The sequence below is a fragment of the Nicotiana sylvestris genome, chromosome 2, assembly GCF_000393655.2.
Source record: "Nicotiana sylvestris chromosome 2, ASM39365v2, whole genome shotgun sequence".
In the NCBI taxonomy this organism is placed as follows: Eukaryota; Viridiplantae; Streptophyta; class Magnoliopsida; order Solanales; family Solanaceae; genus Nicotiana; species Nicotiana sylvestris.
Genome location: NC_091058.1, coordinates 36,397,859 through 36,469,947, shown reverse-complemented (window position 1 = coordinate 36,469,947; position 72,089 = coordinate 36,397,859). Strand labels below are relative to the sequence as shown.

Genomic DNA, 72,089 nt, shown 5'->3' with positions numbered 1-72,089 from the left:
ATTCCAGTTGTTTCTTGTTGTTCATCATATAGTTTGTTTTGTTCATAAAATCTGATTAGGAATTGGTTATAGCTGCTATATTTTGGTTAGAATTGATTAGTTGAACTTGTTATAGCTGACGGGGTAGATTGGTAAATTACAATATTTTCAGGGTCAAAATGGTAATTTCAGTAAGGTCAGAGGGGTATTTTTGGAATTAAAATTCTGAATAAATATTTATTTTGAGTGTTCTGTCCATTAAGATTAAGATAATATTAAAATAATCAATAATGGGGGGACAAGATATAATGGTGGGGAATAATGCAATTGTTTAATATAAGCATGGGGGACAAGATATAATGTGGTATTTGTTTAATATAGTGGGGGACAAAATATTAGGTAGTGAGATTAAAAGAGGATGAGTGGGAAGATAGTGAGTTTTATGTTTAAAAAATGCTGAAAGATGGGGATAAATAGAGGGACTTGATCAGATTTTAAGGGGAGGAGAGAGAGAGAGAGAGAGAGAGAAAATGGCTGAAGATTGAAGAGAGAGAAAGAAAAATTCCGAAAAATATTAAAACTTTCAAAATAAAAAATAAAAAAATACAAATAAAAAAGGAGCAGGAAATTAAAAGAGAGAGTAGTATACACCCGATAAATATTCTGATATACGGGTTTAGAAATTAAGGGTTAAACATTAATTAGTCTTTCAAATCTGAAAAAATTCCCTTGACTTCTGTCCGTTGTTTGTTGTCGGTGTTTCTGGATTTTATTTTGATTTTCAAATCTGTCACTGGGATTTCTGTTGACTGGATTGCTGGTTATTATTGCTGTTGCTGTGTTACGTACTACGTGGCTGACATTCTTCTTCTTATATTGACAATACTAGGTACACAACTGAAATTTTGGCATTTTGTAAGCTGAAATGAAGAATGGAATTTTAATTTTTTAATTTAGCTTTTTTTTTATTAATTGTATTTAGGTTATTTCATGTATTATTATTCTGTAAATCGCCGTCGTTTTGCATAATTAGGCATATTGTAGCGATGTATTAAATAATGCTTTGCTTTAACCTGATTATTAGGTAGTATATATTTAAGCATGTTCATTACTGATTAAACTGTCTAATAATTAGAATAAGAAGAAAATAACGAAAAAATGACTTTATTAAATTAGTTTTGGCAAAATTGACTAAGTTCACTATTTATAAGGGTTTTAGTATCGCCAACATTAAGTTAATCGAAATCATGTAGCTAAACTTAGTTAAAACATGAATTTAAATTAATTTTGCGAATCAAGTATTAGGACATGATTTGAATTAAAACAAAGTTAGTTAAGGTTAAATTAATTAAATTTTAGAAATACGCATTAGTAATCAAGATTGTTTCTAATTTTCAGTAGATGTAAATAATTAATTTCAATAGCTCAAGTCATCTAACAATATGATTTTAATCCGGTTATGGGATAATTAGTTTCTTTTAAAAAAATTATTTGACAATTCCATATTGTATTTATAATTACAATTTTAGTAATATTTCTTTCCACTAATATTTGTTTTAAACTAGTATTTAATATGTTATTTTTAAGTATGTAAAGATTGATTTTATATTTATAGACAAAAAATAAAAAAAAATGTAGTCATTTTAGGATATTCATAAAATAAGAGAGGATTTCGCTAAAAAAAATAATAATATAAACAATACAAAAAAAATTTGCCGGGTCCTCCAATCTTATTTATTTTTTTAAAAAAATACTTAGATTCTGGGATGGATCGTTTAGTAAATTTCACGGTCCTACCAAAAAGTATAACAACGCATAGTCTTTAGGCGCGTATTTAATGAGGGTATTTTCTTAAACATAGGTGTACATTTATGTAACCCAAATCCCAATCTTGGCGGAGTCAAAATGCGTCAACAAATCACGTGTACACTGGTTGTGACGTGATTCGAGATGCATTTTCACGATATTGCAATTCTTGTATAAAATAATAATAATAACAATAATGATAAAAGCGGGTCAAAGTTAAATTTGCATATAAGTTCTTAATTGTTTAAAAAAATCAGATAAATAAGCCAAATATAATAGTTGAGCGACCGTGCTAGAACCACGGAATCCGGGAATGCCTAACACCTTCTCTCGGGTTAATAGAATTCCTTATCCGGATTTCTGATTCGCGGACTGTTAAACAGAGTCATTCTTTCCTCGATTCGGGATTCAACCGGTGACTTGGGACACCATAAATCTCCCCAGTGGCGACTCTGAAATAAATAAACAAATCCTGTTTCGATTGTCCTTTAATTAGAAAAAACTCCTTCACCCCTCGCGGGGCGGAAAAAGGAGGTGTGACAGGTAGAATGACCAGGAGTCCCTCTCCACTCCAAACGAGGCAAATTCGGTAAGGCTAATGTCACAGTCATGACATGACAGTCCAAGATAGCGTAGTAAGGTGATAACCAATCCATCCCCAATATAACATCAAAATCGACCATGTCTAGAAGCAACAAATCCACGCGAGTCTCAAGACCCCCAATCACCACAATACAAGAACGATGGACTCGATTGACCACAATAGAATCACCCATCGGTGTAGACACATAAACAAGAATACTCAATGAATCACTAGGCATGACCAGGTATGGTGCAAAATAAGATGACACATACGAATACGTAGACCCTAGATCAAATAGCACTGAAACATCTCTATCACAAACCAGAATGGTACCTGTAATGACTGCATCTGAAGCCTCAGCCTTGGGCCTAGCTGGAAGGGCGTAACATCGGGGCTAGGCCACACCACCCTGAACTACCTCTCTGGGACGGCCTACTGCTGGCTGGCCTCCACCTATGGCAGCCTGAGCTCCACCTCTAGGACCTCTACCTCCACCTCTAGCACCTCTACCCCCACCTCTAACTGGATGGGCGGGCTGTGGAACACCTGGTGCCTATACCATAGCACGAGAACACTGATGCTGAGAGCTACCCGGTGCTAAAGGGCAAAACCTGGCAATGTAACCGGATCACCACAAGTATAACAAACCCTCGGCTGCTGAGACTGCTGGCCCTGTCGACCTGAATGAACACCTCGGAAACTCTGAAGTGGCGGTGTACTGATGGGAGCTGGTGGTGCACTGTAAGGCTGCTGATCAAAATAATACGTCTGAGAACCACGACCACCTGAAGTGCCATGGGAGACCTGGAGAGCTGACTGAAAGGGCCTAGGAGGATGGCCTCTACCATATGAATCTCTACCTCCAGACGAGGTACCACTGAATCTGCTTGAATGACGGGGTCTCTTATCTGACCCATGACCACCTCCTTGTGACAGAACCATCTCAACTCTGTGGGCCACATTGGCCGCCTCCTAGAAAGTGATCTCACTCCTGGCCTCCTTGGCCATCTGAAGATGAATCGGCTGAATAAGACCATCAATAAACCTCATCACCCTCTCTTTCTCGGTAGAAAGTATGACAAGAGCATGGCGAGCTAGATCGATGAACCTGGTCTCATACTGGGTGACCGTCATGGAATCCTGCTAGAGGCGCTCAAACTGCCTCCGAAAGGCCTCTCTCTGAGTCATTGGGAGAAACTTCTCCAAAAACAACGTTGTGAACTGCTTCCAAGTCAAAGATGGCGAATCGGCTGGTCTAGTTAAGCAATAATCCCTCCAACAAGTCTTGGCGGATCCCGACAGACGAAAGGTAGCAAAATCAACTCCATTGGTCTCAACGATCCCCATGTTCCGAAGAACCTCGTGACAACTATCCAGATAATTCTAGGGATCCTCAGTAGATGCACCGCTGAATGTAGAAGTGAAGAGCTTGGTGAACCTATCCAGCCTCCACAAAGCATCGGTGGACATAGCCATTCCATCGTCGGTCTGAGCTACTGCACCCGGCTGAACTGCTACAACTGGTTGAATCGCTGGAACCTGAACCTGGGGAGCTACTTGCTCCAGAGTGCGCGTAGCAGGAGTTTAAGCCCCTCCTCCAGCCTGAGAAGTGGCTGGTGCTATAGGAAGCAAACCTACTCAGGTGACACTCTCCATGAGGCCCACCAATCGGACCATAGCGTCTTGAAGAACTGGGGTGCCAATGAACCCCTCTGGGACCTGAGCTGGGCCTACCGGAACTGCCGGGGCTGGAACCTCCTCCTCAAAATCAACCTGAGGCTCCGCCACTGGTGCTGCTGCTTGGGGCTGAGCTCTGCCCCTACCTCGACCTCTAGCACGGCCTCGCTCTCTGCCCCTAGTGGGAGCTGCTGCTGGGGGCTCGGGCTACTGAGCGGTAGATAATTAAGCACATGTTCTCGCCATCTGCGAAAGAACAAAATAGAAATCCAATTGGCATTTGAGGAACAAATCCGCACGACAAGAAAGAACAAATGTGAAATTTTCCTAACTCTGTAGCCTCTGAGGGATAAATACAGACGTCTCCGTACCGATCCCTCAGACTCTACTGAGCTTGTCCGTGAGTTGTGAGACCTATGTAACCTATAGCTCTGATACCAACTTGTCACGACCCAGATTTCCCACCCTCGGGAGTCGTAATGGCGCCTACTAATGAGAGCTAGGCAAGACAATCCTTAACTGCTTACTTCATTAACAAATTACTTCTTTTAATAATTATCAGTGATAGTATAAGAACAGCGGAATTAAATAAATAAACGGAAGATCTAAATTAAATAAACTGAACAATAATGCGAAGGTCAACATATGCCTCTACCCAAGAACTGGTGTCATCACTCACTCACTACTAAGAGTACTAAATACAATCGTTTGAAAGAAATATAACACTATTTTTCTCGAATATGTGAGATAACAGAATGAAATTTAAGATAGAGGAGACGTCGGGCCTGTGGACGCCTGCAAGGCTACCTCGGTGTCTCGGTGGACTAAAGGCTGGCTCCCGCGCTACTGTTGCTTTCCAATACCTAGATCTGTGCAAAAAAGCACAGAGTGTAGTATCAGCACAACCGACCCCATGTGCTGGCAAGTGCCTAGCCTAACCTCGGTGAAGTAGTGACGAGGCTAGGACCAGACTACCAAATAACCTGTACAGTTCAAATATCTATATGTACGGCGGAAAAGAAATACAGGAAATAATCAGTTAATGTCGGAAGGGAAAACATATTGTGGGGAGGTAACAATTTCAATTAGAAAACCTCAATAAAAGATAGAAACAACAAACCCAAAATATCAACAAGAATCAAAATTCAATGATTTGCACGGCATCACCCTTCGTGCTTTTACTCTCGTCCTCACCCAAACAATATTTGTAATAAAAATGTGCACGTCATCACCCTTCGTACTTTTAATCTCGTTCTCACCAAATCAATCGTATCATAATAATGTGCACGGCATCACCCTTCGTGCTTTTACTCTCTTTCCTCATCACATAGTCAATGAATATCGGTACGGAATGGTACATCGTACGACACGACATCACCCTTCGTGCTTTACACCTTTCCTTACAATAGCAAACAATGCACGACATCACCCTTCATGCTTTAACACTCTTCCTCACCCAAACAACAAACACAAACAAAGGGACAAGGGAGTAGACAAATAATGGTAGAAATCCCAGCAAGGGAATACAGTTAAACAGCTAAATCCCGGCAAGGGAACAATATCAATAAATCTCAACATCCCAGCAAGGGAGATAATCAACAAAGCAACAAACATCCCGGCAAGGGAATAATTCAATAACTCTTTCTCTTTCTTTCACTTCTTACTTTATAACTCACTTTACCACTTGAGTCAATGCTCCAAAGGGTTCAATTATCTCATATACTTTCACAATTCGTATTATAACTCGAGCCAATGCTCCTCGAAGTTCAAAGATCATAATTTCTTTCACATGCTTTTTACAACATATAGAAATCATCATTAAGACATAAAAGATACAATAAAAATCAGAATATCCGCAATATAAAGACTCACGGTCATGCTAGACACCAACGTATAGATACTCGTCACCATGCCTATACGTCGTACTCGATAATTAACACGTAGCAAATAAGACTCAACTCCTAATCCCTCAAGCTAAGGTTAGACCAAACACTTTCTCAAACTTTCATGGTCAAATCAATCCTCAATTACCGCTTTTCCTCTCGAATTTGGCTCCAAATCGATTGTATCTATACAATAATAACTTCAATACATCAATAAATGCTAAACAATGCCTAATTATAGCTTTCCAAGCATTCTTCCCAAAACCCCAAAATCGACCCTGGGCCCGCTTGGCCAAAATACGAGGTTCAGACCAAAATCAAATCACTCATTCATCCACGAGCCCGAATATATAATTATTTTCAGAATTCGACCCCAAAACGAGGTCTAAATCACAATTAATTAAAAAGCCCTAACTCTACCCAAATCCCTAATTTTCTACCCTTAATCACATGCTTTAGGCCTAGAATTTCAATAGATGTTGATGAAAATGGAAGAAAATAAGTTAAAGATTACTTACCCAAGAGATTATGGTGAAGAATTGCTTCAAAGATCGCCTAAGAGCTTTGGAGAAGAAGAGGTTTTGTGAAATTTTGAGAAATCCCGTAAGTGTTCTATTTTTTGGCTTGTAAAAATCACTTGGCGATTTTACTCTACGCGTTCGCGACAGACCCTTCGCGTTCGAGATGGGTCAGGCTGGTTAGACTTTATGTTCGCGTTAACGGGCTCGCAATCGCGAAGCTTTAGCTTCTCGAGCCCTCGCGTTCGCGTCCTACCGGTCGCGTAAGGTAACTACCCCTCCCCCGGCCTAGGCCCATTTGGCCTTCGCGTTCGCGTGGCCAGGAACGCGTTCGCGAAGGTATAGCCCCCCGCTGCCTCGCGTTCGCGACCTGGGCTACGTGTTCGCGTAGAAGGAAATTTCCTTCAGCAACTTTACTCATCGTATTCGCGAGGGTCCTCCCGCAAACGCGAAGAAGACCATACCAGAACTGGAAACCTGCAACTTTCATAACCCAAAAACCATCCCGAAACACCTCTGAAACACTCCTGAGCCCTCGGGGCTCCTAACCAAACACACGTACTAACTCAACAATATCATACGAACTTATCCGTGCGATCAAATCGCCAAACTAACCTCAAAACAATGAATCAAACCTCAAAATCAAGAGTTTTTCCAAAAACTTCATCAAGTTCAAATTTAAGATTTCAAGTCCGAAACACGTCAAACGACGTCCAATTTTAACCAAACTTTACAGAAACCATCTTAAATCACATATAAGACCTGTACCGGGCACCGGAACTAAAATACGGGCCCGATACCAACACGTTCTAATCAAATTTCATTTCAATCTTCCTTAACAATTTCAGAAAAATAATTTTACTTAAAAATTTATTTATCGGGCTTGGGACCTCGAAATTTGATTCCGGACATATGCTCACGTCCCATATTTTCCTACGGACCCTCCGGGACCCTCAAATCACGGGTCCGGGTCCGTTTACCTAAAAATATTGACCGAAGTCAAATTTATTCATTTTAACATCAAAACTTAGCATTTTTCACAAAAATTTCATATTTAAGTTTTTCGACTACGTGTCTGGACTACACACGCAAATAGAGGCGACTCTAAATGAGGTTTTGAAGGCCTCGAAAGCACAGAATGGATAAGAAAACAGGTGATGATCCTTTGGGTCGTCACAAGAAACCTACATTATAGGGGACTGAAGTAGTGAAGTACTAATCTTTCAACGTTAACATCACAGAAATTTGTAAGATTTTTCTGAATATCTTCTTTTGTTGAGCTACTCTTGTGATTTTCTTTGTGTTTTTTTTTTATAAATTTAAAGGCGCTGAAGGATCAAACTGTTGCACAACATTTTCAGGTAAGAGAATATTTACAAATGAATACTAAACTATATGAATTCGTGGATAGAAAAAATTAGACTCCTGCATATTCATGAAGTTCACATATCAATACATGAAAAAACCTTTTCAACAAAGAAAAATAAATAAGATTAGTAGAACCTTCAAGCAATTAAAAAGTAACAGCGTGTAGACAAAATGGACTATATAAGCTTATGAGAGCAAGTCGTCACGAAAATAAACTTGCATTTACAATCAGCATTTTATGGACCATAAGAGCATAAGTTTTATACAGAGATGTAAATGGCACAAACGTGAAGCACATGCTTAAACCAAAATAACTGCACCGCCATTATTCGCCAGAAAGAGAAACATCAAAGTCAAACTAAGACGTAAACGCCTGTAAAGTCCTTTGGATATATGAATATATAAAAAAAAACTCATTTGAATAGTTTTTTAGATCCTGCTATTATGCAAAAGGATATGTCACAACCAACATAACTTAAAGTACCACCCACATGATCAAACAATGGCCCATTGAAATGATAACAAATAGTTTTTAGGTTCCTAATAGTAACAATTAGTAAAAAGTTTATTCTTAGGCAAAGAAGGGGAGGGTATAATAAGAAGATGTAATTACTTATGTAACTGATGAATTATCACCAGTAACTCAGGCTAAAACTACGTACTAATTCCTTGTTACAATATAATTATCATACAGGTCAACACATTTCATTCAAAAAATACAAGGTATCATTGTATTATTAAACTCCGGAAGTCGACTATCTTGATTCTCATGCATAATTCAATCATGATATCTTAAGATGTAAAATGTAGAATAATATGTATTAGCATTTCATTAATTTACCTTTAAGTATGAATTGGTTAAATTTTGAGCAGCAACCTCCTTTTCTTTACAAAGCCTAAGATCATGCAACAATTTCTGCGCAAAATTCGACTTTTGACATTTTTTCTAAATGTAGAACTGAATTTGGACTAAGTTTCTACAAGAAAGCTGCAAAATCAATAAAAGCAAATATATATTAAAGAAGAATATTCTTAGATTGTGTTGCAGATCAATTGCTAGTAGATTAATGAGGTATAAGAATGTAATCTGTGAAGTTGTTATGTCACTTTGGTGAGAGGGTTTTTTTAGTGTTAGGTAAGGTGGAAAGTTCGAAAAAAAGCTATAACATTTGAGGTTGATTTTTTTTTCTTCGTATTCATAGTTTACAGTCACAAAATAGAAGCAACTATAAGTCTATACAAATAATCATAACATCATCAACCTTTGCGTATCCAAAATAACATATCTTCAATTGTGGAGCTGCACTTTCATCAAAAAGTGTATCGTCCAATTTCAAATTTTTGCCGCGCAGGCACTTGAAGTTTGAAGAAGAATAAGATCCCTTAAATTAAAAAGATGGTATTTAGGATAAAATTTATAAAGATTAGTCCATGTCTATGATATATCTTAAAAAAAACATGCATCCACAATCTTTTGTTTTTGTTTGTAGAATCTTGTAAATTTCTCACCATGTTGTGACAATATTGGATTCCTAAAATAAAATTTCGGAAGAAGTTTCTAGTCTGAAATGAAAATAACTAAAAACCACAATGAGATAAGTATTGCAGATATGGAACCAATGCTTTTAAAAACACGAAAGCTGGCATTTTAAAATAATAGAATTGTGACAAAGTGCCTCCATTACCATTTCATTATCGTCCATAATGGTAGTCAAGGTGAAAATTGACTACTAACAAAATAAAGATATTTAAATCTACCTCATTCTCACTAAACCTTTCCGCATAGCAGATGTGCACAAATAGTTTTCCCCCATCTGCATATTCCATAAAAATAGCAAGATGAGTGAGAATTATTATCACCTGTATTCTACAAAGAAAATGAACATTAGTTAGGGTAGCAATTCCTTAGCTTTTTGTTGCCATTGTCAAAATATACTAACATAAATACACAAGGGCCATAAAAATAAACAACATATAACCTCACAAAATTGCCTTGTTGAAGTGAATTATGTTTGATTGTCGAAGCGATTTATGATTAATGATATCCCTTGCTACATTCTTACTAATCTAAAACATCTCAACTTTATAGAATATTACATATACAACACAATAGTTAGACAATGAGCATAAGAAACTTAAATTAAATGTAATTTTTTTAAAAATAAATTCAATATTTGACGATAAACGATTGTAATAATACAAATGTTATGCCAGCTCTCAATGTATTTCATATCCACAAAGCTCTGTCTCTATATGCTTCATGAGTTTCGCCACACCAAATTAGCAAAGTATCTTCTTCAAATAGCAATGAACAGGAGCACCAACAATTTAGATATCAGTAACAATAATATTAATAAGTTTGACGACATAAACTTAGCCAATAATCATTGCATTGGGAATAAAAACTTACAAGATTCATCAAAAACTTCTCTTTAAAATGCTTGTATTGAGACCTCTTTTTAGCCAACTCCGTCACATATAGCGTGTTCTCAATTGGCAAATAGCCCAACAATAGCTGCAAAAAATACATGTAATTAGGAGGAAGAGTCATCCAAACTAAAATTTTCTCTAGCAACAAAGTATTTGGATGGAAAAATTGCACCAATTACATAGTCAAAACACATTCCACATAAATAATTGTCGGTAATATATGCATCTATCACTAACTATAGTTAAGGAGTAGTATGTATTCTGACATTAATCCATCCTTGATAAACTAATATAATCTGGTATAAACATCAGGTGTGAGTAAGTTTTTTCTCTTTTTCATTCTATTATCTGCTTTGGTTAGCTCAAAGGTGGTCTCTAGTATGCACTTAACATAGTTTAGGTATGTTACATTAGCTAGAAAAGTAATCTGGATCTTTTTGCTCTTCAACAAATGAAATGTTGGAGAATTTGCAGCTAAAGCTTGTTACACTTTAGGCGCATACACATACCAAAAGTAGTTTTATGGAACTCTCATGTTATTATTACTTTTTGTAGTAAGTCTAATGTGCATAACATAAGCTATGTCTGAGATAAGAGATGTTCTAAGAAGTATTCGTCTTTCTTAATTCATATGTTAAAGTTAGTTGAACCTGTTTTCTGAAAAAAGTCAATCTCCATAGTTGCTGCCAAATCAACCATGAAAATCCGACAAAAAACGCAGCGAAAAGCTCCAAAAAATAGTCCAAAAAAGTCGCATAAACCCCATAAAAACCACCTCTAAAGCCACCATAACTGCTGCAATAAATAGCCATGAATTACTTCTAAACCTCCATTAAAATGACCCTTAAACCCCATCAAACCACCACAAGAATGACCCCAGATTAGCCATGTAAAAGACCACCTGAAAACTCCATAAAACCAGTTCACAAAGCAGTAAAAACTCCTTTATTAACACCAAAAACTCCTCCTATAAATTTGCTTCTTAACAACTGCAACACTTTTGTAGCTTTTGAACACAATATGCATTAACTTTCTGAAGTTTCATGGATAGTTCCTCTGATGATTATTGTCAGAAAATAGCAAGCAGAACTAACAAGGGAAGGAATAGAATTAGATTTTGCATTCTAGGAGCAGACAATATCAGTTCTTCTATAGTGTAAATATATAGAACCTTATTAATTACACACAACTACTTAAAAAGAATCTCCTAACTATGAGTTTACGACTATAAAAGTATCTCGTATAAATTTTAGCTTCACCAATACATTCATTCAACATTCGATTAGTTCAAATAACTAACAGGTTGCATAAAAAAATTAACTTAAAGAGTCAACTAAGTACTAATTTAAGAATTAGTTTTTAAAATATGAATGTAGATCAATATTTACGTTAATTAGTGCATAATTGTGAATCCAACTTTCAGAAACAGAAAGTTAGATACGTATACTATACATAATCGTTTATGTAAAATTGAAAATGGAGCAATTTCGTAGACCCTTGAAGTTATGGGGAATATACGAAATATCATATCAGTCTTAGCAAGTACTTCAACAATACTGGAAAAAAATATTGATTTTTCTGTATTTTTTCTTCATCCTAATAACATACTCCTTAGAAAGGTAGATTCATATATATCATATTGCTGATAAATTTCATATACATACAAATTAGAACACAACTGTGAATCCTACTTTCAGAAACAGAAAGAGAAATATTGGTAGCATACATACTCGTTTCATTAGTACAATTTCATATATTTGAAGATTGTGAAAAATTTATCCATTAAAGTAGCATAGAAGAGGACTACATATAATCGTTTCATTAGTACAATTTTATGTACTTGAGGATTGTGAAAAAATTATCCATTAAAGCAGCAGAGAAAGGATTCACATAAAAACTATGTGAAAGTAGAATGTTACCTATGCATTGGGTAAAATCTAACTCTATGGAATATGGCATTTCAGGCTTGAAACAATTTGGATTTTTCACATTTGAACGACTCCAACTTAGATTCAATTGCATCGATGCTTGAAATTTGTGTGGTTGTAGCCATATTTGCAAAGTTATTGTAGTACTGAGCGAAGAAAATAGGGATTGAAAAAAGAAGTTAACATATGAAATCGCATAAATCGTGGGTGATTCTCCGATTGTTTGAGTTAGTTTAGAATTATTGTTGAACCCCACGTTTGGGAAGATGATGAGTCATGGCTTATCCTCACGACTATTCTTTGTAAAAAAACGGCCAATTCCAGGAAGTATTTATATTTTCTTAATATAATTGCCGAGTTGAATAAGTAAATAAAATAACTGTCATACGTGAGAAGTATCCATTTTTGTCAATATGTCTTTCTGTGCCTTTTCAAAAGGGAAATATTTTAAAATTTTCTTAATTTTCAAGTCTTGTAAATAAATAAAATAATTGCCCTAAATAAAATAACTGCCCAATATGGCAGGCAGTATCAATCTTTTTTTGTGAATTCGTAAGGTTGAATCTTTTTTGCCTATTTTTAGTTTCAAATAATTTTAAACTCCAACTTTATTAGAGATGTGTCCAAAAAAAAAATAACACTTGTTTAATTTAATTGTGATTATGCCACTTGGCATTATTACATGCTTTTGCTTCTCCTTTTATATATAAATAGAAGATATAAATAGAAGGTTTATATGGACTAGGCACAAAATTTAGAATTTATGAAAAAATAAAAACTTTTAAAATACCCGATATAAAAGAAGTCGTGGATATTTGTATGGTTATCAATTATCTCATTAAGGGTAAAAGTTTAATATTAAAATTAAATTATTTTTAAATATAAAAAATAGGAGTAATATTTTTTGGGATAAAGGAACTATGTCACATCCATTGAGAAATTGGGAAGAGAAATTATAATAATAATAATTATTATGATGAGGTTTAAAGGAAAGAAGGTTGTAATTCTCAGGTATTTTGCCCATTTTTATATTCAGATATCGAAGTTCAGACTTTCAGAGTCAAACCATATTCAGTAAACCAATTATAGAAAGTTGTCCACCTTTTCCCGTGATTCTTTTTCCGTGATGTATTACTAGTGCAGTTGAGTTCCATAAACCTCCAACCTTCTTCTATGACTGTACAGCAATGGCTGCCATTTCAGTTCCTCTCCTCACCCTTCGATCACCTCAAACCAACCGCCCATTCCCTTCATTCTTTAATCTCAACCGTCCCTTTTCAACTTCACTCTCCTCCAATTGCAGTTTCAACCATTTAACAGTCTCAAATAGTAGTACTTTTTCTAACCAAGCCATCACCGAAACAACAACCTCTGATTACTCTACCATCAATGTCCAAAACGACGACGCTTTGGACACCACTCTTTTCGTTATTCGGGCCAAGAACCGAATTGGCCTTCTCCAAATCATCACCCGCGTATTCAAAGTCCTCGGGCTCACAATTCAAAAGGCCATTGTTGAATTCGAAGGTGAGTTTTTCGTGAAGAAGTTTTTCGTCAGTGATTCTAACGGTAAGAAGATTGAGAAAACGGAACATTTGGAGAAGATTCAGAAGGCTTTAATGGAAGCCATTGATACTGGCGGAGTATCGCCGTCGGTGGCGGTGGTTAGTGGGAGAGGAGTGGTTGTGAGGAAAGCTGGGTTGAACTTAGGAGAGAGGAAAGCAAAAGCAGAGAAGATGTTTGGGTTAATGGATGTGTTCTTGAAGAATGATGCAGTTAGTTTGCAAAAAGATATTCTTGATCATGTTGAATTTACTGTTGCTCGATCAAGATTCAATTTTGATGATTTTGAAGCTTACCAGGTACTCCCATTTACCGATTTATTTGGCATTATTTGATTGTGCATGGAGTTTAAGAAAGAAGTTAGACTTCGAAACTTGTGTATTAGACAAGCCTTAGACATTGTTTCTCAATATAGAAAGGTGCCATTATGTTAGGGACAAACTGAAATGGGAAGTGTTCCACATAAAATGGGACAGATGGAGGAGTAGCTTTTAGCATGTTACTAATGAAGTTTGCACAATGCAGGCATTGGCGCATAGTGTCAGGGATCGGCTTATTGAACGATGGCATGATACTCACCAGTATTTTAAGAAGAAAGACCCCAAGCGACTGTACTTCCTTTCGCTTGAGTTTCTTATGGGTACTTGACATTCACATGCTCATAGAGTCCTTTTCTTTGCTGCATCTAATTGGGGCACCTTCCTGAAACAAGTACTTACTTGTTAAGAGAAGTCTTTATGGTTTTCCTGAAAGTGAAGTGCTCTTAGTTTTGTCTAATTAAGTTTTTCTTTTTTACTTGATCTGTCAGGTCGTTCTCTAACTAACAGTGTCATAAACCTTGGCATCCAGGACCAATATGCCGATGCTTTAAGTCAGCTTGGGTTTGACTATGAAGTCTTGGCAGAGCAGGTTGGACAATTCTTGATGGCTGTCTCGGGTTCTCTATAGCTTCTTCCTTTTTGCCTGTATCATTTCTCAAACTAAAAAATAATGAGTATTTTAGTGGTTACATTGGATCATTTGAACTTCCATACTAATTTAAGTTAATCTAGAATATTTACTACTCCATCCATTTCATTTTATGTTAAGGTGTTTCATTGGCACGGAGATTAAGAAGGACCTAAAAACTTGTATACGTTGTGGTCTTAAGCATGTCATGACATATCTGTAAAATGATGTCATCAAGGTAAAATGTGAAATTTAAATAATTGTGTCCCCTAAAATGGAATAGAGGGAGTAGCATTTAAAGGACTTGATAGGCTAATGCTTGCAAATGAAGATGCAATAATTCCGAATTCATAGGACAAGTTTATTGATAGACGCGGCATTGCACAATTAATGAAATATTGTTGATGCTCATTCATCCTTAAGCACTGGTAATTATTCTGGCAATCGATCTAATTTTGAAGAACGCTTGCATTTACAATTGAGTAACTTCTTCTCGATCTTCATCTTTACTCACAGTTAGCTGTTCTGTTGCTCCCCTAAATAAGTTATCCTTGGTGATTTTGTTTCTAACGTTCATTCATTTCTAGGAAGGAGATGCTGCCCTTGGTAATGGTGGCCTAGCTCGCCTTGCAGCTTGCCAAATGGATTCCCTAGCGACATTGGACTACCCAGCTTGGGGGTATTGTTTAGGCTCCATTTTTCATTGTCTAAACATCATTTGCTCCTGATATTTTTCGCTTCTTCACGGCCTTAGGTTTTGAATCCCCTCGCTTTTTCCTGAACATACTAAACAGTAGAAACAGTCAAGAAGAATTGGGGTTTTCCCTATTTATGAATAACATCCTGCTTCATGGCTGCATTTTTGCATCGAGATGATAGTCACCCATGTAATACTAAGATCAGATTTTTCGTATTGTTCTTTCAATCCTTTTCTTTTCAATCAAAATGATGTTATGATTTCGAACCCAAAATGATCTTTGATTTGGATTTACTGAGTTCCCTATGTGAAATTGAAATTCTACGATCTGAAAAATGGTGTCTCGCTTTTCTTCAAAGATTTGGCCCTTTATCATCGTGAAGTTTATCTAAAGAAAATCAACTGAGTTGGATCCTCTACATTTCTTTGTCTTCAGTTATGGACTACGCTATCAATATGGATTATTTCGTCAGATCATAGTGGATGGTTTTCAACATGAACAACCTGATTTTTGGTTGAACTTTGGGAACCCCTGGGAGATTGAACGTGTTCATGTGTCTTATCCAGTCAAGGTTTGAAAGTATTTAATTTTCCATCTTTGTCAGTAATTTATCCAAATGAGATGTTTTCTTTTGTTGTTTTAGTTTGGGGTGCATATGATGTTATCTTCTTCAATTTTCTTGAGTGAAACTTCTACACGTTGCTAACTGGCAATTTACTTTGTATGCAAGTTCTATGGGACTGTTGAAGAGGAAGTTTTAAATGGAAAGACATGTAGAGTTTGGATACCTGCAGAATCAGTAAGTGCTCCTGTATTTAATTAGTCATTTTTTCTAGAAATTTAGACTTATTGCATGTAATATTGCCGAATGACTAGCGTGTTCGTTTACTTGTAGGTCGAAGCAGTGGCTTATGATAATCCAATACCTGGTTATGGAACGCGAAATGCCATCAACCTACGACTTTGGGCTGCTAAACCAAGTGATCAATATGATATGGTAACCTTTGACAATGTTGGCTAGTAAATGTTTCTGACGAGGTCTTGTCGGGATGCAGCAGAGGTCTATCTGTATACTCTTAAATAATCTGGTCATTTTAAGAATCTATGGACTTCTTTTTCTGTACCAGTGGTCTCTCTTTCACCATGTGGCTTTTCCTTCTTATTATATGTTTTTCTGTGGGAGGGGCTGACAAAGGGATAGACTTCATAATCAATTTATTCCAGTTTCTTTTCTCTGACTGGATTGTGGTAGTTAGTCACTTTCTTCTTTTGTCAAATGTGAATATCGCACCTAGTGTTGCACAGATCAGAACCCTTTTAGTTTCTTAAGAATATTTTTTAATGTGTACTTTGACATCTGACTATCTCTTAACTTCTACATAGTACCCATTTCATCACTTGCAGGAGTCTTACACCACTGGAGACTATATTAATGCTATTGTTAACAGACAGAAGGCTGAAACCATAAGTAATGTGCTGTATCCTGATGACCGTTCTTACCAGGTATTTCCATTCTATATAGTGTCTTGACAAAGCGCGTAAATGTAGAGTTCCTTTAGTTTCTTGGAGGCTGGGAAGGGGCCTCAATTACTGGGAGAAGCCATTTCATTCCCAAGCATTAAGAGTGGCTAGTATTTCATATAATCTCAATTAATAAAGGGTATACTGTACAGTATAACAGTACCATAACTTTATGCCTACAAATTATATTGAATGAAGTAAGATCAGTATGAGATGATGATGAGGAAGTTGCCGTTAATAGATGCAAATAGAACAGATAATTATCAATAGAGATAGTGAATTGAAGTTCAATCGTAATTGGTTTTAGTCTTTTAGATGCTAATTGGTATCCTTCTTTATCTAATTATATGTTCTGCAGGATACTACTTTTGGGTTTTCTTCCTTTTTTGTCTTCCTTATGTGTACTCTGACCATTTTGATTTGCATATTCCATAACTTTCTTTGATGTTCTTTCTTCAGGGTAAGGAACTGCGGTTGAAGCAACAGTATTTCTTTGTTTCAGCATCACTGCAAGACATAATAAGGAGGTTTAAGGATTTACATAATAACTTTGATGAGTTTCCAGAGAAGGTATTATGGGCATTTTTGGGGTCTGTAACTCATGCATTTATCAGACAATGGGCTCAAGTCACGTGCTCCTTGCATTTGTTTTCTTATCATAGATAAACAAATATTTGTTTCCTCATTGCACTACTGACCATTTTGGCCTGAAATGCTATTAATCAAATAAGTTATTCAGCATAGACTTAGCAAAGTTTGTTAACAGACTTCGGTTACTTTGTGTCAATATGAAAGGAGTAGCATGAAGCATAAGCCTCATTTATTAGGGCATGATCCCTAAAACAGTTGCATGTTTCACGTTCTAGAAATCCAAAACAAAGTCGATACAGTGCAAAAGAATGTCGACATTGGGTTGGCCACACTTAATCTGAGCTGGCCTACTCTCTGTGATTCATAAAAATGCCGTATTTTGATGATTTATGCAAGAGATTAGGATCTCCAAAGGAATAGGGAATATTAAGCTTGGTTTTATTTTACATCCAAATACTCATGGACTATCTGCTAATTTATTCTTTCGAGTTTTTCCCTTCAGGTTGCTCTTCAGATAAATGATACACATCCGTCAATTGCCATTGCTGAGGTAATGAGAGTGCTTGTTGATGAAGAACACTTGGATTGGAGCAAAGCATGGGGTATTGCTTGCAAGATTTTCTCAGTCACCATTCACGCGGTACAACCTGAAGCACTTGAGAAAGTTCCCATAGATCTCCTGGGTAGTGTTCTTCCTCGGCATTTAGAGGTTTGTTTTCTTTCAGATGATTTTGTATTTTTCCATAGGAATCTTTTGGTCTGTGCTTGAATATCTTAATGCTTCAGACCGTTTCATCAGAGTATGAACATTGTTTTTGGTTCATTTGTCAAAATTTCCACGTCTCTGTAACTTCAGTCTTTTAATTGAGTTTCTTCTCAAATTACTTGTTCTTTTGGTTTTACTATAAGGTAAGTAATTTTATTAATAGTGGGGAAACCTGTGCACAAGCCGTATCACAAAAGGTAGAGAACCTACACCATATTTTTTTGGTTAAATCACAGATCTGTTGCAGTTTTCTTGCAGCCGTAAAGTGTGTCGTCCTTTGTTGCACCAAAGCTATCTCATTTAATGTGTTTATTAATTGGGGAGTGATTTTCAATTTATTTTGTGAATAATCTCTTCATCCTGATTTAATGATTCACTTTTTTTTCCAGATTATATATGAGATAAACTATTGTCTCATGGAGGAGTTAAAAAAGATACTTGGTCAGGACTATGATAAACTTTCCCGAATGTCAATTATTGAGGAAGGTGCTGTGAAGGTATAGAAGACAACCCTTTTGTGTTCTATTTTTGATAACACTACTTCTTGATATCCCAAAAATAACTATGATGTTTTCCAACATAGAACACAAAAAGTAATCTGTACTAGTGACGTGTAAATATCCCAATAATGTACTACAACAACAACTATTTCTCAATCCCAAGCTCGTTGAGGTCGGTGATAGAATCCTCAGTTACAATATCGCTTCATTTAAACCCGTAGCAATCCAATATTATGTCCCATAATACTAAAACCGCAAATTTCCACATTCATAACTAGGGTCAGCAATTATCTTTTTGAACTCTGTGATGCTTGTGTTACATCACTTATGTTTGTATCACTCAAACAAAGAGGACAGAGCGAGGGCAGAAGGGAGAGAGGGGAGAGTGGCCAAAACCAATGCATTCTTTTGATTTTATGCGATACGCATTCTTTTGACAACCCACAATGCATTACTTGAATTACGCCACTTTCACTTATTGAAAAATGGGTGCGAGCTCGAATTTTTTTTTTTTTTTTTTTTTTATCTGCAATTGCCAATTTTGATTTTGCTCCTCATATGGACAGTGTATTAGGATGGCAAACCTGTCACTTGCATGTTGCCACACTGTGAATGGCGTTTCCAGACTGCATCTTGAGACGCTTAAAACAAGAGTGTTCAAGGTAATTTGGATTCTGCATTTTTCTGATTTTTGTCTTTTCCCCATTATTTCATGAGCACTTGATTTCAAGCCTGCAGCAATGTATCCTTTTACCTTCACTAAATAAATGTCACTCTATAAGGCCTGTTTCAGAGGGTGTTTTCCCAGGATTTCTATCCAATTCACTTTACTTTTTTTTAATTTTTTTTTTTTTGTGTTAAAGAATATATATATATATATGTGTGTGTGTGTGTGTGTGTGTGTGTGTGTGTGTGTGTGTTTATCCCCTTGAGATAGCTTTTCTGTTGTTATTTGTTCAGCTTCATTTCAGAGATTGATAAAGAAAGCATAATTGTCTAAATTAGAGAATTAACTGATCAGCCTGAACAATTGTATCCCATTAATTTCCTCCCTCCATGCTAAATGACCACAGTGAATTATGCTACAAGGTGTAGTTTGATTGATGGACAAGTTATACAGAGATATAATGCTATGAATAACATCCAATGGATTTTAAATGCATATTCATTTATTGTTGGATGTTTGGTTCATCGTATTAAAAGTTAGATATACAATGTGTAAATTAAAACATGTTTTGGTTTAAAGTGAATAAAAATTTGTTTCCAATGACACCTTTGGCCTATTCATCATTTCTTCTGAACTTTCAGAACTTTTATTTGGTAGAAGTCTGGCTCAACTAAGAATGTTCCAGTAAACATTTATGTAAGATTCATTTCCATTTTTATTTTTGGCAAATGAAAAGAGCGTCCAATAAGGTTTTGAAGATGGAAAATGAAGACTCGCCCTTCTTGAAATTTCTACTTAAAGCCTGAAGACTGATTTGGTGATCACCGCTTTAACCCAGGGTTCCCATTTTTGGTTTTCTATAAATTTAACGTTTACACATTCTTTTTTGAAACAAGTATTTAACAATTACACTTTTGTAACACCAAAGCCAAAAATTGGTTTAGCATTTACAATAGATGTACAAGTTTTAGTAAGACGCTTCAAATTCAAAATTATTATGCATTTTTAAATAACACTATCATAATTTTCTTTTCATTTTCTAAAGTATGGAACTTATTTTGAGGGCATTTTGTTATTTTAGGTGTTATTATCCAGGTATTGCTAATGCAGGTAGTGTTGTTCCACATTATATTTGGCATAAAATAGTAATATATATATATCATCACATAAGTACGTGGGATCATAGATATGGGAAACAAAACTGGCAACCAGTCGTCCAATCAGTGCAAAGTTTCGTATGATATCTCATTTGAATGGAACCAAAAAACTGTCATCATAAATTTTTCTCATAACCTAAGAGTTAGCTAGCAAAAAGAATATTTCAAAAGGAGATCATTTTTGTAATTGCTGTGTGTTGCAGGACTTTTATGAGCTGTGGCCTCAGAAATTTCAGTTCAAGACTAATGGAGTAACTCAGGTGCATAATTGTGACTGCTAGTTGTGATTCGACTTTTTCAATTTCAAGATTTCTGCCTCAGGCTTTGACTTGACAGTTATTCTTCAAAACTTCCTGACATAGTTCAGAAACTTCTGATTTTCCTTTACTGCCTTTTGTAGGTATTGTACTTACATAATAGCAAGCTTCATATCCAATCTCAAAGTTTCTGTATCTTCTTTATGACATCATAAATAAGTTTTATTTGGGAATTGGGGGCCTTTTGTTGGAGTTTAAAATGGGCATGCAAAAAGATGATATGAATTAAATTTGAAGCACTGTGCTGTGCTCTTCAGTCTTCACATTTTGAATTGCTATTTGTCAGCGCCGTTGGATAGTGGTGAGCAATCCTAGCTTGTGTTCAATTATTTCAAAATGGCTTGGGACAGAAGCATGGATCCGTAATGTGGACCTCATAGCAGGTTTACGAGAATATGCAGAAGATCCAGATCTACATGCCGAATGGAAGAATGTATGAGATCTTTCTTTGCAATCTCAATCTGAAAGGAGTACCTGCTTATTGCTTTTCAGTATAATACATTTTTTACTTCTGACTTGTAGATGAAGAAGGTTAACAAAATGAGGCTGGCTGAGTACATTGAAACACTTACAAGCGTGAAGGTTTCTGCACATACCCATTTCACTTCCTTCTCTGCTGGTTTCCTACATGTATGTTGTCACCTGACCAAGCTATATACCTTATATTGCAGGTCAGCTTGGATGCAATGTTTGACGTGCAGATAAAACGAATACACGAATACAAAAGACAACTGCTCAACATATTAGGCATCATCCACAGATATGATTGCATTAAGGTATCCTCTACATTCCTCTTCTTCTTAGAATAATATTCCTGAGCAAAACCTGACTGTCGAGTGGAGATATAACCACTTACGAACGTACTCCCTGAACTAGTTGGTTATGCAATAATCACCTTGTTCATACTTCAGGCAGGCCAGCTTAGGTAATGGGAAGTGGCTTAGAAGGTGCCTGAAAAAACTTTCTACCTCATTATGGATCACCAGCATTTTGTTTTCTTTTGGAAGTTCAAACTCTGAATTTTTGAGCCTAAAGACATCTACTTTTGCCAATTCTGGTTCAGATGTTGTATCTGATCAAGCTTTGGGCATTTGTCGTGGACTTATGTGCCTATGTGCCAAATATGAAGCCACAGAAACTAAATTTGGTTGAATTCTTGTTATAGAATTCATTTTTGAAAATGGAACAGACCACATGATTTCACTACCAGCTGCAGAAATATCAAGACCAACAGAAACGCATGTCTCAACTAAAAAATTTCTTCTTCTTGCCCATTGAATCTTTGTTTCTGTCCAGTGGCCTGATATTTGGGAGCTTATCTTTTTCTTTTTTTTTTTGGTCATTTCTTCAATAGAATACTCATGGTTGCTCCAAAATCACTTTTACTGACACAAAAAGTATCTAACTTACCTTGTTTATTCAGAATATGGATATGCCTATAAGTATCAGTCTATTTTCTAGAAGTTCTGTTAGCTCCTTATTATCCTTCACAGCTATTATTATCGGTCGAACTGTACTTGATGAATCATCTCTCTGATACATTATACTGTCAATATTTTTTTTGAAGAATATGGATGAAAGTGACAAGCGGAGAGTTGTACCTCGTGTATGTATAATTGGTGGGAAAGCTGCCCCTGGCTATGAAGTTGCAAAGAAGATCATCAAACTTTGTCATGTGGTGGCTGATAAAGTTAACATTGATCCTGATGTTGGGGATCTCCTGAAAGTGGTAGGACAAGAATTTGATTTATTTGTTTGTAACCTCAATTATGTTCAGTCTCATCATGTTTAAATGAAACCATAGTCCATCCTTTTCTCTATGAAAATGAGAATGTCCATTCAGAAACTTGATCTGCTTCTGAAAAATACAACATGGAATGAGCAAAGATAATTATGAAAGAACAAGGAAGAGAAGAGAATAGCAAGCAGGTTCGAAGCATTACTTTGTTAGTCCCTAACAATCTGTCCCATAATGTCTTCTCCTGAATGATGCGTTCATTCTAGAGTCAGCCGTAATTGGAAACTTGTGAGGAAAGTTAATGAAAACACTTCTACCATTTGGCTGCAGAATTATGAAATTGTTGTCTTACAAGACTTCACTGTGCCTACATATTGATCTGGCATGTCATTGATCTAAAACATTCTCAGGGTTTACTCTATATGTGATCCTTGCTTTCTTTTCCCCATCCCCTACTATTAATGTACTTTTCCTGGATTGTTGATATGAATGTTACTACTCAGAATTTTTATACTTCCATTTTCTAATGTCATTATAGATAGCTAAAACTTAGGAGAAATGAACTCGTCTTCTGATATTTCAGGTTTTCATCCCTGATTATAATGTCTCTGTTGCCGAACTAGTAATTCCGGGAACTGATCTTTCACAGCACCTAAGGTCAGTGTTTATCTTGTGCCCTCCCTTCTGTTTTTATCTTTTAACAGGTGCAATTTACAATTACAGCACACTGTCTTACCTGATAATGTCTGCTGTTTCTCCCAAAGTAGAATTAAATTCACTTATTTCCTCTTTGGATGGTCAAAGTTCGCGTTGACTGCTTCTTTGTTTCACTGTGAAAGTCATTGTTTGCTTCAACTGGTACCAATACCTCCAGAATGAGCAGTTTCCTGCAAAACTTGATGTACCAGGAATCTTTCATGTACAGATGTGTGCTAACAACGTATAGAAATCATTTGTATTTTTGCAGTACTGCTGGACATGAAGCATCTGGAACTGGATGTATGAAATTTTTGATGAACGGTTCTTTATTGTTAGCTACTGCAGATGGCTCAGCTGTTGAAATTGCTGAAGAAATAGGGGCAGCAAACATGGTAAGTAGTGACAGTAGACACGTGTAAATGATGATAAAAGAACAGAAGAAAAGAAAAAACAAGTGTTGTAGGATATGGTCCCCTTAATTGACCCCATTTTCTTGTTTTATAACTTTCTTTTGTTCCTTCTTCTTTTTCTTCTTCAGTTTCTTTTTGGTGCAAAGGTAGACGAGGTCCCAGCGTTGCGAGAAAAAGGAACCAGCCTCAAAGGTTCACTTCAATTTGCACGAGTTGTAAGGTACACAGTGTAGTTTGAGCAATCTTTCCCTTGAGTTTTACGTCCTACTCTCTGTATCTATCCAACTGTCCCCAATGAACAATCTGCCATGTCTAGGTGTTTCCTTTCTGTTGGCTGCCACTGGAAAATTGACAGTAGTCTAGAGAATTATTGGATATGGTCTTTTCCATCCCTCTCTCTGTCACAGTCACACACATTAGCTTTTGTTTTTTGACCTCCAAGATCGTCTATACCATGTCTCATTCACTAGCGTGATTGTCAAAGCTGATGGGTATATTGTTGTCACATAAATGATCTTTATGACATGGTATCACTCATCCGCACTTATAATTTCTCTACCTTTCATTATCATAAATGAGTTGGGAGAACAAACCAACATTAAAGTCATTTTTTTGCTTCCAAGGTTCTTGGAGGTTTGTCCTGACCATAGAATTCGTGTTGTATCTGAAGTATTTCCAATCCTGTCTGCAATTGCAATGTAGTTCAAGGTTATGTGGCTGCCCGCAGCTGTGAGTATGATTGTTCATTGTTGAGAGGCAGCCTTAGTTAGAACTACATCTACTGTGAATTAGTTAAAGCTTTCTATGTGAATAATGTTGCATACTAAGACCGTTTACTTTGTTCTCTGTTCCATTTTCTTTATCTCTGTGTGGCAGTTACATTTTTCCTCTCTCGAATGTTGCTGACATATGTATGATGTGGTGCAGCAAAGTTTTCATAAGTTTTTGGGTAATGCCTGGTCAGAGTAAACAGAATTCAAATGGACATAGTGCCTTAACTTTCTCTTTGCAACCTTGTTTTATAGGAAATGTCATGGATAATTAATATAAGCCAACAACATAAAGAAGTCAGAAGGAAAGTACTATGATCATAGTAATATCAGCTCTGTGGTTGAAGCTTTCTGCTGACAGGCATAAAGAATTTATTGACGTTTATCTCACATTTTTCTTTACAAACCTGGAAAGTAACTTGTGAAAAGCGAAAAGAAATAGAGAGGAAATAAAAGCTGCTTCCAATTGCCAGCTAGAATGTGATTGTCTTGATCAACTAACTCTGCAAGATTTTTAGTCACAGGATGAAGCTTACTGCATGAATGATCTTTCTTAGTGAAATGCACTGCATAGGTTCATGAGAATAACTTTGGGAGTTTTCAGCTTTTAGCTCATCTTATTGTACTATACGTGTAGGATGGTCCGGGATGGTCACTTTGGCTTCAAAGACTACTTCAAGTCGCTATGTGACACTGTAGAGGAGGGTAAAGACTTTTATCTCCTGGGATCTGATTTTGCTAGTTATTTAGAGGCTCAGGTAATGCTTCAAACCAATCTGTTAGTGCAACTATTTATGTTAGAAATGCTCAGTTTGGAACTGACAGAATATGACAACAGGCGGCCGCTGATAGAGCATTTGTTGATCAAGAAAAGTGGACCCAAATGAGCATACTTTCTACTGCCGGTTCAGGGAAATTCAGCAGCGATAGAACAATAGAAGAATATGCAGAACAGAGTTGGGGCATCGAACCCTGCAAATGCCCCTTTTGATTTGCAAAACTGTGCCTTGCATGCCACACATTTCCTATAGGAAGAAACATGGTTTGTGCAGCAATAGTAACCGTGTATCCTAATTTGACGATACAGAAAGCAGTGACTGCAAGAAACACTTGTAAGGGAGCTCTTATAGTTGCAGATAAAATGTCTTTCCTGAATGCTGATTTGAATCATGTAACATGGTTATTTTGACTGAGGGGCTAGTCGACTTTATTTTATATCAACTATGGTATGCAAGTAGCTCCTTAAACGAACATGGGAAGATGTAAAACTTAGAAGTCTCCCTTTTATTTCCTAGAATATTGGGTTGTAAGAGATTCTCAATCTTTCCAATGCAAGTTACCAGTATTTGATATTTTGATTGTTCTTTTGGAAGTAATTTACTCCTTACAGTTTCTGTGTGTTCATTTTATGGTCAAATACTTCAACTGGCAGGATCTTGTGCACTGGACCAAACAAAGTGAGCAAAGCTCTAATTAGGTCCATCCTGTGAAAATTGATACCAACACTTATAGTTTCCCCATTTTTTCTTAAGTTTAATGTTCAGAAGAACTCGGTCTCACTTACGATAATTCTCAAGTTCTTCAATGTCTCTCCATACTTTTAAGGGGACATTTGGTTTAGTCTATGCAATAATTAATAATAATAATAATAATGAAAAAATTGTTATGTAGTGAATATTATTGCATGAATTTAGTCGAAATAGCAGTTCAAAGTTATACTATAATTGAAGTACACAAAATTTTTCTGTTCTCATTCTTTCTTTTTTTATTTGCGGATAAACTCGTGAATAGTGGGAGATAATTTACTCAGTTCATTTTTATAATAATCTATTTTTACTCGGTTTATTCTTCTTCATTTTTTTTTTAAATTTAACAAAATGTAGCTCGGTTTATCTTTCCTAACTTTTCTTCCGCTATTTTTGTCCTTTTTGTGAAGATCATGTGGTGCGGGACTGCTCGCTTCCCCGAATGGGGCCTACGGTGTCAAACCAAAACAAAAGAGCAAGAGTAAACGGTATGCGTATTTTAGCAGCAGTATCTCAGCACTCAGTAGAATAACGAAGATGGAGATGGCGATCTCCTTAATTTTGGTTGCCGTCATATTTACTGCTCTCTTCTCTCTGGCAGCTCTCGTTCCGCCCGTCGAATCTCAGATTCCGCCATCGTCCGGCCAACAGAATCAGAATTCGGTGATGTTCGAATTGCAAGAAGCGAAGCTTAAAATCGCTCGATTAGGTTATTTCTCATGACTCATCACTTTCACCCTTGAAATTCGAACTCCACATGGCTCAATGCTTATGTTTCTCTTGTGGTTTAAGAACTACATATTTAAAGATATATTTATACACACAAACACGAGTGCATTGACATGTAATTACAAATATAAACAAAAGAGATGCACACGCATAAAAGTTCATTTACAAGTAATTACTACTTTTTATGTTCCGGTTTATTGTTAGAACTTAGAAGTAAGAATAGTTCAAAACAATCATTCTACTCACTGATTATGAGGGTTTCAGGAAATGTTTCATTATAAGCTGGTTGATATGAGTACTTCATTTCATTGCCAGGCTCGTGTATCCCCTCTTTATTCTTAACTATCGATAGTCAGGAAAGATTTGGCTATCATTGGAATATGTGATTACTCATTACAATAGATAGGAAACCAGCTTGAGGGTAGTGGGTATACGCGTGAATAACTTGATGCTAGTAATCTCTCAATTGGACTAGGGCAAGATATTATGTACCTTTACCTTAAAATTTTGCTTCATGCTAAGAAGCCTTATTGATACATTATATTGAAAATGTGCATTGGAAAGTGTTATTCTTTTTCTTTCTGTTTATACTTTTTCTATATAAATGTGCATTGCATTGCAAAGTGGGATTTTTAACTTTCCTTAATTGAGTTTCCCGCACGAATGCAGGGACAGTGTTCTTTCTTGTGCTAGTGTCTTGATGGCCCTATCTATCCACTTCTTAATATGTGCTTTTCATAATTCTGCCATATAAATACAATGATTTCCCTTTAACCATGCAGTTTTTGGTCTTCGTATGCCTTAGATAAAGATATCTTGTCAGTAGCATTTTTTCACGAGAAGTATGCTATGTTTTCGCCTGCTACTATTCTGCTAGTTCTGTAAAATTTTAACATTGGTGCATTTGATTGCAGAATCCATCCTTGACGAAAGCATGCCGAGTTTAAATGCTAAAAGCCAATACATCAGAGAAGCTGAGAAGAAAATCGAGGACATTAGTGTAGAAATTGACAATCTTACAACCGCTTTGTCCAAATTGCAGGTTTGTTTTTTGCCAGTTTACGTTTTTCATGTGTGCTAATATCTGACTTATCCAAATGAATTGGTTTTTTCGGAAAAGGCCTTGTTCTTTGCAAGATTCTATGCCATGTCTGGTACTGCATGGAAAAGTAGAGTAGAAATTAGTATGAGAAAATATGCTAAAGTAGTCAAAACGAATGATCCCGTTCTATTGATCTTCTGTTATTACGAGTAGGATCTGAATTCGATGAGGTTCAGTAGGTTGACAGTTAGTGACAATAATGGAAGGGATTGAACGGGGCACTTGTGATTTAAGGGTTTTTTTTCCAAATAAATTTAGTGTAGGAAACAGTTATTATGGCATATCACAAGAGAATTTATTCCTCCAACCCCATAATCAATGTCTTCTTCCATTGGGAGTAGGGAGCAGAATCTTGTATTTGTATAAGGGAATATGTTCATTCAAATGTCAGATAGTTGTTTTGATAAAAACTAATGCCTTATATATCTTGATGATGCTCGTGCAAAAAGCTAAACAGTATGCCCTAAATTCCCTGTCTGATTATGATCCTTTGATTGTAAAAAATGGCTAGTTCTGTGAATATTAAGGCTGTGCAAGTGCAGCTTTGTTGCTGGTAATCAGTTTGTGAACTCCAAGTGCATTTCTGGTTCACATGTTCGTACATAAAATAGGTGGTCTTCAGTTCTCTGTCATTTTATTGAATATGATTTCAAAAATAGGTTCTCGGTTGTGACGATTTTGATTTCTTGATTGATCTTTCATTTTGTGACCTGATCTCGTCTGATGTCAAGTAGGTAAATGAGGCATGCCTTCATGGGAATTGTGCTAATATTACTAGAGAATCTATAATTCATGCAACCTGAGTGAAATTCGTGTCAATATGAGACAATGGAATAAATGATACACATCCATTCCTTATGAATGCTGTCTTTTTCTCTTTCTTCAGCATCACTCGTCAAGGATTAATACTCTAGAAGAAAAGGTATGGTTGCCACGTGATCACTGCTTTCTTTTCTCCATAAAGTTTCTCATCTTATAGTTAGATAAATGAGGCAGTTGCATAGGTACGACTGCTTTGGGATGTGGCGAGAAAGAACAACTTTGAAATTCATACATTGGAGTTCAAAGCACAAGATGGTCAGAAAAGATTAAAAGTTCTTGCGTCTCAAGTTGAAAAGGTAGGTTTGGTAAAGCCACGAGTAAACAACTTCAGTAAATAATGTTTCTCTAGTGCAGGTCAAGTGGAAGAAAATAGTGTCTTTTAAGATGTTGATTGATTCTTTCATCATCCTGAGAATGAGATTTCTGTAGAAGTGTGTTGAAACATCTTTACTGTATACTAGGGTAAACATGACAGTTATTGCAGACTTAGACGCTTAAGATTTCTCTTCAGTTGAAGAAATCATCTTATTTCATGCACAGGAGATAGGAATAAGACCTAAATGGTAACAAGATGTCCACACGATAACATATTTCTTCGTTTAGGAAAAATTTGTAGCATTCAAAGAAAAAGAAATGGTAGAAGAGAATAATAGAACTTTTTTCCACTTAAATGGTTTTCCTTCACCACTTTGTGTCCGAGGAAATGAAAAGTTAATAACCTGCTATGCATTTTCTTCTTAGGCAAGAGATGTGGCAAAAGTTCTCTGTATGAGTATTATGATACTCTGTAATCTTTCATTGATAAACTATTTAATTTGGGTTCGCAGATGGCTGAAATTGTGTCTGAACAATGGATTCAGATACAACAACTTGAGCAAGCTGTTCAAATGGCAGAGGTATCTTCTTGTTTATGCCTTGGGTTGTATTTACCATTAAAACTATAATAGAACTGCGGCCAAAGCTGAATCACAACTTTATATGTCAGATGAGAACACTGAAGGTCAAAAGGCAACTAAGGTCCAGTAAATGTCCATTTGTCAAGGTACTGAAAGATGCTCATTAAATTTTCCTAGCTTGCTCACTCCTTTGGAACATCGTATAGAGACATGATTGCTCTCGATGTATTCTTAGGCATTCAAGTCTTTGAAGAGAACTAACACTCTTGTGATCTCCAGTTCATCAAAAACGTTTTTGGCAACCACCTCGAAACGTTGAAGGGGATTCTGCATCCATATGGATCATACAGTAAGGCTGATCCTAATTCCTACTGGGATCAAGCTTTGCATCATATACAGAGGACCTTTGCATCTGCAAGACAATACCATTATGAGGTACTCAAATTTTCTTAATTAGGAGGGTTGGAATTAACAAGTGGTATTATTGCTGCTTAATCAGTTTATGGGTTGACATTCTACATTTGTTTTTTCATGTCGTCTTATGGTTAGCTTTTGCTCTTCCTCTTTAATGAGCAATCTCAAGATAAATAGTTATTTTTGATATTTAAGTTGCTAACCGCAGTACATGTGAAGGAGTTCAAATCCCGGTTTCTAGGGTCAAAAACAATCTTTTGTTTCCTCTGTACTTTTGGGGCAAGATGGATATGCATACTTGCATAGATGGTTACCTAGACTTTTTGGAGCTTAGTGTATATGGATAGACCTCTTCTGTTTCGTGGTGTATTATTAATAAAATATTCATTTAACGATGTGTGCGTGAATTGATGCATAACTTCTTTTTTTTTTTTTTTTGTGTGTGTGTCTGTCTGTGTATTGATGCCATATTTAAGTTAGTAACTGAAAATGTGAAAATTTCTGTCCTTGATTGTTTAGTTGCTGTTGGATGGACACCCTTCAGTACGATTATATGATTTTCTGACAGCTTATAACTACACAGCTGCAGAAGTTTGTAAAGCATGAAATAGAAAGGAATGAATTTCCTGCGGCTTTAGCTAATGAAGAAGTGGTGTTCTTAGTGGTAAGAACTTTGATGCTACTGAGTTTTCTGAACTTTATTTATCTTCGCATGTCAATAATTTCCCCCACTAATGTGCTTAATGGAATTCTCGACTTTTGGCAGGCCTCAGCTCTGATCGTCTTTCCCATTTTAAGTGTATTCATGCTTCTCTTCTCACACCTTAGCTAGGCGGATACAAACATAATTTTTTTAGAAAGGTAACAGCATAGGCGACACAGGCATACTTATTCATGGAAAGATTATGGTGTATTACGTCAAGAATGAAGTTGAGGTAGTGTTTTGTCAGGTTTTAGTTATAAGAAAGTTTTGAAGGTCGACAATCTGTACGAGATTGGGTAGGATTCGCCTCAAAGCGATGATTGGTTTACCAAACAATTCGCACATGACAACCAAGAATTATTACACGAAAAGAAGCAAATCATGACCACGTGAAATTTTTGATCTCTTGTACACTTTGTAGATATTCACCTCAACAAATGCCATTTCTCTATTTGAGGAAATTCACCTTATGGTTCTTCGTGGTAGTTGTTACACTACGGATGTGGAAAGTGATCATAGCTTAATTGTCAGCTATGACAGGTACTGTGAATGTCACTGCTGCTTTTGTTATCAATCAAATGCATTACTGCTCTTCTTGTTTTGCCCCAATTAAGTATTAACCCCTTTGTCATTTTCTTTATTAACATCACCTTAAACTAAATTGTTAGCTCATATAGTAAAACCATCACAAAATCTTAATGAACCAAAAATAATAATAAGTCTACGAGTACAGATCTTCCGATGCTCTTTTCGTTTGCTCTTCCGAGTAAAGATTTTGATTTTTTGCTTATGAATAACTATCCATAACGTGAGCTGAAAACTTTCATTGTTGTTCCCTAAACTGGAAAACACAATTAGAAAATTGTAGAGAACTTATAATGGCCGAAAATTATTGATTGGAGATGACACCACACGTTCTAAAATTGTTAGAGCTCAGAGCCTATTTTTTTTTTTTTTCAGAGCCTAGTTTTTTCTCTTACAAAAATGTAGTCACCTCTAAGGAAACGTTTTGATGGTATATCTTTTTTATTTTCCTTATATTTTAAATCTTGATTAATATGTTTATTTAGATCTAATCCTGATTTAAAATTCCGAAAGACCCTATGTTATTTTAAATCTTAGGGAACAAATTTTACACATTGGATACTCAGGACTGGAGGGCCAATATTGCAATAATCATAACCTATCAGGGGTCAAATTGAAATTTGGCCAAAAGCAGCACTAGCTTCTCCCCACATTCCCAAATCACATCCAAGTTAGCCAGATAACTCAGCTAAGGATAACCAATTGCTCTGAACTTACCATCCACGGGAAAGCAATGATAACAAGAAGATGGAAGACACAAGATGGGATCAAAGAATCCAAGCATTAACACACATAATAACCAATCCCACAACTAAACCATCCTTGGATTCACAAATCTTCATTTCTAGCCAAGTCCCATGTTACCTTAACTGGGACTATCCACCAATTCTGTGCACCAAATATTCCACTAACACTTTCCCTTCTGTGAATCTGAGATGGGCTCTTTCAGTTTTTCTGAAAAGGGTTTCAAGACTTGGGGCACCTGAAACTTCTTGGAGGTCCAAATGCCCATACCAACAACCCCCTCCATTGATACTGGCCAAGGGATTAGAGGAAGCTCACTGGGGAGATGAACAGAGGAGACTGTATGTGAGGAAAAGGTTTAAAAGGAGACATTTAGGAAGTGATGTTCACCCTTTGATTCCATTTATTGTGCCTAATCTCTTGTTGTTCTCGCTTTTGCTTTGGAACCCATTTCCAATTGATGGGACAGATTCTTGAATTTTGGAGCTTTTTTGTGAGGGGTTGGTTGTTCCTAGTTTTATTTACTTTAGTCCTAATTGCAAGTTTTTCTTTCTTTTTCCTGATAAAGATTTGGTAAAGAAATTATATCAAGTTAGTAAATTTGGAAGTATCTGCATAGAAGAATTGCTTATGTATTGGATAAATGCTTCTCTTTTTTAACTTCAGCGAAGATGTTCAAAGTTTCATTAGTGCTGCTTTATGTAGAATGAAGCTTTGGGATTGAAGTCAATGTTGATACACAATAAAAGGATAGTCCGGTGCACTAATACTTATGACAAAACAAATTGTGACTATGTAAATTGCATTTTCAATACTGAAAATGCATTTTGGACCTCATGGGTGTACTCGCGTCGAACTTTGGCGAACTATAGCACGCCTTTAAGTGCCAAGAAAATATGCTGGAGAATGCCCAATGCACCGTTGAAGCTAAAACGGATGGATCATATTTGGGTAGCTTGAGTGAAAGTGGTGAAGGTAGTATACTTAGGAATGAAACAGGAGAGTTTTTATATGCATTTTGTGTGGTTTGGACAGCAAACTAACAATCAAGATTAAGCTTTGGGTTGTTGCATGGAATATAGTGGTGTTTCGACTATGGCTTGATTATAAGAATAGAAGTCATTGGAGATAGTAATGTTGTAACAAAAGTTTGGAGAATATCTTGGCACATTGATTTCTTATTATGTTATACAAATATTATGTTTGTTATAACAGATGTCATATTTTATTGTTCACTGTTATAGGAAAGCAGTTGGCTAAGTAGATTGTTAAGATTGAATTTTGGTATATAATCTTTCTCAAGCAAGCATCATGTGTCTATCAAGGCCATGCTGAGACAAGATAAGATTGGATAAGTACAACAACTTTGAACATTCAATTCAAAACCTTTACATAATTAGTGAAATAACCCAAGACTTTTTATAAACTTTTTTTGCACACTATATAGGGTAAAATTAGTTCGTATTAAATGGCCGTATAATAGAACACGTGGAACCGGAAAAAAAATTGAAAAACGAGAGATGTGGAAATCAAGATTGGGAACAGCAATTCCGGTTGGCATCGGAAAATTCCCGAAGGGAATGTTGCTCATGAAGACAAATGAATGCGTCACCCGATAGCATTCAATGAAAAATATTCTGCAGTATTAAATACATAGTCCGTTATAGAGAATATGACATTCATACTCTGTCGTTACACATTCTTCAATGACCCCCATAAGTGTCATTTAAGAGAGACTTGATCCTAGGACCTTGTTCCCTAGGTGCAACTATAAATATTGAATTCAACATTCATGAGGATAATTTTTTGACAAGCTTATGCTATACATTATTCTAAGCTCAATAACACCTTATTTCTTGTTTATTGGTATTATTATTATTGTCTTCGGAAGCTCTGCTCCCAAGACCAAGCTGTCTGTTGTCTCATCTCAATTTCAATGCTAAGTCTTGCATTTTCATTTAATTTATTTATCATTTTAGGATCAAATCGATTCGCTTGTCTATAAACCACGTACAAATTCAACTGTACTGTTTTACGGGTAAACACACACGCTAGACCAATATTAGAGATTTGGAGGCTAGTAGTACCAACAAAGAAAACACAGTATAACAGTTGCTGGAAAACAGATTAGAAGCATCCTTATATCCAATTACTTTTCTTCCTTGTTATGCTGTTGTAGCAGATAAGAGACAAGTATAAGTGCAACAACTGAACATTAGTTGAAGGCAACCAAACAATTGAACAAACATCCAACTTATTGTAATTTGTATGGATATCATACTTTCCATTTCAGTTAAGGAAACGTGAAGCTCTAATAGTGACCGTAGCATGTGATTTTTGTTGAATTAAGACAGAAATGCACATGCTCTTAAATAATGAAATAGACATGCCGCAGAGCAACTAGCTAACCTCAACCAAATCCTCCATTTCATTGTCAATTTGTCATCTGGTCTTATCTTTATTTTATTAATTGACGGGAACTTCTACTAATTTTGATGCACCAATTTTTGAATTTGAGGCCTTCTCCATGTTTCGAATATGATGTTTTTTTTTAAACGTATATGATGTTCCTGTCCTGTTTCTTTCCCTAATCTTTGCGCAACCTACAGCTACTTTTAGTTTGAAAGGATGTATTTGATGGAGCAAATAGTTTTAGGAAAAATGACATTATATATCCCTTTTAAAAATAATAGTCGAATATATATATATATATATATATATATATATATAAGTATGTTATATATATAAAAATATACAAATTTATACACTTTTTAGACTACTAGACATAAATAGTTTCGGTCATAGGCTAAAAATAATCTTTGCTCACAGATTTATTCCAACTTGCTTCCCTTGTTAGTGGTAATTAGTGATTGAGAAGAGAAAATAACGTTATTCGTCCCTCCTTGGTAGAGTACACAAAAAAAAAATGTGTTTTAAGCTTTTTTTGTACCGCTTGAAACAAAATTTTGGTTGGTACTTGGTACTTACCTAAAAGGTTGACATTACTCAAATGGTCATTCAACTATTCCAAATTATTTACTAAAGTCACTTTACTTTCGCTTGTAACAATAATGCACTCAGAAAGTCATTAAACTAGATTTTCCAAATTTTGGATTGCCAAATACCTATTTTACCATCTAAATTATAAACATTTATCTTCTTTTTATTTTTTTAAAACTTTAATATTATAATTTTCCTTTTTTAATTTATATTATGGACTTACCTATAAAATAAATAAATATTATTTATAAATTAAAAACTAAAAAGTATTTAAGCATATATAATGCTGAATAAAAAAAAAATGAGAATAGTAAAAATTAGTTAGAATAATTTGTTAGTAATAATAATTTTAGTATTAACAACAAAAATTCAAAATTTTAATTTCACAATTCAGAATGAAAGAAAATAAAGGTTATAAAATATATATTCCATGCACGTAATAAAAAAATAATTATTTAAACAAAGGTAATTTTATAATATACATTATATATTTTTGAAAGTTATGCTCAGTTATATTATTATGTTTCTACCAACTTTCCGACGACACAAAGTTATGTTACCGAAAATCATGGGGACTATCTGTATAGAGTAAAATATGCTATGTTAAGTCGTGCATGGAATATATATAATATAATTGAGCATAATTTTCAAAAATATATAATGTATATTATAAAAATACTTTTATTTAAATAATTAGTTTTATATTAAGTGCATGAAATATATATTTTACAACTTTTATTTTCTTTCATTCTGAATTGTGTAAATATATTTTTGAATTTTTATTGTTAATACTAAATTATTATTACGAACAAATTATTCTAATTAATATTTTTTACTATGCTTATTATTTTGTTATTCCAGTATTATAAATGCTTAAATACTTTATTTTTTAATTTATAAATAATACTTATTTGTTCTACAGGTAAGTCCATAATATAAATTAAAAAGGGAGAATCATAATATTAAAAAGTTAAAAAAAAGATAAATATTTATAATTTAGAGAGTAAAATAGGAATTTGGAAAATCTAGTTGAGTGAACTTCTAAGTGCAATAAGTATAGTTCAGTGACTTTGTTGTTACAAACAAAAGAAAAGTGACTTTAGGAGATAATTTAAGATAGTTGAGTGACCATTTGAGTAATTGACTCTGTGGTTTCCCGAAATTGATTAATTATTTTCAGTTCCTCAATCCTTAAGAGATTGTAACGAAGCATCCGAAATCAAAAATAACCTCTCAGAAAATCCCTCTGTTCAACTCTTTGTAATAGCGCCGAAGCCCATTTAAATATCTAGGAATTTGCTCAAACCTTAAGAGATTGTAACGAAGCATCCGAAATCGAAAACACCCATTTCAAGACGCTGCTTAGCCTTAAGACTGTTTTAAGCAAGTACGTCTTAATCCCAATTAGTTTGAAAATTCTGAAACTCTTAATGGGTATTTAGAGAAAGTGGGAAAAGCTTGAATTTTTATCAAGAACGGGAATTTTATAAATTGTTAATCAACAAAAATCGAGGAGGAAAAGGAGCAAAATAAAATGGGACATACAAGCATTTGGATAAATCAAACTCTCACCTCTGTCAACAGCTATGATGTAATCACAAGGGAAGAAATCCAAATAGTACAGTATGAATGACATCGGGAAAATAGAGAAAGATGAATTCTAATGACTAACCAATTCAGATGTGCAGGAGAACGAACCATCTGCCAAAAATTAACCCTAGAAGCTCGAAAAGATAGATGTGGAGAAGAAGAAGCCAATCGCATAATAACACTTCTAAGTAGAAATATTGACAAGATTAGGGTTTCGAGCAGAGTTGAGATTATAAGATGCAACGCTGGTGCAAGAGTTTAGTTACGTGGAATTGTTTTATTTAGTTAAATGTTTAAATTTCTTAATTTAAAATTTGAATTTGGAAGCCGACTAAGTTCTTATTTAGAAAGAGGTTGTGTCTATTAAGATAGGTTCATTAAGATATAACTATGTTATCGATTTGCTTGAGTATTTTACCAAAATATTATTTCTTTTCCTTCTTTAATATGTATCTCCTCTCTATAATAATAATAATAATAATAATAATAATAATAATAATAAGAAGAAGAAGAAGAAGAAGAAGAAGAAGAAGAAAGAAAGAAAGAAAGAAAGAAAGAAAGAAAACGCAGAGAAGAAGCAATTATCTAAAGTTAACCACTAGAATATAGAAAGATGTGAGAGACTCTCTCTCTAATTTTTTTTCCATATCTCTTACACAACAAACGTTTACTAACTCACTAGCCATGAATAATCATATACCACCATGCCTCTCTACTAACAATCTTATAGAACCACCGGATATAGGAAATATGCAAATTGACGATAAAACAAACATCAATCCTTCACCCTCTTTCCTTCAAGCCTTAATCTCTGATAAACATCAACCAGCAACCCCGTATATCCAACAGTGTATTACACACTCCTTTGACCTACAGGATGAGAGTATTGCAACCAATCAAGATGAATACGTATTTATTCCTATTACTGCTGAAGATAAATGTCGTTTATATATGCCTTGGCAATACTCCGTATTGTTAAGCTTTTTGGTCGAAAAATAACCCATCAAATCCTGCATGCTAAATTGATTGGACTATGGAAGCCATCTAAGGATCTTCCTTTAATAGATTTGGGCTCAATTTCTTCTTGATCAAATTTCAAAAGGAGGAAAATATGATTAAAGCACTGCATGAGGGACCCTGGTTTGTCTTAAATCATTTCTTGTCTGTTCGAAAATGGGAGCCTAAGTTCCATGCATCGTCTGTGCAGCTTACGTACTCAGCTATATGGGTTCGTCTCCCAGAGCTTCCAACATAATTTTATGATGAGCAAATTCTAACAAAGATGGGTTCTAAACTAGGTAAATTATTAAAGGTTGATGCATCTACTTCCTCTACTACTAGGGGAAAGTATGCTCGGATATGCATAGAAGTGGCCCTTGAGAAGCCTCTTAAAACTCATCTACTCGTTGGACACCACTACCAGATGCTACTCTATGAGGGACTGAATTTGTTGTGTGAAAAGTGTGGGAGATTTGGACATCCCATAATAAATTGCTACTATATACTATCACTACCTCTACACTCCAATACAATTTCAAACACTAGTTCCACCCTTAACATATCAACACCAGAAACAGTCCAAGAATATGCATGGAAGATAGTTGAGTTTCCAAAGAAGCAACTACCACGATATAATCCTAACCACCATCAAACCAACACTAGGGCGGTGCCGGAGGCAGTCAAGCTAGGGCAACATCCAAGTCTCATTCTATTTTTGAGCAGGGCCAGGCTTCTACGGCTATTGGGCCTATCATTAGGCCTACTGCTAGGCCTGCTGAGGCTCGTACAATCTCCAACACTAACCCACTTGGTAATAAATTTGACAAATTGGCATATCTGCATGATTCTACGGAATCCAATATGGATTTAGACACCTCCTCATTAATGGGCCCAAAAATTAATAATTCCACAATACACAAGCCCAAAAACAATTCACTAGAGGACAATTTTACAATATGCCGGTCCTTTCCACCAATCACATAAAACATATTCCTAATCATAACTCATTATTATATACTACTCCTCTAATAGACTTAACTTCTCAGGCCATGCCTCACTCCTCTTACACGCCACCTAAGGAACTCAATATAGAGCAATAACCCTTTAACACTTCTATCCATTTGCCAAGATGACAAATCTGCTTCTTCACATGACCAGTTTATTTCCCCTACACTACACGTTGATAGCAGCAAAGCAAATTTTCATGCTACAGTAACCTACGTCCAACATCAACCTAGCCAACCTCAATTCCCATACACACAAAATGATTATCTTCCATGTGAATCTACACAGAAGATCTCCTCTACTTCACAACATATTCCTCTAAATCCAGAAAAACTTGTACAACCTTCTAACATATCAACTTCACCCCATACTCCAACAGATAGTAACCATGCAATGACCAACCTTTCCACCAACTTCAAACAACACTTACCTGAGAGATCTGGACAACAATCGCTTCTTCTAGCTGCCAAGACTGATCATGCAAGGCCCTCAATTACCACACATAATAACTCCATTATTGTACACATCCCAGCAAACCACGATGGACCTTCCACTCCAGTCGTGGTTAGAGATGGGTTTACAGGGCCATGCATTAGTCTTCACAATGGAGATCAACAACCAAGAAGTTGTTCTCCTACTTCAAAATCCAATGCACTTAGCAGAAATAGTAACAGAGGGGATGAGGTTAGGGATGGAAGCATATGCTCAAAACCAATGGTACAATACTCAAACTCCCTTCCTACTGGAGAACCAAACATCGATATCAAACCCACCACAGTGAACCTACCCAATACCTCATCCAATTCCAACACTCAACTCAACAACCATTCTACTGCCTTTCTATCCACCACATCACATGGGGAAAATCTATGCACCATGGTTCTAGAACCTAAACTCCTTCAACCCACTATCCCCATACTTCACTCCCAACAGTCCCATAGAGATATTGACACCTATGGAAAGCCCACAACATATTCCACCTCCATCTCCCAACGTACTAAATGTAGACACAAGGCAAGAGTTAGCTCAGATCTTAATGGAGCTAAGGGATACAAGGACGAAGTTCCTATGGTTAAAGGTTATCCATCTTTACAACCTAAAAGAAGAGTACGAAAAAAAGTTCATTCTAAAGTGTCCTCCGGACATGACCACATGCAGTCTAAACTTTTGAGTAACAAACAATCGAGTGGCAGGGAAATACTCAATGGTGGTCATTCCCACACTTCTTCCTCCTCCTCCAGTATTGGATACTCAGGGTCAGATGACAACCTCTGTTGTCACCCCTCTAGTTCCGACTTCCATGATCACCACTCCTCAAATTAGTATCATGAATTTCATAGTTTAGAATTGTAGGGGTTCTCATAATCCGGAGTTTAGACGTCATTTTAGGTCCCTATTAGATAATCATAGGCCAACCTTAGTGATCCTTTTGGAAACTCACATGCATGATCATGAGAGACTTCATGAGGATTTTGGGTTCTCAAACATGTCCCAGGTTCCAGCTAATGGGTTAATTGGGGGACTACCTGCCTTTTGGCATGAAGCTCTCATCACTGTGGAAGAATTATCTATGTCTGAACAGGAGATCCACTGCCTCGTTCAGGTGCATTACAATACCCCTAAATGGATCTTATCAGCTATATATACGAGTAACTCTTATCATTTACGTACACAGCTTTGGGAAAACTTAATGAAATTACATGATAACTATAATATTCCTTGGCTTATAGGAGGTGATTTTAATGATATATTATATCAAAGAGAAAAATTTGGTGGTTTACCTATTAGTACCAATAGAGCGGACAAATTTATTAATTGCGTTAGCTATTGTCAATTAATAGATCTAGGATACAAAGGAAGTCGTTTTACATGGACTAATAAGCGAAAAAATGGACACACTATCCTTGAAAGACTTGATCGTTTCATGGCCAACTGTGATTGGATAAACATGTATCCTGAAGCTAGGGTACATCATTTACCTAGGACTTATTCTGACCATTGCCCCCTCTTAATAAAATTAGAACCTTTAATACATCTCAATAGGAAAGTCTTCAGATTTGAAACTATGTGGGTGTCACACCCACAATTTTCAGACTTAGTAACAACAGCCTGGGCTAATAATGAACCTCTTTTAGAAACAACAAACCATTTTCAGGAAATAGTTAAAAATTGGAATCAATTAACATTTGGGAACATTTTTAGTCGTAAAAGGAAATTACTAGTTAGGTTAGCAGGGATACAACGCTCAATACATTATCCTACTAGTATGTTCCTTCAGAATCTGGAAACTCAGCTTACTTCTGAATATAGTGGTATACTTAGAAGTGAGGAGGAATTCTGGAAATTAAAGTCTAGATTAATGTGGTTGAATAATGGTGATGCTAATACAAAGTTTTTCTACATGTCTACTTTAAATAGACGTCAGAGAAATGGAATAACTTCTTTACAGGACTCAGTTGGCAACTGGTGTGTTGACCAGAACGAGATTCATGATATAATCCTAAAGCACCTTTCTAATCTTTTTACTACAGGAATATTTTCGTACTATTCATGAATCCAATAACTATAACCTTAATCCAATAGATTTAATTTCCTTAGAAGAACCTTTACAAGAGGCTGAAATTACTCAAGCTATACAAAGCTTTGGTCCATATAAGGCACCGGGTCCAGATGGTTTTCATCCTTTTTTCTATCAAAGATTTTGGCCTCAGGTAGGACCTAAGGTGAAACAGTTTTGCAAAAATACTTTTCATACATGTCTTATACCTCCTTCATTAAATCAGACCTACATTTGTCTTATTCCTAAGGTAAAGCATGCTCAAACACTTCAGCAATATAGACCTATAAGTCTTTGCAATACCACTTACAAAATTATAACCAAAATTATTGTTAATAGACTTAAGCCTATTATATAAAAAATAATATGTCTCACACAAACTAGTTTTCAACAAGGTAAACAAGTTTCAGACAATGCTATAATAGTTCAGGAAGCCCTTCACCATTTTACAAAAATGAAAGGAAAGACTGCCTATATGCTTCTCAACCTAGACCTGGAAAAGGCTTTTGATCGCTTAGAATTGTCTTTTATTAACAAAACTCTTATCTTCTTTGGCATATTACAAAAATTATCAGGTTAATAATGTCATGTGTTACTACGACTTCAACTTCTATACTCATTAATGGCTCATCCACACCTTACTTCACTCCTTCAAGAGGAATTCATCAGGGAGGCCCTTTATTACCATACTTATGTATTATGTACATGGAAATATTTTCAAAATGCATAAATCTTTCAGTTGATTATTTACAATGGCAACCAATCAGTATTGCAAAGAAGGGACCAATGCTATCACACCTATTCTTTGCAGATGATATCATTCTATTCTCCCGAGTAACCACTAAAAGTTGTAATGCGATAATTGATGTCTTAAATCATTTTACAGACTGTTCAGGACAGAAAATTAATTTTGAAAAATCAAAGATATTTTTTTCTAAGAACTGCGCCACTGATAATAAGAATATGGCTATGGCTTGCTTTCAACTCAAACAAGGTATTAGCTTTGGCAAGTATTTAGGTTTCCCAATTTTTCAGGAAAGACAAAAAAAGAGCGACTTTCAATTCTTACTAGATAATTTTAAATATAGTCTATCAGGTTGGAAAACGAATTTCTTAACAATGGCTGGAAGAGTTACTATGATCAAATCTACCCTTAATAATCTTCCAAATCATGTCATGCAATACATACAAATTCCGTCAAATATTGTTACAAAAATGGATCAATATCAACGTAACTTTTTGTGGGGAACAACTGTTGCCAAAAAGAAAATGCATCTTCTAAACTAGAAAAAAAAATTACCACTCCACGAGAAATAGAGGGTCTAGGAATCCAAAATTTAAGACAAAAGAATACTGTATTGCTAGCAAGTCTAGCAAGGAGAGTATTCCATTCTCGTCAACAGCTTTGGGCAAAAATCTTAATTAATAAATTTGTTCATCGAGTTCCTTCATCATATTTCTCTACAACCTGGCGTAATATATTACAAGGTTGGACAAATTTCCAACTTGGTTTAAAATGGAATATTGAAACTGGTAAAAACATAAATTTTTGGCACGACTGTTGGATTAAAAATAGATTAACTCTTCGTTCATTAATTAATGGTCCATTACCTTGCTTGCATCATAAGATGACTATTCACGATATTTATAACGAGGGTTGGAACTGGGATCTTTTACCTTTTGACCTACCCAAGGATATCCAGAAGCTTATCAGAACTCAATACATTTCTAGATATAATATTACTAATGATAGCATTTACTGGGCTTTAACTTCTAATGGAAAATTCACGGTCAATTCTATGTATAAGGCTCTAGAAAATAATACTGATAATAAGCATAATATAGTACCAACATTTTGTTGGATATGGAAGCTTCCAATACACCCTAAGATTAAATATTTTATTTGGCTTCTAAATCATAATAGATTGCCTACTTATCAATTTCTTCAGCATCTTAATATTATTTCGAATTCTGCATGTCAATATTGTCACAAGGAAGAAGAATCAGCCACTCACATTTTCCTCAAGTGTGAAAATGCTGCTGCATATTGGCATGAATTAGGAATGAGGAGCTATGTTAAAATACTTACTAACTTCAATATGCCACATGAATGGCTTACTAAATTAGTTAATTTTAAAGGCAAAAAATTTCCTCATAACATTAATTCACATACTTATGTGCCTTTGAGTCGTTGGAATATCTGGACCACTAGAAGTAAAAATATTTATGAACACTTGCATAAACAAGTCAGTGTCAACTTCACTACTCAATCGGCTATGGAATTTTGTTATATTACTTCTTCTGCTCATAAAATACAAAGGCATGTAAGAACTCCTTTAAAGTGGCTACCTCCAAATCCTAATATCTATAAGCTAAATACGGATGGTTCGAATTCAACAACTTTGAATAAGAATGACATTGATGGAGTAATTCAGAATCATAATGGAGACTGGATTCTAGGGTTTTGGGGTAACATTCCATCGCAATCCACTCTTTCAACTGAGGTGTATGCATTACTACAGGGACTTACTTTGGCTAGGCTTCATAATCTAATACCACTTCAAGTGGAAATTAATGCCAAATAGGTAATTACAATACTAGTTAATGATAATCTACTGTTTGCCAATCTATTACATGATTGCAGGCACCTACTAGGGATGCTCCATGGTTTGCAGCTTACACATGCGTACAGAGAACAAAATAGGTTAACTAACAAACTAGCAAGTTTGGGAAGTTTTTTGGAAGGAACTAATGATATAGAAGTTTTGCACAACCCACCACCTTTTGTTGAGCAAATTTTGGAAGAAGACAAGTTAGGACTGTCAGGATTCCGTTTGATTCCACAGAATGTAGAAGATGTCAAGAGCAAATAACTACAGTGCATGGAAGGAACCTCTATAGTCTTACTTCAGGCAGTGTCGGAGGGTTACGTAGGGATAAATCTAATCCTAGTATTTGTAATACAATATCTGATATTACTCCTAACTTACTTGGCTCTGTGCCTAGTGCTACTACAAGAAATGTGGTTTGTAATATGGTGCAGTATCCGCATCAACTACTCTGTACGCATGTTTAGTTATGTATAATAGTTATCTTTAGTACCAAAAAAAAATCTCCTCTCTCTTTTTTCCTTCTTTCTAGGAAGAATATAATTACCAAATATGAAAGTGGAGCTTATGTGAATAGCTGAAATGAAAATATTCTAATTACTGCGATATTATCTCCTCGATTGACTCCTCCTATAATTATTTAAAGACCACAAAACTTTAGAAACTCCATTGATCAATTGTCCAAATACTTTTCATATTTCTAATTTTAGCAGAGATATAATAATTTCAATTTTTTAGTAATTAAAAAACCTAATGGACGAAAAAAAAGAGACCTACTGGACTTCCAATTTCCACGGCCGCTAATCACGCACCAAATTACTAAACCCAAGAAAAAGAGAGAAAAAAAGAGTGTGAAAAAGAAAGATAGCGAGAGAGTTGATTGGTCAAACTCAGGGTCCTTTTGTTTGGCTTTTTCTTTTTAGTTTTCTTCTTGTGAATGGATTGCTCGATCAAATATTACAAGGTTGACAATATATTAGTATTGTTTACTTAGTTTAAGTGAACTAATTGTCCCCTTTCTGTCGTCTATCCCAAGAGATCTGGCATAATCACTCCGTTAATTTCTATTGTACATGTTTCTTATTTAATTTGTCCATTTACAGTGGAGCTTGAGTAGGGCAAAATTTTAATTATTGATCTTTTGACCGGTCGAAAATCGGACAGCTCGATGCATTAAGCTTTTGCTACGTGCAGTGTTCGAAAAGGTCCCGATTGAAGATCATGGATTTGAAATCAATAGAAGAACTTCAAATATCATTTTATTTTCGCAAGGACTACAGAAGATCTTTTTCTTCTTTTTGGCTTGGTTGGGGGTTGGGGGGGAGGGGGGAGGACGATAATATTTTTCTTTTTAATCACAATGAATATTTTGTAATTGTATTTCTTAAAAGGAAAAACGAAAGTAGAAAATCAAACAATCGGTATATTTTTAAATTAATTGTTTAAGCATTGGTTATCTAAAATCAGAAGAAACAAAGATCTTTTAATTAATTTTATTGACTTTTGGAAAATTTTGTTCACAAATACCATCACTCCGTGTCTCTACAGTTTACGTGGTAAGTCTCAATCAGATTTGTTGTTAGAACAAATAGAAATGAGCATATGTTAATATTACAAATAAGTTGAAACATTTAGGGTCTCTACTTATCTCGTCTGTTAACCTAATTAATGTGAATACGCTGTTGCATATATGTTGGAGTTCAAACATATTTATGCTGGAACTCCAGCATAATATACTGGCGTATTTTCCGGGTTTTAAACAGTATTTTTGCTCAAATTTATCTTTACATGAAAACTGGCTAAATTTCGATTACTTTTGAAATTGGGCTATTTTTGAATGACCAGTTGTAAATCTGGCTATTTTTTAATTTCTCCTAGGCTTGATTAGAAGGTAAAAATTGCACGGGACGCCCTATTTGGTCGCCCCCATTTAACATATACTCATTTTTTTAAAAAAGTTTTAACTTGTACCCACTCTTTAAACAACTTCAGCCCTCTTTCTCATCTTTCTTCTCCTCCTTCATCATCATCATCATCATCATCATCATCATCTTCTTCTTCTTCTTCTTCTTCTTCTTCTTCTTCTTCTTCTTCTTCTTCTTCTTCTTCTTCTTCTTCGTTCTTCTGTTGCTGTTGGTGTTGCTATGAAACTTCAGTTCATGGGATGATTGACATAAGTATGTTTATCAGATTATTTAAAAATAAATTATAAATAATTACGTAAGTTAGTAGACAATAATTTGTGAATATTTCCACGTACGAAAAGTTTAAGGTCACACTTAGTGATTCTTTTCATGATAATTCTGTTCTTTTCACGTTTATTGTTTCCAAAAATTATGATTTAGATACTGTTGGCAATCTGATTATTTATCTAGTATGTTAGAAAGCTTTTTCAAAAATTTCAGCTTATAAAGTGCTGAAATTTTTACAAATGAACAAATAACTTCAGCATCTTCTGCTGAAGTTTATGAAAAAACTTTATGACAAAATAAATGAATCTAGGACAAAAAAACTTCAGCTTATTTAGTGCTGAAGTTTTTACAAATGAACTAAATAACTTCAACATCTTCTGCTGAAGTTTTTGAAAATGCTTATCCAGGACAAAAAAAACTTCAGCTTATTTAGTGCTGAAGTTTTTATAAATGAACTAAATAACTTCAGCATCTTCTGCTGAAGTTTTTGAAAAAGCTTAATGACAAAACTAATGAATCCAGGACCAAAAAAAAAAAAACTTCAGTTTATTTAGTGCAATTACAAACAAAAACGTTAGCAAATAGAGAACAAAACTTTGGCTACTATGCTTAAGTTCACCAATTACAAATAAAAACTTCAGCAAATAGAGAACAAAACTTCAGCTACTATGCTTAAGTTCAGCAATTACAAACAAAAACTTCAGTACACTTGCTACTTCAGGCCCGTCTACTAGAATGCTGAAGTTTTGTGTGATTCTCTTTACTACTTCAGCCCCTTATGCTGAAGTTACGCGAAAAGGTGGGTACGTTTGGAATTTTTTTTGCAAAGCGAGCACAAGTTAAAACGTGATTCAAAAAGCGGGTATAGATACAAATGCCCCCAATTAAACGCCTATACAATTTTACACGCACTATTAACAGGTAAAAAAAATTAAAAATTATTGTATGATACATGTGTTTTAAATTAATTTATGGGAGTAGTTAGTATAACAACTCATGTCTAATTTGTGGCTCTAGGTATCTTGTCTTGTGGTAACACTACCCCCACCACATTTTAGTGCAATTCTAGGAGTACACAGTCAATCAAGCCATAATTTATTGTAGGTCTAAGTCATTATAGGACATGGCCTGCAACAAGGGTCCAATCTACCATACTACATCTCTAACACTGTGATGCTATGGTCATAATTGTATTTTGTATTTAAGGTAGTGACTTAGCCATCAATAAGATGAGCGCAATATATGAAAGATCATAATATAAATACTAGTAGAGACAAAAAGTGCTAAGTAATCTCTTTATATATGTCTAGTTACCCAATATTTGCGCTAGTTAGAAGTACTTGATATCCGGTAAAACAATTTAGATGCGCTCAAGTTGACATGTTTACCATGGTTATAAAGAAAAGTCTGCATTCTTTGATAACGTCCATCCCCTAGAAGACAATGCTCCCTCTTAAGAACAATGCTATAGACTTTTGGATTCTTAATTTCTCATAAAGTATGCACATGCATCACTTTAAGAACATATAACTAACTCTACTGGACTTTTTGCACCAATTCATAAATCTTGTTTAATATGAGTGGTTGAACTGCACACTTCCTAATAGTCGTTTCTTTGAAAAATTGGATCAAAATTTAAGTTCTTTTATTTCTTTGGGGGCCGATAATATGATGAAGCATTGATTATAATTCTTCAAATAGTTCATCAACTTTTCAGCCAAGGTTCATAAATAGTTAAAAATATTTATTTCTAATACAACTATAAATATATACGCCAACAATTTGTAGGTTGTGGTCGCCTTGATCATAAATCCAAATAACGAATGGAGGCACCTATCAATACATTTTGAAATAAATATTAGTAAATACAAAGTAGTAAAAAGCAGAAAATGAGGCAGAAGAGGAAAATATATTGAGTGGGATGTGCCATTATTTTCCACCAACTCAACCGCCAATTACTTCCCGACCCATCCAAATCCAATAAGAAGTCCACCTTCTTTTTCTTTTAATTTCCATGTATGCTTTTTTCGTATCAAGCTCTTGGAGAAACACATAAGATAGTAAATAATTCGATGCTAAAAGATGAGATCAAAGACTAAAATTTTTCCAGAGAAAGAAAAAGAACTTTGTAATCCCGAATATCTTGAAAAACTTACCGACCTTATTATTTAATCTCTCCTCTTAAATTTCGGATTGCTCTCAGTGCATAAGTGGCCCGTCCTCTTTAAATTATAGGAAAATCATGCTTCATGGAACTTCTTAGAACCACCGTCTAAATTTTGACTCCGTAAGAGAAGTCTTAAAAAGAAAATAGCCTCCGGCCAGAATTTTGAAGTATGCTCGTCCAAAAATTGAAAAATGATTCTGGCAATCGCCAAAATTTCGAAGCACCATGAATTCAGCCACAATACTGATAAAATCTAGTGAACGGTCACAATTTGTAGCAAAATTATGACGATCACTAGATTTTTTAGCTTTGTGGCTGAAGAATCCAGGGAGTGTCAAGATTTTGACATAAATCCTAACAATCACAAAACTTGTTGAATTTCTGGCAAGTATGCTTTAAAATTTGGCCCGGACTATTTTTCGAATACTTCTATTATCGGATTGTTTACCTCGAAAAATATGAGTAACAATTAAAGATATTTTTATGGTTTTAAAGATACGTGATATATTTTAATACTAGTGATTAAACGAGTAATATTGAGCTTAAGTAAGAAAAATTAATGAACTAAATCAGTGTTGCTGAAACAGTAGGGGGCTTCGAGCTCGTCTATCCAAGGACCTCGAGGTTAGTTAAGACCAAAAAGGTATGAACAATAAAGTTGAAAAGTAATTGTTGAGCACGTTAAACAAGAGAAGAATAAGAATGTTCTATTAATGTAAAATGATCTGATCTTTACAAAATGATTGGGGTCCCTTTTTATAGGAGGAGAAAACCCCAATATAGTACCTTGCTCATAAAGGTAAAGAATCTTATTGGTACAAGTGTATAACGGTCTAGTATGGACCTGTACTATTTCGTACAACCCTTATCCTATAATTAATTCCCGCATCCACGTGTCCTTGAGAAATTCCCTCTCTTTCTTGATTGACTTCGATATTATGATGTCCTCGATGCAGGTCGTGTCAGGCCTTTGATCAGCTTCCTCGAGCTAGGTGTCCCTTAGCCGGATCTTCCCCATACCTCGAGTCTCCCGGACTCGAGCCTATAGCCCAATTTAAGACTCCAAAATCATACTCCTCGATTTTGACCGTATACAGATAGTCCCCGCATTTCTTAGAATAAAATGATATGAAAAGATTCGAGCCTCGATTTTCCCGAGCCTCTAGCGATGACGTCATGCTCGTGACGTAGGCGTTTACAAAGATCGAAGCGTCCCGTCGGTTCATCTCCCCAGAAGCATTGAATGTACCGCCGGTCCATTTCCCCAAAATCATTGAATGCGCCGTCGGTCCATTTCCCCAAAAGAAATGAATGCGTCGTCGGTTTCGTCGTTGTCTCTCTATAAATAAGGGGTTACTTGGCTGAGCAAACTATACTCATTCCTTATTCATCAACTTTTAGCCCTTTCCCTTCTCTATCTCTTCCTTTAATCCCCTATCTTTATGGTTCAAATCTCTAACCACAAGGTCATATGGCAACAATTTTACCAGTTACGCCATGACTCCATTTTTTCAAAGTTTTACCCCACTAAGTGGGATTATAGTGGGTTGTTGTTGTTGTTATTATTATTGTTGTTGTTGTTGGCTTGAGACAACGAGAGAGGGGCACCTAAATCCTCCCATATCAGAAGATATGCGAACTTTATATTGCTGCTCATCTTTCTTAACTTCAACCTGATGTGGCACCTCGTTCTCTTTGCTTTCCGCGCAATGAGGTGGCACTATCATCTACTTACTTTTGCATCCCACACCGGTACAACGTCTCAAAAAGTGACTTCACAATAGTTGTGCTGACAAAACCCATACTCGCCAAGTTTTTCACCATGCCACAATTTCCTCTGAAGATCGAGATGGAGTCCCCGAGGAGGAGGTTCCCGAAGATGTCACTCTCGAGGATATGCCCCCTAAAGTAGATTAGATTCTTGGCTTTTTGTTTTTTCTTCTTTGTTTCTGTGTAAAGGCCCCTCATTGTTTTTGTAAACATTTTTTGTCAATATAAAAATTTCTTCATTTTATCTTCGATTTGTGTGGAATTCCATTCTGCCTTTGTTTATGAAAAATCCGAGTGTATAACTCTAATGATTAGTCTGAATACTGGACCCGGAACATAATAAACCTTTAGGTTTTAATCGACTAACACCTCTTAAGGTTCTATGTTAATCCTTGAGCTAATCTTAGATTGATTCGGTGCGAGCTCGAGACACTGGGCTCCTGAGCCCGAGTTAAATGAGAACAAGGTCTTGAATTTAAAATAAATTTACCTCTTTTAGGCTTCATAGATGGCCCCCGAGTGAGAATTTTCTCGAACTTGGGTAGCCCTTGGGCTTAATAATCGAACGAGTATTTGCTTGAACTCAAAATAAAGTTAACCCTTAGGCTACACAGGTAGTCCCCGAGTGGGAATTCTCTTGAGCTCGGATAGCCCTTGGGCTTAGTAATCGAGTGAGTACTTGCTCGAACTCGGAATGAAATCAGCCCTTAGGCTGCACAGGTAATCCCCGAGTGAGAATTCTCTCGAGCTCGGGTAGCCCTTGGGCTTGGCAATCGAGTGGGTATTTTCCCGAACTCGACTTCTATGCTGTCCTTAATGATTTTCGACAAATTAATTTCCGATGCCTCGGTCCTAATTCCAATATCATGACATAAGCGGTTGAAGTGACTGAAAATTTGCTTTTTGTACGATTCCCGAAACCATTAATTGAAGGCGGCTGACGGTCGGCCTTTTGGCTTCCTTAGCACGCGTTATAAATAGATAGATCCCACAACCTTACAAACTTTATTCCCATATTTCTTTTAAAGTCTCACTTAACCCTTTCCAATTTCCTTGAGCTCTCCCTTTTCTTTTTTAATAGCATTTTTCATTTTCCCGGATCTACCGCATAAAAATGGCTAAAAATTTTAAATTTGTTCCTCAAAAGGAAAAAGCTTTATCATCTTCTCGATCGACTAAAAGTAAACTGGTAGTGCCTCCTAGTATCGAGGAGTGTACTCCCTCGCCATGTGAAATAACAGACGATTTTAAAATTGAGAGACCTGTCTCGACACCAGGCTGATGTGAGCCCATGTCTCGATATGTTTGTCTGGTGACCGAGGCTGAGCTTATGTAAGTAAAGGGGGATTGCAAATGGAAAAAAAGAAAGAAATAATGATTCCTCCCTCCGAGGAGGACATTACCACGTATAAAACGGGCTACCTGAGCGTATACACCTACCCATTTACGTTGGACCCTGCAATTCCGGCTCAGGGCCCTATAAATCCAAATATTCTTGACTTTTGCCAACGATACCAAGTGACGCTCGGCCAGATCTACCCCTCCTTACGGCGAATCGTTTACTTAATCGGGTTTTTCTCGAGCCAAATCGAGGGGATGTCCTTCACCCTCGATCATTTGATCTGATTGTATAGTCCCCGACTTTATCGGGGTGCATGATAAAGTTGCAACGCTGATCGTTAAATTCTCTGTTTGTTAGTATCCATGAGGACAAAAACCGTGGGTGGATGAGCCGGTTTGTCCGAGTCAAGACCTATGATCTTATTCTTGCTGATTGGATGTTGTTCCCCGAGAAGTGGAACATGAAGCGTGAGTATACCTTGCTTCCTTTTCTTTTCTCGACTTTATATTTTCCTTTGTCCTAAACTATTTATGTTGATGTAGCCGCTGCTTGGTTTCCTGATGGGGTCCCAGACGTCGAGCTGGGTCTGAAAGCTAGCCTCCGCCTCCCCTTACTCGGAGCGTTGCTGGCAAGACTTGTCCAAGGGTCGATGGGAGGCAAAAAACCATGGTAAGTTCTTCGTTTGTTTTCCAGTGTTTCTATTACGGGATGCTGATCTTGATTTTACTCAGGTCTCGAAAACGCCGTTGAATTGAGGCCGGATCCAGCTGGTGAAGTGGAGGCTTTGAAACCTCCCAAAGAAAGAAAAAGAAGAAGGGAGACATCTAAATATCCCTAGAAGCCAAAGAAGAGCGTGGCTCGAAAGCCCAAGGCCGACACATCGGCCTTATCTCCGGAAGCGGCCTAACGCCTTCGGGAACAGGAGGAAGAATTAGATGATGATTTCCTATTGGTAAATTGTAAAAGAAAGAATTCCAATTCTTTAAAGCCTATCGAGCCGGTGGCGGTCGATGAGGCCCACTCTAAAGCTGAAGAGATCTCCAAAGGGAGTTCGAACAAATTCCCCGAACAATTGCCCAAAAAGAAGGCGCTTCATTTAGGGGATCATTCTGAGGGCGAGGCTAAACTTCCTAACCCGAGCCTCTCTAAATAAAAGAAAATGCCCCGAGCGGATCACTCGGGGTGATCAACGTGGATGATTCTCCCCTTGGCCCCAAGTTCTCCGATGGATAAATCCAAGAGGCTGTGAATATGAGATCTTCTAGAGCGCAAGGAAACCATGAAGGGCATGACATCTTTCAAGGATGCCTCGCAGGGCTTGAAGACGGCTCCAACCAAGATGCTTTCTTCATTTTTGAACAAGTAAGTTTTCTATTTTTACGGCTACGCCGTTGTTTTAGTTGTTCTGAATGTTCTTTACTCCCTCTTTATGAAGGCTGCGGTACTCCAAAAAAGGGAATTTTCCAAGTCTCAAGATGATCTTGCTCGGTGCGAGGTCGAGCTTAAGAAGACTTTGGAGGATAGGGATGCCGTCAAAGCCTTATATGCTAAAAAAGAGTTGGAGATCCATAATTTTCGAGCTGAGTTGACGCGGGTGTGCCAAGATCGAGCCGTGTATATTGGGAAGGTAAGATAGTTCCCGAGAGTTTATTATGCACTCGTTTTGTTTTAGTAGCTAACATCGTTAATTTTGCAGTTCAGTCAGAAAATCGATGTGGAGGCGCAACTTTGGGAGGAGCTTAAGATAAAAGAAGCCGATGCCCTGGGGTTGAGGCGAGGTATGGATGATCTCGCTTCTGAGAAGGAAAATCTAAAAGAGCAGTTAGCTTCGTTTAAATTCCAACTTCGAGGCGCGAAGGAGGAGAGCCTAGCTCGGGGCCTTGAAATCGAGGAGCTCAAAATCAGATCTGCTGCTATGCTGGCTAAGGCTAAATCTGATGTTATGGCAATTATGGCTTCGTATCGAGCTGATGCCAAGGCAACTAATGCTCGGGAAAGGGAGATCTCTTCTACGACAGAGGTTAAATTAGCAAGTGCCCTCGACCATGTTAGACGACAATCCCGGAGGATGACCCTCGAGGAAATACTTGCCCGCGACTTCGACCTTTCGGCCGATATTGAAGCGGAGAAGGCTTTAGAGGAAGAGGCGACCGTTCTACTTACCGATGAGGATGATTCAGCCAGTGCCTTCGAGGATGAAAGAGATAGGGATGAAGCCGCCGAGGATGGGGCTCCCCAAGATACGACTCCTGAAGATGCAACTGCTAAGGGTGTGGCCCCGAAGTAGTTTTTAGGTTACTTTATTTTGTTTCCTTGTAGGCCTTCCTTGTGTAAATATCATCTTTTGGAAATGCGAGGAGGACTTTTATATCGTCTTCGGCTAGTGCTGGTTTTAACATGGCCTGTATTCAACATCGCCTTTATTTATGGAAAACTTCATTTGAATGCCGGTTCGAGGATTAGTTTGGGGTATTACAAACCCTTACATATTTATAATAATTTTTCGAGCCGAGTTTAAATCAACTCGTTGTTGGCTCAGGATTTTGTGAACCTCGAGTACGAATCGAAATGAAAGCGGAGTCTTCGAACTATAATTTTTAGGCCCCTTAGCCTTTTGAGGTTGGCCCTTAGGCTCTTACATATCGTCCCTTAGACTCTTATTTATCGGCCCTTAGGCTCTTATATATCGACCCTTAGGCTCTTAAGTTGGGCCTATTTGGCCTCTTAGAATGGCTATATAATTTTTCCCTCATTTTGGCTTAAAAGACTTAGTGGAAATTATGCCTTAGCACATGTTTTTTTGCACCCATAGGTTTTTTCCAGTATTCTAGGTTGATTGAAAAGAAGCCTTGAATACTTGTTGGCCATTCCTTAGGTAACATATATGTGTTGCCTCGTTAAAAACCTTGCCGGTAAAACCCATCTGGGACAAAATCCGAGCTAAGGGAAAAAGAGTGCAACGTATGCTCTATAACCTACGACCTTCGTGTAGGAAGGGGCGTTCTCGAGAGCACGGGCCTTTGAGAGCCTCTATTGTGCTAATACTATAAGTTCCTTTACCAATGACTCCGAGGTCTTGCTGTCCGTGACCATATCTCCGAGGACCTTGGCCTGGTCGATGATGACTTCGGTGCCCTGATTTGATGCCGCCAAGGCCGAGAAGCTCAGTCGCCCCAACTCCAAGGGAACGCCTTTTTGGAATGTTCTTTGTGTTTTAGTGCCCCGAAACATTGACTATTTCCTTCAAATAAATTAAAGTGGTCCTCTGCGTACAGGGACTTAACCAGCCAAATCATCAATATAAGTTTTAATTATTTTACATATTTATCCATCGAGCGGAATCCCTGTCATATTGAAGCAATGTGATCTATATCGTCAACAAGAAACTAAAATGAGTTTTTTCCTGAGAGCGGGGACTACTTCTCGTTCTCAGGTGTACCTTTCCTTTCAGCGGTAGCATCGGGCTTTTTGGGAACAACGAGGGTTCGAGGATCTGGAGAACTCCTTTCTTCGCCTCCGATTACCTATTATTTTGCTTCCGTTGAGGCGCGGAGCTGTGACTACTACTTTGCGACCTGCTTACCTTTGGAGGTCGATGTCTCCGAGGTTAAGGGTTCCGGTATCGGCACCACTTCCTCGATTGTGAACATCTTTTTTGCAGCATGTTGTTCTCCGTGGACTATTTTTATTCCTTCCTCTGTCGGGAATTTTATCATCTGATGGAGAGTCGAAGGCACTGCCCTCATATTGTTTATCCATGGCCTCCCGAGAAATGCGTTATACCTCATGTCACCTTCGATGACACGGAATCTGGTGTCTTGTATGGTCCCAGCTACGTTTATAGGCAAGATAATTTCCCCCTTCGTTGTTTTACTTGCCATGTTGAAGCCATTTAGCACCCAGGATGCAGGTACAATCTGATTTTGCAAACCAAGTTGTTTCACGACCCTCGATCTGATTATGTTCGCCGAGCTACCTGGATCCACTAAAACACGTTTAACCTGAATTTTATTCAAAAGGATAGAGATTACCTGGGCGTCGTTGTGAGGCTGGGATATGTCTTCTGCTTCCTTGTCGCAAAATGATAGGGCGTCCTCGGGCACATAGGTCCAGTTTGTTTTTCCTTTGTGATGGACGCTTTAGTGCATTTGAATGTAGATCCCTATGGGACGTCGGCTCCTCCGATGATCATGTGAATGACATGTTGGGGGTTTTCAGGTTCATTTTTCCTATTTGCATCTCTTTCCCGGAAATGGTTTTTGGCCCGGTCACTGAGAAATTCATGAAGGTGCCCCTCCTTGAATAGTCGAGCTACTTTCTCTCTGAGTTGTCTGCAATCCTTGGTCTTATGCCCGTGAGTGCCATGGTACTTACACATTAAGTTGGGGTTTCTCTGAGAAGGATCTGTTTGTATGGGCTTAGGCCATCTAGTATCTTTAATTTTGCCAATGGCTGAGACGATATTTGAGGCGTCGACACTGAAGTTGTATTATGATAACTTGGGGCCCTCCACTGGCCCCGGGTGCCTGTCAGACTCGATTTTGCCCACGATTCCTGGGAGCTTTGGCCTCGATCTATTCTTTGATCATTCCGAGGTGCATTGCACCTTGAAATGTTCCTTCTGTCTTCGACGTACGGTTGATATCTTTCCTTGTTGAATCTTGATCCCCGGTCTGTGTCCCTCGGTGGTTTGACTGCGAATCTGTTCGGGTGAACTGAGCCCGAGGGGGCTCCCAACTGGTCATCCTCAACTCTAATTTTCGATTGATACCGATTGTTCATATCCGACCATGTCACTGCTGGATACTCGATCAAGTTCTGCTTTAGCTGTCGAGATGCCATCGAGCTCCTTTCATTCAAACCTTGCATGAAGGCCCGAACCACCTAGTCATCAGAGACCGGGGTTAATTCCATCCTTTCCATCTGAAACCGGGACACGAACTCCCTTAGCATTTCGTCGCCCCTCCGCCTTATCTTGAATACGTCCGATTTTTTTTGTGGCCACCTTTATGGCCCCGGCGTGTGCTTTTACGAAGGCACCGCTAACATAGCAAATGAATCAATAGAGTTAGGAGCTAAGTTGTGATACCACATCATAACTCCTTTTGATAGCGTTTCTCCAAACTTTTTCAATAATACTGACTCGATTTCGGCTTCATTCAAGTCATTTCCTTTGATCCCGCAAGTGTACGAAGTAATATGTTTGTTAGGTGTCCCTTAGCCGGATCTCCCCATACCTCGAGTCTCTCGGACTCGAGCCTATAGTCCGATTTAAGACTCCAAAATCATACTCCTCGATTTTGACCGTATACACGGGTAAAAAAATCAACAGTGGCACAAAAGTATTCTATTTTTTTCATTCTCCCTAACAATTGATCTTTAACTCTTCCCATTTTTCTTTCTTTATTAGTTTGAGGTGTTTCAAGTACGAATTATTTTTTTTAGGTAGGGGCCGTTGGACCTTAAACTTGCATTACCATTTAATAGAGGGGGGAAATTATTATTTGTACTCGATACATGCATCGAGATATTGGAGAAATTTATTTAGATTTTTATACAGCAGTTTGGGTAAATAAACACGCTAAACAACTGTGATTAATTGACAAAAGCGTAAGTAATTAAGTATGATGAAGTGATATGTATCTTCACTTGAATCTAACTTATATACACTATCATATAAATTGTTTTTATATTATCCGTATAATTTAACATGCTGTAACAAATTATGAATTTTATTTTTTGATTAACTAGTTTTATTTATTATAAATAATTACTTATACTTATCTTTTCAGGTGACCTCATAATATAAAATTAAACGAGATGTCAGTATATTAGAGTTACTCTTTTCAATTTAGGTTGTAAGAAAATGATTTGGTAGTGTAAAGACGAGTGTAGATAAGTATTTTCCATAGGTAAGCGTGCACAAACGGGAATGAGTAGTAGGAAAATTTCAGCATAAGAAGTAAAAGGGGTAGCCCTATTGCCATTAGTCTATTAGACAATAGATGAAGAGTTAGGCACATGGGTATGAAAGGTTCAGTGTCCCACACCCATTGCCACTCTTTCCTTTCACAGCCACTCCTCAATCCACAATCCCCGCTTCTTTTCCTTCCAATTTTCCCTTCATCTCCTCACTCGTTTTCCTTTTTCTTTCTTCCCCTTCTCTTTTTCTTCTTCTTTATATTACTCTTTCTTTTTGTAGTTTTGATAATTAACCTCTTATTTGGTAAGAGGGACGGAGGGATTCTTTAGAGTTTTGATAAAGTTATATTCTTTAGAATCATTACTGATTTTGTTGTGTTCTTGAAAAGTTAATTCATTTAAAATTATCAAAAGAAAAGGAAAACTGCGATCTTTCAGCTAAAGCACAAGGATTACGCTTTGAGCCGCATGACTCAATCTTAAGGATAAAGTTAAATGCATATAATTGTAGTTTTCTGCAAGTGCATATATAATAAACGTACGGCTCTAGAGGAAATTACAAAAACTAAGGAAAAATAAAATGATAAAGAGGAAATCAGTAATTAGAAATATATTATAAATGATTATCTACCTTCTTTTCAATTATCAATTAACTTACTATAAATAGTTACTCCTATTTGAAGTGATATAATATAATATTATAATTCTTTTACCGTAACAGAAATTAAACTCTAAACAAATTAGAAACATCCATCGAACAAATGAACCCTTTTGTTAAAGTGCTATAATTACGGAAGGGACCACTTTCTTCCTCCATTTTTCCTGTCCCCATTTGCACCTAATAAGGAGGGAGAGATAATCACTCCCCACTCAAAAATAACAATAAAAATAAAAAATAAAGAAAAAAGGAAAAGTAAATGTTTAAAAATTTGTAACAAATAAGAAATTCAAAAAAAAAGTACACACACAAAAGAGAGATAAAGGGTCTCTATATAAAGACAGTTCATTGCAAGTTCACAGCCATAGAGGAATTACACAACACAATTTCACATCTCTCTCCTATTCTTTTTTTCCTATCCAAAATGGCACCCATTGCCAAACATTTCTCCCTTATCTTTCTCCTTACTCTCTTGTCTTCGCTCCAAATTCATGCAAGGGACGGTCAATTCTTCAACAAAATCCCCAGCAACAATGGTGAGAAAGAGACACAAACAGTTATTCCCAACAAAGAACAAGAACCTAATTTCATGCCTGAGAATGAAAATGGAGCCTATGGCCTATATGGTCATGACTCTGTCACCACTCCTAACACCAACAACCCCACTGTCCACGATCTTCCTAACAGCAAATACCTTCCCAAGAATTACAACCCTGTTTCTTATGTGACTGTCCCTGAGGACAACACTAATGAAAATGATTTGAACAACAATGAGTTTACAACCAAGCACACTACCACCACCACTGCCTCTAATAACAACCAATTCTACAGTGGTCCCACCACTTCCGGCAACAACAACCAACAACAGTACTATAATGGCGTCAGCGATTATAGTACTAAGCGCAACAACCAGCAGCAGCAGCAACAGTTCTACAGCGGCGACAACTTTTACAGTAACAACCAGCAGCAGCAGCAGTACTACAACGGTGGCAACTCTTACAACAATAACAACGACAACAACAACAATGAAGAGGAGGAGGAGTACTACAACAACAATGGTGGTAACACTTACTACAACAACAACGAGCAACAGGAGTTGAGCGAAACAAGATTAAGTGCCAGAACTTACAGCACCAACCCAACAAATTACGGAAACAATTACAACAACAACAATCAAGAACAGAGCTACTCCACCAACTACAATAACTACAACACTGGCAAAAGTAATTACAGGGTGCACCAGCAGCAGGGGATGAGTGACACAAGATTCTTGGGAAATGGGAAATTCTACTACGATATCAACGGTGAGAAACATGCTAGGGATCCATATGAAAATGCAAGAGAATTTGCTGCAATGAACCAACAGTACAACAGCAGGAACACCTATGGAAACAATGAATACAACAGCAACAACAACAGTTTTGAGAATGAAGAGGAATTCCAAGTTGAAGACAACATGCCTTGAGCTTTTGTTCAACACTTTGATGAAAAAAAAAAAAGTAAACATAGTGAGCCAAAAGGAATGTTATGTGTCCCACAATTATCATTGATGTTGTTTTCCTTTTTTATCTAAGTTATATTTTATTAGCAAAATGTTAATTAAACTACAGAGTTATTTTTGGGTGTTTTATGTATAATTATGATGAATTTCTACTGATATATGGCTATGATTATAAGGACTTGTAATTTTTAATGTGGTGAAATCGACAGTAAAAAAATTGTAGTGATCAAATATCATTGTGTCAACTAGCTTATGCCAGTAAGCAATCTAATGTCAGTCTGGGTATTTTACTAGTCTGAAGTAAACACGGACCTATAATTATGTCGCCTATATAATATTGACCGAATTAGTATAATTCTGCTAGTCTACTAGTGAGAGTGAAGATGCTTTGTCTGTTTAATTTTTCTAATTTTCATTTCTGACGAATAAATTATCATGCCAAGTTGTGTGAAGTGTACTTAATTATAATTATTAATACCACTTTATCAGATATATGAAATACCTACCAACATTGAAATATTTATTTGTAAAGGGAGGGTACACTCTATCCTCTAGGTTCGGAAGACTGTTCTTTGGGACCTAAAATCTCACCATCTTGTGTTGGGTTTTAGAGGGAAGAGGTCCCTAGCTAGTGATAACTTATTCGTTTTCCTTTTCTTTCTTTTTCTTTTTTTCTTTTTTTAATAGATGGTGTCCTTATTAGGTTGCGTGCACTTTGATTATCCAATAATTCTATTCATCAAAGTTTAAATAATATGAAGGAAATAAAATCACCTATACCTTTTTTTCCCAATTGAAATGAGATTTAAATTGTGATCTTCCATATCCTGATGATTGATGTAATCCGGAAATCTCGAGTTCGAATTCAGTTAAAATATTTGATGCAAGCTCGTTTGTTGTAGTCTTTCGAGAAATTTTCATAAAGCATATCTTTTAGTGGTAATTAGCTATTTATAGATATTATTTGCTATATTACGGATTGTAGATACTTTTTCTGTTGTTATAAGATGTATTAGATGTATTTAAGCTATTGTATTCATGAATACAATAGCAAAAATAGGCGTGAATCAGAGAAGTTCATCTAATCAGTTGTTGTATTCGAGTGTATTCAACTGTATTCATGGTGTGAAACATGAGATTACAGCTGGACAGATTATTGTATTCAACTGTATTTGACTATATTCACAGCGTGAAACAAGGGATTAAACTATTTTTAAATGGAAAGTGAATCAATTAACATAATAGACTCTTAATATAACTAACAAACTCAATTATAACACAAATTTTGTATTCCAGTTATAAAAAAGATTCTTAACCGAAAAACACCCCAAAAACATAGCAATCTTCAGAGAAATTATATAATACATCTGAATACATAAATTATATTAATTAAAAAAAATATATGAATACATTCATGAAATACAACGAGACAGTGAATACAATGAAATACATGTAATACAACGAGATACATTGAAATACAATGAAAAAAAAGACAATGAATACAATGAAATACATGGAAATACAGCGAGATACATTGAAATATATTAACAGAAAATTCAAGTTGCTCGGCCCCAAACTCTGTCGTCTTTGTTAAAAAACAAACCCTAATTTCCGGCGAATCCGCCCTCGAGCAATGGTGGCAGAATAAGAACTATGTTAAAGCTTGAATTTTGTATTGAAGATAACGGAAGTTGAGAACCTCGAGTTTATCCAATATTATGGCTCTTCTTTCTCCAGAAGATGAACCTCGAGAAGATGACGACGTCTACAAGCAAAAAAAAGATTTTAATTAAAGGCCCTAAAAGAATTTTGTTAATGTTAGATTGTTATACAGAAGCTTAAACTGGAAAAAGAATTTAGGGCCAAAATTTGAAGAGCATCTTGCGGTTGAGTGTGCAAAAAAAGATTTCAGCCAAAAGATTTAACATCCAAATTAGGGGAAAGTGCACGGTTGACCACTAATAACACATGTATTTATTTTTAAGCCACCGTTTAAAATGTCTTTAGTCTTTAGCCACTGCTTTAATAAATTTTAACTGCTCGGACGAAAATACCCTTCTGCTCATATCCTTAACTTCAGGACTCTAGGACTATATGTCGTTAACTTTTGAACTTGGAACTTTAAGTTCAGGACTTCAGGACTACATGTCCTTAACTTTTGAACCTGTAACTCTAAGTTCAGGACTTCAGGACTACATGTCCTTAACTTTTGAACTTGGAACTCTAAGTTCAGGACTTCAAGGCTACATGTCCTTAACTTTTGAACTTGGAACTCAAACTTCAAGACCAAGCGTCCTTAACTTTTGAACTTGTAAGTCAAAGTTAAGGACCTGTTGTCCTTAACTTTTGAACTTGTAACTGTAAGTTAAGGACTGTTTGTCCTTAACTTTTGAATGTGTAACTGTAAGTTAATGATTGTCTGTCCTTAACTTTTGAACTTGGAAATCAAAGTTAAGGATCTATTGTCCTTAACTTTTGAACTTGTAACTGTAAGTTAAGGACTATATGTCCTTAACTTTTGAACTTGTAACTATAAGTTAAGGGCTGCCTGTCCTTAACTTTAGAACTTGTAACTGTAAGTTAAGAACTGTCTGTCCTTAACTTTTAAACTTGTGTCCTTAACTATTGAACTTAACTTTAGGACTTCAAGACTACATTTCCTTGCTACCAAGTACTTGTATTTCATATGAAGTGACTGAAGAAGTTTTCTGTTCAACATTTTGCGAGACTATTTCTATTTCTGGATCAATATCATAAGGAACTTCTTCGTCACTATCATCATTTGACTCAGAATCCGCAATCTTTGTATTAGTAGCTGTTTTCAAAATCAAAAGCATCGTTGTCAATCATAACAGTAGTGAACAAGCGCAAATTAAAACGAAGTCTTTATGTTTTGAATGCATCAGTGTATTTCCGTTTGGGGAGGAAAGGGTAACACAGTCTTTTTATATTATTTTTAATAGACTAGTGGCTACTATTGCTAAGCATTAAAAATGCTGGATAAAAAGTAAATACCAGCTTAAACAGTGGCTACCCCACGCCATTTCTACTCCAAATTAATCCAATCCTCCCATTCAAGAATTTGACATACATCACATATTCAATTCCCATGCCGACAACTAGTTTTCTTCTTTTCTTAATTTGGACAGAATAATTAAGAGGATTTGAGACATTTTTAAGCCATCAAAATTTTGAATCTAATCCAATATTAGGACTCGTCTTTCTTCAGAAGATGACGCCGTCGAGCAATGATGACAAAATAAGGACTCTTCTTTCTCCAATATTAACACACCTATAGCTTTAGTAACCTCGAGTTTATTTGCGAACCATTCTCCATTAGCTTTAGTCATATTCCAATTACAAGGGCGAATAAGAGCCAAAGCAACGTCCGATAGAATTGGAGAAATTTGGATCGGAGAGAACGTAGGTAATGTGAGTGAGAGGAATTTTGAGATTGAGCATCGTGTTTTCAGGGAATGGGGGAAGAGAATGACATGTATCAAAGTAGAGAGAGAAAGAAAATAGTGTAACTGAATAGCGTATTTAGTGACTTAGGGGTAGGAGGTAACCAAAATTAGATATTTTGCTATAAACATTAAAATGTATCTATAGAATATAATTTTTTAAATGATATTTATTTAAAATAAATAAGGTGTTAACCTTTGCTAGGAGGTAAAAATTCCTAGTCTTAATGCGCAAGTTTATCTTGGCAATTTTACTTGCAAGTTGAATTTTTTAATAAATTAGTCAAAGTATGTATAAATTGATCCAACACCATTAATATAAAAAGAACAAGAAAAAAGAGAGAAAAAGAATAGAGAACAAAGATAGTAATTATTAAATTCTTTCACGGTGTAATTTTCCGTTTGATTCATGTTCCTTTCAAAATTTCTTTCTTTTTTTTTTCCTTTTCTTTCACAATATTTCCTCTTTTACTCAAATAGAGATACCCATCACTTTTTAAACTATAGATTTTTTTACCTAATTTATCAGTAAATTCATTTATTTTTTTTCCTTTCTTTCTCTATTTGCTTTAAAGACAGTTTTTAGACAGAGACTTGTATCAACATAGTGACCATGTCCACCAACATTTGTTAACAACCATTGTTTCCTCCACCAGTTCTACGAGTATTTCACTCTCCAGCATTTAATGCTTTGAAAACTGGAAGCACTAATTTTTTATTTGATTTTAATTTTTGCTTTTTGTCGCGGTGAATTATGTATTCTTGCTTTGTGTAGGTTTATATACATGGTTACTTCTAATTCCTGCACTATACCTTCAAATGTCAGTTAACCTTTTATCAACTAATTGAAAATAATAATCTAAGGGATAGTTTGGTAGTCGAATTCAAGGCTAGATTAATGCAAGATAATTTTCACAGCACGTTTGGTGGAGAATTAAAATACGGATATCTACCATATAGACCTGCCAAATGACCTTATATATAACACTTATTGACGTTTCATCCGTTGCAAACAAAAAGTAATACTAAGTATATACACAACACCACACAAAACTAATTAATTAATTTCTCTTTTTTTCTAATTTCATAAAATTATGGTTTCTTCTGGATAAGGCATGGATATGGTGAAAGCAAATTAAATTCATCACTGCCAATCTAGCATAGTTTGGTGGATGGGCACTATTTAATAAAGGGGACCCCCCCCCCCCCACCTTCCCCCCAGCCCCAGACAACCTTCTCTACAATGGGTTGATTTGTCCACATATCAAATATTTGTACGTGAAAGTTGCATAGGGGCATGGAGCCATTGGAGCTGATCGATGGCGAGAGTCATATGCTACAATTAAATGATATAAAAACAAACCTAAAATAAAAGGATTTAAATTATATATATTGTTGGTGTAAAGAATCTTTGCGTTATCTGTATAGCAATATATTTTAACTTATTGTATCAAATAATTTATCATATTTTTCGATTTACTAGTTTTAGTTATCATGAATAGTTATATATAGTTTTCTTTTAGGTAATTTGATAGGGCAAAAATTAATTCATGCTCTTAATGTATAAAAAGTCAACATTTAAAGATAAAGAAAGTCAAAAAACACTACATATTTTCAATGGACTTTTGTCTGCCGTGAATGGCGGGTCGTCTTAGAATTCTTTGTTTGATTTTTTTTAAAAAAAAATAATTTGGAAAGAATGAATGAATCTTTTGATTTTCGTCTTTCAATGTGTGCTTGAAGCTTCTTATAAAACTTTTTTGACTTTCTTTTATCTCTTTGAACTGAAACTACTTGCCATTGTCCTATAGAGTTCTTTTCAACTCTCTGTTTAACTTTTTTTTTCTTTTGCTTTACTTTAATAGTTCTCACTTTGTTTCGCAGCAAAGTTTTAAGTTTTGGAATTGAATGGAACTTCATTATGAGTTTGCTTCTATACTCAATTCCTAGTGACAATTAAAGTCATGCGTCATAATTAGACATTGAGTATTGGTACTCCGTTTGCTTTAAGAAAGAAAACATACTCGTGAAACTTCTTCTTCTTCTTTTCCCCAAATGGAAAAAGAAAGAAGTTAAACTTTTATATATAATAGTAAAAATTTACACGTTTAATTACTTAAAGATAATTACAAATAACTTTTCCTAATAAACAAAACTAGCTAGTAATCTAAAGATAAAACATAGTTTTATAATAACATATATTATAACTTATTGATGGCGTAAAAGTAATATTTGACACACTCCATAATCCGAGCTTGATGACTTGTCAGCAAACTTTGGAGATACAACACCAGGGTTAAAAGTGGGCTCATCTAGGTTAAGTAAGAATTTTTGTGAAGAATTACCTCGAATCAGTTGTAACCATGTGTTTCGAAAACAAACCCCCAACATGTATTTCAAGCTTCCTAACCTTGGTATTATAAAATGTTGGAATTTTTACCTCATATACCAAATGTTAACACCTTATTTATTTTAAATAAATATCATTTAAAAAAATTATATTCTATAAATACCTTTTAAGGTTTATAGCAAAATATTTAATTTTGGTTACCTCCTAGTCCTAAGCCACTAATACGCTATTCAGTTACACTATTTTCTTTCTCTTTCTACTTTAATACATCACATTCTCTTTCCCCAGCCCATTAAAATTTTTGCTCTCCTCCTCCTTCCATCGAATACTCGAGTACTGAATGTATCCCGCTCATTCTGTGTCGATTTTAATAGTTTACTTGTTTCGTTTGTTTATCCATGTTTTGTGTGTTTGAAGTCTTTAAGTGTCAATGGACTTTCAATCTCGTCATTCAAATTCAGACCCCACAAATCAACTTCCGGGTACCTTACCGGACTCTATGGGATTTTGGGTACTGAACTCTCCAATGCCATGGGGGCAAATCCAAAGGAGATGAAGCCTCCGATCGACGGCGGTGTGGGAACTTTGAGATTCAGGGTTTTTGCTCGATGGGGGATTCGCCGGAAATTAGAGTTTGTTCTTGAACAAAGACGACTGATTTTGGGGCTGAGCAACTTGATTTCCTGTTAATATATTTCAATGTATTTTCAACATATCACGCTGTATTTTTATGTATTTCATTGTATTCATTGTCTTTTTTCCCATTGTAATTCAATGTATCTCGTTGTATTCCATGTATTTCATTGTATTCACTGTCTTTTTTCTCATTGTATTTCAATGTATCCCGCTGTATTCTATGTATTTCATTGTATTCACTGTCTCGCTATATGCCATGAATGTATTCATATGTTTTTTTAATTAATATAATTTATGTATTCATATGTATTATATAATTTCTCTGAAGATTGCTACGTTTTTGGAGTATTTTTCGGTTGAGAATCTTTTTTATAACTAAAAAATACAAAATTTGTGTGTTATAATTGAGTTTGTTGAGTTATATTAGGAGTCTATTATGTTAATTGATTCACTTTCCATTTTAAAAATAGTGTAATCCCCTATTTCACGCCGTGAATACAGTCGAATACAATAATCTGTCCAGCTGTAATCCCATGTTTCACTCCATGAATACAGTCGAATACACTCGAATACAACAACTGATTAGCTGGACTTCCTTGTTTCACGCTTATTTTTGCTATTGTATTCATGAATACAATAGCTTAAATACATCAAATACATCTTATAACCACAAAAAAGGTATCTATAATCCGTAATATAGCAAATGGTATCTATAGATGGCTAATTACTACTAAAAGATAGTGCTTTATGAAAATTTCCCTAAAATGTTGTGGCATATATCTATGAGTCTACATTCATAGAAGAGTAATTAGTAGAGCTGTCAAAACGGGCTAGCCCAGCCCAGCCCAAGCCTCGTGGGCTTTTAAATTTGGTGGGCTAGGGCGGGCTGACCCTCTATCTATATGGGCCTTAAAATGACCAGCCCAGCCCAGCCCTAAGAGGGCCGCAGGCTAGGGCGGGCCGACCTTTCAACTTTTTTAGAAAAAATATTTCTTCAAGTTTTTAGATATTTTTTCGTGACATAATCTTTTAATCATATGAACGACTTCTGTTTATTTAGAGTGTACAATAATCTTGATATTTGATAAGGAATCTCGTAATTGAAATACAAATTCTCTATATCTCTAGCTCTTTTTTTTTAACGTTACATGAATATTTTTGTTTTCTTACATTTTCCTTAGATTCAGGTAATGCTTTGATAAGTTTATATGTTAAGGTTTTTTATTTAGGTTTAATATTATTTGTTGATTTCATCATTATAGTCCATAAAATTTTTAAAATTCATGAAATTTGCTAGTGTTTTTCAATTTTCTTTGGGTATTAAAGCTTGAACTTTTTCTATACTGAAGAGCAATTTAATAACTAATGATATATTAAAGTAACCAAACTAATCATTGGCCACTTAAAGTAAGATTTCTTTTGGAAAAAATTACTATTGGACACTTAAAACTTTCCTAGTTTGTTGTTAATTAAGCAAAAGAAAAACTAATCTTGTCATACTATATGCATATCAAAAATATAAATTCTAGTTTATATGGAAGGATAAATGAGAATTCTAAGGGTGGAAAATGTGGATTATAGTTAATATTTTTTTAGTTTTTACTTTTTAAATATTTAAATATAAATTTAATTAATTTTTGGCCCACGAGCCATCCCAGGCCCAGCCTCGGTCAAGCCTCAAGGGCCAGCGAGCTGACTTGGGCCGGGTTTATAAGGCTCAATTTAAATGGGCTAAAACAATCCCAACCCAACCCTGCCCAAATAGCGGGCTGGGTTGGACTGGCCTCATGAGCCAAGCCCATTTTGACGGCTCTAGTAATTAGTAAGGAACTAAATTCAGTTTTGACTACTTTCGTCGGGTATTGCTAGAACAATGAGGGGATATTAAGGTTATTAAGTATAATTTTATATTATATATTTAAGATCATGTGCAAAATAAATGGTAGCTAACTGTGGTTAAGTACTTGAGTATATACTTACTATAGTTAAATAAAGTGGCCAGTGTCATTTAGAAATTTGTTTGGCATAAATATTCAATGCGGGTAATTAGATTTTACCTTGTTATCAGGAAGGATAGTTTGTTCTAATTTGGGAAGCAAAAACATTGCATGAATGAGCAAGTCTTTAGAACGTGCTATACACTCGCAAGAGAAATAATGGAATAGAGAATAAATAACTACCACATTTATTGATGATTGACACTAATTTAATGTACTATTGAATAGGTAGTTCTATGTGATATATGGGGTTGGCTTTGAAGAGAAAGCTAAAGGCATGGACTACTGCTAATTAAGTGCAGAGATCAGAAGACATTTCCTTACAAAAGTAGGGTTTGGTCCAAACTGAGAAATATTGCCAGTACTACTCATTATGTTTTAGGTGTATGGAAATGTTGAAAATCTGGAATTTGCATGTGGTGTGGTTGATCCATAAATTATCATTTTCTTTTATAATCATCTTACCTCACAACTCTACATATAATCAATTTCTTGAGTATCTAGTAAATATCTTCCTTCTGTCTCTGTCTTCATACATCTGACAATATTAATTTATATCTTCCAGGCATTAATTAGTTAATTTTTGCTAATTGTCCTAAACTTTTTTAACCTTGGAAGTTAGAACCTTAAATTTTTATAAACACGTATCGTTTTTGTGTTATCCCATGAGTGGCAGTCCCCGGCCATTTCTAAGTGTTTTCAGTATATTATTATTGTGGTTGAATTGGCCAAATTATGAAGTGATAATGGTGAAAAACTTATAAAAAAGAGATTGTAAAAATAATATTAATTTACAAAGATATAATCTTCAAGGAAGATTTTGCGATTTTTATGGGATTCGTCAACTTCTACCACTCGGTTTGAATCAGACAAAATTCGCTCCCTTCTTCTAAATTTTCCTCTTCCATATATATTCACGCGACTCCAATCCAAAAGAATTTTAAAATAAATTTGTAGTTCTGACTATGAGAGTCAACTTATAATTATAATTTTGAATATTCTGTGGTTCCTCAAATTAAATGAGAAAATTATAAGTGGAAGATTGATCACAAGAAACATCCACAACGAAAGACAAAAATATTCTTGGATGTAAGGGGAGAGGGGTCATGAGAGGGATCGGAGTAGATCAGCCTTTCACATTTTCCTACATTATTTCTTGAAGTTTCGTACAGAATATTTTGCATTTTCGTCTTTACTGAAGAAATATAAAATTAGTGGGTCGAAAGAAAATGATTTTTCGGCCAATTTTGCAAACTGTTTATATAGTATTATTTTCAGGATTGCAACTCAATAATCCAGGAACATGTGAATTAGTGGTCCTGAGACTTTACTCTCGCTGTTATTTGTTTTCTTCTTACGAGTTACGACAATGTACTATGGCAAAGAGTTCACTAGCCAATCAAACCTTTTTTTTTATTTAAAAAAGGGTCTTACCCTGCCTGAAATACAACAACAACAATCCTTTTATTTAAAAAAAGGGTCTTACCCTGCCTGAAATATAACAACAACAATCCAATAAAATTCTACTAGTGAAATTTGGGGAAGGTAATGTGTACACAGACCTTATCCCTACCCCGAAAGAGTAGAGAGACTGTTTCCGAAAAGACCCTCGGCTCAACAAAAAGACAAAAGGAGACAATATTAGTATCACCACAGAAATCATTGGAAAAATAGGAACGACATGAAATCCAGAAGAAAGATGCAAAGCAAAAGCGATAGATAGTAAATAGGTCCTGCACTGAAAAGCGAAATAGTAAGACACAACATTGACACTAGTTATCTTAGACAAAAACCCTACTAGACTAGTCTCACAAAGGTACGAAGTAACGCAAGACTCAACTACCTCCTAACCTACAACGCTAATACTCGACCTCCACATTTTCCTATCAAGTGTCATGTCCTCGAAAATCTGAAGCCTCGCCATATCCTGCCTGATCACCTCTCCCCAATACTTTTTAGGTCGCCCTCTACCTCTTCTCGTACACTCCACAACCAGCCGCTCACACCTTCATACCGGAGCATCTGGGCTTCTCTATCTTCGAATACTTTTCCTTATTTTGAGTTTATTTTCACTTTGTCATTTTCTTTGGTGAAAAAAAAGAAATTTTCATAAAGCACTATCTTTTAGTAGTAATTAGTCATCTATAGATACCATTTGCTATATTACGGATTATAGATACCTTTTATGTGGTTATAAAATGTATTTGATGTATTTAAGCTATTGTATTCATGGATACAGTAGCAAAAATAGGCGTGAATCAGGGAAGTCCAGCTAATCAGTTGTTGTATTCGAGTGTATTCGACTGTATTCATGGAGTGAAACATGGGATTACAACTGGACAGATTATTGTATTCGATTGTATTCACGGTCTGAAATAGGGGATTACATTGTTTTTAAAACGGAAAGTGAATCAGTTAACATAATAGACTCCTAATATAACTCAACAAACTCAATTATAACACACAAGTTTTATATTTTCAGTTATAAAAAAGATTCTCAACCGAAAAATACCCCAAAAACATAGCAATCTTCAGAGAAGTTATATAATACATATGAATTCATAAATTATATTAATTAAAAAAAACTTAGGCAAAATACATAAGTTGGCACCCGAACAATGGACCAAATCCCTGTTACACACTTTCTGTGGACACAAATAATATTACACACTCAACCTTTTAAAAGTGTGTCTAATACACACCGCTTTTGAGCATGACTCGGCATGTGTAAAACACCACGATAGAAGCGCGTCAACTAATAAAAATACTGTCTAATTATTTATTTTATGCCATGTGTCTGCAATCTCCTCATCTTCCCCACCCTTCCTCTATCTCTCTCTTCCGCCAACCAACACCTCCCCCTACCAAATCCCTTCTTTTTCTTTTTCTTTCTGATTTTCTCTTAAATATACATATTTTGCATTAATCTCAAGCTTCCAATCTATTTTGAAGAGGAGGCTGAATGTTTTATTCTGAAAGTTGGTGGTGGCGATGACAGCCATGGAAATGACAAATAAAATTTTGGAAGAGAGCTATAAATGAAAATAGTCCGTTTATGTCTTTGTTGATGTAGATAAGCTTCAATAGATATGGTACCTAAGCAGTTGTAATTTTCGATCTACCTTTGCCATTGTTGCATTTTTTTTAACAATGGCCTTATTGTGGTGATGATACGGTGGTGTGAGCCATGGCTTATTGGCTTTTGATGTTTTTATTTCTTTTTGGGATTAAATCACTTGGGCTCCTAATTTTGGGTTGAATTGTGTGTTCTAATTTTTTGGGTGGTCCGTGGAGGAGGAGATGGAGGTGGATGAGATGGGGTTGGAGAAGATGAGGGTATATGTATAATTTTATATTTTTTGTTTTATTTATTTATGTTAATGATACGTGTCACGACCTTATTGGTGAGTGACATTACCCATATTTAGGTAAAGTGGTCAAGAAAAAAGTAGTGTGTATTAGACACACTTTTAAAAGGTTGAGTGTGTAATATTATTTGTGTCCACAGAAAGTGTGTAACATGGATTTGGTTCATTGTTCGGGTGCCAACTTATGTATTTTGCCAAAAACTTATGATTACATTCATGGCATATAGCGAGACAGTGGATACAATAAAATACATAGAATACAACGGGATACATTGAATACAATGAGAAAAAAAAAGACAGTGAATACAATTAAATACAGTGAATATATGAGGTAAAAATTCCTTCATAAAATCTGAGGCTAGTATATCAACATCGACCATGTAGATTAAAATCCCTGAAGAAGCAGAATTCAGAATTCCTTCGACTATTAGAGAAATAGAGTTATGGGCATTATACACCCTCGATATTCCGATCCCAATCCCAATTCCCGCTGGCGTTGTGAGAGAAAAAAGAACTGTCATGATTGCTGTATGAGAGCAAGGAAGTTAGTTAACAAGGCAGCAATGGCGCTGATGTCCAATTCGTGCAAGATAGCATCACCTTCATTGTGTTATGCTATGTTACACCCGAACCCAAATCCTCGTCGTTCATTTGGGGACGATCCCCGCTAGCTTGAAGCTATTTTCCAGAAAAAGCAGTTATTCCGATCCAAAATTTGTAAAGAGCTGAAGAATTCCGGTGGAAGGAGGAGTAAATCGGAAATTTTAATGGGATGAGGGAAGAGAATGAGATGTATCAAAGTAGAGAGAGAGAAAAAAGTGTAACTGATCAGCGTATTCAGTGGCTTAGGACTAGAAGGTAACCAAAATTAAATATTTTGCTATAAACCTTAAAAAGTATCTATAGAATATAATTTTTTTAAAT

At 35.9% G+C, this 72,089-nt stretch overlaps 5 protein-coding genes across 8 annotated transcripts; all 5 read left to right on the top strand.

The window, feature by feature from the left end:
* The first annotated feature begins 13,200 nt into the window (after window positions 1-13,200).
* On the top strand, window positions 13,201-25,869 carry LOC104210027 (uncharacterized). Of its 2 annotated transcripts, none has more exons than XM_070167836.1 (22): window positions 13,201-14,034; window positions 14,261-14,375; window positions 14,585-14,644; window positions 15,271-15,362; window positions 15,817-15,952; window positions 16,112-16,180; window positions 16,277-16,378; window positions 16,786-16,884; window positions 17,362-17,472; window positions 17,996-18,202; window positions 18,649-18,756; window positions 19,326-19,421; window positions 20,787-20,843; window positions 21,187-21,333; window positions 21,423-21,482; window positions 21,572-21,676; window positions 22,468-22,629; window positions 23,222-23,295; window positions 23,606-23,729; window positions 23,876-23,967; window positions 25,155-25,275; window positions 25,356-25,869. In XM_070167836.1, the coding sequence occupies exons 1-22, from the start codon at window positions 13,940-13,942 to the stop codon at window positions 25,506-25,508; spliced, it is 2,385 nt and encodes a 794-aa protein (XP_070023937.1). In that variant the 5' UTR covers window positions 13,201-13,939; the 3' UTR covers window positions 25,509-25,869. The 2 variants fall into 2 exon arrangements, with proteins under 2 accessions (XP_070023937.1, XP_009757122.1); XM_009758820.2 differs by having other exon boundaries at window positions 14,544-14,644.
* A 565-nt stretch (window positions 25,870-26,434) lies between these two features.
* Window positions 26,435-31,300, top strand: LOC104210026 (uncharacterized). 3 transcript variants are annotated; one of them, XM_070167834.1, is made up of 10 exons: window positions 26,435-26,531; window positions 26,645-26,752; window positions 27,687-27,814; window positions 28,761-28,796; window positions 28,879-28,992; window positions 29,524-29,592; window positions 29,682-29,738; window positions 29,872-30,027; window positions 30,590-30,670; window positions 30,773-31,300. In XM_070167834.1, exons 1-10 carry the CDS (start codon window positions 26,486-26,488, stop codon window positions 30,836-30,838), a joined length of 861 nt encoding a protein of 286 aa, XP_070023935.1. In that variant the 5' UTR covers window positions 26,435-26,485; the 3' UTR covers window positions 30,839-31,300. The 3 variants fall into 3 exon arrangements, with proteins under 3 accessions (XP_070023935.1, XP_009757120.1, XP_070023936.1); XM_009758818.2 differs by lacking the exon at window positions 26,435-26,531 and having other exon boundaries at window positions 26,541-26,752; XM_070167835.1 differs by lacking the exons at window positions 26,435-26,531; window positions 28,761-28,796; window positions 28,879-28,992 and having other exon boundaries at window positions 26,541-26,752.
* Window positions 31,301-32,041: 741 nt separating this feature from the next.
* On the top strand, window positions 32,042-32,515 carry LOC104210025 (uncharacterized). The gene has a single exon (XM_009758816.2). The coding sequence runs from the start codon at window positions 32,042-32,044 to the stop codon at window positions 32,513-32,515; it is 474 nt and encodes a 157-aa protein (XP_009757118.1).
* Window positions 32,516-52,520: 20,005 nt separating this feature from the next.
* LOC138884228 (uncharacterized) lies at window positions 52,521-53,556 on the top strand. Its single transcript, XM_070165304.1, has 3 exons — window positions 52,521-52,631; window positions 52,705-52,896; window positions 52,966-53,556. Exons 1-3 carry the CDS (start codon window positions 52,521-52,523, stop codon window positions 53,554-53,556), a joined length of 894 nt encoding a protein of 297 aa, XP_070021405.1.
* Window positions 53,557-58,192: 4,636 nt separating this feature from the next.
* Window positions 58,193-59,581, top strand: LOC104210024 (protein E6). Its single transcript, XM_009758815.2, has one exon. The coding sequence runs from the start codon at window positions 58,274-58,276 to the stop codon at window positions 59,312-59,314; it is 1,041 nt and encodes a 346-aa protein (XP_009757117.1). The 5' UTR covers window positions 58,193-58,273; the 3' UTR covers window positions 59,315-59,581.
* Window positions 59,582-72,089: the final 12,508 nt, after the last annotated feature.

What these genes read in the sequence shown, in the direction of transcription:
- LOC104210024 (XM_009758815.2), top strand. Translation starts at nt 58,274, where the DNA reads ATGGCACCCATTGCCAAACATTTCTCCCTTATCTTTCTCCTTACTCTC.
- LOC104210025 (XM_009758816.2), top strand. Translation starts at nt 32,042, where the DNA reads ATGGAAGACACAAGATGGGATCAAAGAATCCAAGCATTAACACACATA.
- LOC104210026 (XM_009758818.2), top strand. Translation starts at nt 26,581, where the DNA reads ATGGAGATGGCGATCTCCTTAATTTTGGTTGCCGTCATATTTACTGCT. An exon ending in CCGCTTTGTCCAAATTGCAG is followed by an intron (nt 27,815 to 28,760) that starts GTTTGTTTTTTG and finishes CTCTTTCTTCAG; the next exon opens with CATCACTCGTCAAGGATTAA. An exon ending in TTAATACTCTAGAAGAAAAG is followed by an intron (nt 28,797 to 28,878) that starts GTATGGTTGCCA and finishes GCAGTTGCATAG; the next exon opens with GTACGACTGCTTTGGGATGT.
- LOC138884228 (XM_070165304.1), top strand. Translation starts at nt 52,521, where the DNA reads ATGAGATCTTCTAGAGCGCAAGGAAACCATGAAGGGCATGACATCTTT. An exon ending in CTTTCTTCATTTTTGAACAA is followed by an intron (nt 52,632 to 52,704) that starts GTAAGTTTTCTA and finishes CTCTTTATGAAG; the next exon opens with GCTGCGGTACTCCAAAAAAG. An exon ending in GAGCCGTGTATATTGGGAAG is followed by an intron (nt 52,897 to 52,965) that starts GTAAGATAGTTC and finishes TTAATTTTGCAG; the next exon opens with TTCAGTCAGAAAATCGATGT.
- LOC104210027 (XM_009758820.2), top strand. Translation starts at nt 13,360, where the DNA reads ATGGCTGCCATTTCAGTTCCTCTCCTCACCCTTCGATCACCTCAAACC. An exon ending in TTGATGAGTTTCCAGAGAAG is followed by an intron (nt 17,473 to 17,995) that starts GTATTATGGGCA and finishes TTTTCCCTTCAG; the next exon opens with GTTGCTCTTCAGATAAATGA. An exon ending in CTAGTTATTTAGAGGCTCAG is followed by an intron (nt 25,276 to 25,355) that starts GTAATGCTTCAA and finishes ATATGACAACAG; the next exon opens with GCGGCCGCTGATAGAGCATT.